General features: G+C 40.7%; 1 long non-coding RNA gene across 1 annotated transcript; it reads left to right on the top strand.

The window, feature by feature from the left end:
* The first annotated feature begins 57384 nt into the window (after positions 1-57384).
* Positions 57385-61063, top strand: LOC145876125 (uncharacterized). Its single transcript, XR_014391425.1, has 3 exons — positions 57385-57554; positions 57739-57785; positions 58196-61063. It is a non-coding gene; the product is annotated as an uncharacterized LOC145876125 (long non-coding RNA).
* Positions 61064-72089: the final 11026 nt, after the last annotated feature.

The following is a 72089-nucleotide window of genomic DNA, read 5'->3' as shown; positions in this document are numbered from 1 at the left end:
TATTAAAATATTAGTTTTTCATTATTTTCCTTTGTGTCTGTCTGCAACTTGTTTTGTTTTATGCTGCTGTCTTGGCCAAAAATGGATTAATAAAACACAAAACATAAAGTGCTAAAAGTAAAATCACTTACAATACAGGATGGTAGATTTCAGAACCATATTTATTAGGTTATTGGATAAGAATTAGTGATGCATTGATGTGTTTACCACTTTAATGTTACAGCTGGTAAAGGTGAGGTAATTATGACTTTAAAATGCTGGTTAGCCTGTTGATATCATCAAGGTAACATATTTAGTTATTATGATAGACTATAGTTTTTTCTCTGGATTGAAGAGCCAACTGCAAAGTAACTAGAAACTAATGTTGACACGTAGGTAGGCCTAAACATTGTGGAGTTTTTAGTGGAGTAGAAATATGAAGTAGCATTAAATACTAAGCATAAATACTAAGAACAACAACAAGAACGAAACATCAGTAAATGTACATACAGTATAGTCATCATTTATAAATTATACACAAATAATAATACATAAAAATCACTTACAGGATTCAAATTCACAAAATAAATGAATATAATATTTGATATTTATGATTAGGACTGGCGTTGATTAAAAAAAATAAACTATGAAACAAGAAAATAATAATGTAGAATATTTCTAAAGCTTGATTTTGGAAAGCACTTAGTTGTATGAGTGTGTTAAAGTGAAAACAGAGTCAAATTTTCTCGCATAAGCACATTTGTTTAATAGTTTTTTTATGTTTCTGACAGGACATGGCATGAATGACAAGCGCGTCACCCGGGCCATTTCTCTGTGCAAGAGAATTGTAAGCTGTTTTTGGTACAGCTGGAAGAAAAGGAGACATCTTGCTGAAGTCCAGATTCAGCTGGGTCTGCCAAGTCACCAACTCATAACCGAGTCTGCCACACGCTGGGGATCAAGGCAGCAGATGATAGAGAGAGTCCTGGAGCAGGAAGGAGCACTGGCCAAAGTCCTGTCTAATGACAAAAAGACCAGGCACCTTGTCCCTACCTGGCAGGACTTAGAGGTCCTAGAAGCAGTCCAAAAGGTCCTGAAACCTCTCCAGGACTTTACCGATGCTTTGTCAGGTGAGGAGTACGTCACTCTATCATATGTAAAACCTGTGCTGCACCTTTTTAACGAAAGTCTCCTGGCATGTGAAGAGGGTGATAGCGAGCTTTGCAAATCGATCAAGACCAGCATTGTTGAGTACCTCAACCACAAGTATTCTGACCCAGCCACTACTGACCTATTGGAGATGGCTTCATTTGTGGATCCACGCTTCAGGGCCACCTATATCCCAAGTGAAAAAGTTGATGCATTGAAGCACAGAGCTGTCTTGGAGGTGGAGACGCTACTGGCTGATCAGAGCAGCTGTCAACCGCCTTACCTACGTGTGCCAACTGTGCCTGAGCCTGCAGATGGAGAAGCAGCAGTGGCACCAAAAGCTAAGACACTGGCAAGCAGCGCACAGCCACCACCACTGCGCCACCAACCAAGAGGGAGGCTATTGAAAATGAACTGTCAAGTTACTTGCAGTCAGCAAGTGTGGAGAGTGACACTGATCCCCTCAAGTGGTGGAAGGATCATGAAGTTGTCTTTCCAGCTCTGAGCCACCTGGCAAAAAAAAGTATCTCTTGGTACCAGCTACCAGTTCACCCTCCGAAAGGGTTTTCAGCTGCAGTGGCAATATCGTGACCTGCCACAGAGCATCTCTGAAGCCGGATGCCGTTGACAGGCTGGTGTTTCTCGCACAAAATCTTTAAACGAAGGAGGACACGCTTGTCTTCTAATGTCTACCTCAAGACAGCATTACTGTTTATCAAAGTAAAAAAAGAGGGGGAAAATGTTTATTGAGTTGATAGTCTGTTTCTTGTGCAACTGGTTGAGGCTGTTCAGATAAGAAATTGAGTTAACAAAAAGCAAATGGTAATGTCAGGCTGATGTTTAAAACACATTTTCTCAAACTGAGCACTTTATTTTGTTCTTTATTTATATATAATTGCTGCCCTTACTAGGGTTTGTCATATTTTATTATTTTGTAATGTTCGTTATTTGCATCTGTGGATTTGTTAGAAAGGAGAAGAAATCTGTAATTTGATTTTAATAAGCCATTTAAAGTTGTCAAACTAAAAAAAAAGTTGACTTTTCTCATAAATATATATAATATTTATTTCAGAAAAAGATAGGCCTATTTTATTTTATAGGCTATTTTTGTTTAAGATATTTGTATTTATTTAAATGTGCACCTTATGGAGCTTTGATTTCCAAAAAGGTCGTCCTGTTGTTCTACAGTGTTTATGTTTACATGTTGTTGTTATTTGAACAGCTGAGCATTTAATCTGAACCAGGTGAAGAGCCCTGTTTATTATTTATTCATTTGATTTTTCAACTGTTCACTGAAATAGCCGCTTTCAATAAAACTACTTGAGACATGTCATATCTGGCTTTGACTTTGACTGAACATTTGCTCTCACTTTATCAGGATATATATCTTATATCGATATTCAGCCTAAATATATCGGGATATGACTTCTGGTCCATATCGCCCAGCCCTGCCTACCAGACATCTTCTTGAGAGAAGATAAGGTCAGGGACTCCTGTCTTACTCTCTGTCATGTTGAAATAGGTTCTCCTGTCTTACTCTCCGTCATGTTGAAATAGGTTCTCCTGTCTTACTCTCCGTCATGTTGAAATAGGTTCTCCTGTCTTACTCTCCGTCATGTTGAAATAGGTTCTCCTGTCTTACTCTCCGTCATGTTGAAATAGGTTCTCCTGTCTTACTCTCCGTCATGTTGAAATAGGTTCTCCTGTCTTACTCTCCGTCATGTTGAGATGGGTTAGTTCTTCTTGAGATAACACAGTATTGAGTGATAAGACTGAGCTATTTAAAAACACTTTTTCAACATTTCAAGATAGTAAGAAATGTTATAAATTGATTTGCATTTTAATGAGGGAAATAAGTATTTGACCCCCTCTCAATCAGAAAGATTTCTGGCTCCCAGGTGTCTTTTATACAGGTAACTAGCTGAGCTTAGGAGCACACTCTTAATTAACCTCTTACATCTAGACGTTCCGCTAGCGGAACACCTGCTCCAATATCCAATGATAGGCGTGGCGCGAATTACAAATTCCTCAAATATACAAAAACTTCAATTTTTCAAACATATGACTATTTCACAGCATTTTAAAGACAAGACTCTCTTTTATTTAACCACATTGTCCAATTTCAAAAAGGTTTTACAGCAAAAGCAAAACATTAGATTATGTCAGCAGAGTATCAAGCCAGAAATAATCAGACACCCATTTTTCAAGCTAGCATATAATGTCACAAAAACCCAGAAGACAGCTAAATGCAGCACTAACCTTTGATGATCTTCATCAGATGACACACCTAGGACATTATGTTATACAATACATGCATGTTTTGTTCAATCAAGTTCATATTTATATCAAAAAACAGCTTTTTACATTAGCATGTGACGTTCAGAACTAGCATAGCAAACTTCCGGGGAATTTACTAACAATTTACTTAATTACTCACGATAAACGTTCACAAAAAGCATAACAATTATTTTAAGAATTATAGATACAGAACTCCTCTATGCACTCGATATGTCCGATTTTAAAATAGCTTTTTGGTGAAAGCACATTTTGCAATATTCTAAGTTCATAGCCCAGCCATCAAGGGCTAGCTATTTAGACACCCGGCAAGTTTAGCCTTCACCAAAATCAGATTTAATATAACAAAAATGTTATTACCTTTGTTGTCTTCGTCAGAATGCACTCCCAGGACTGCTACTTCAATAACAAATGTTGGTTTGGTCCCAAATAATCCATCGTTATATCCGAATAGCGGCGTTTTGTTCGTGCGTTCCAGAAACTATCCGAAATGGTAAATCAGGGTCGTGCGCATGGCGCAATTCGTGACAAAAAATGTCTAAATATTCCATTACCGTACTTCGAAGCATGTCAACCGCTGTTTAAAATCAATTTTTATGCAATTTATCTCGTAAAAAAGCGATAATATTCCGACCGGGAATCTCCTTTTCGGCAAACAGAGGAAAAATCACAAAGACGGGGGCGGCCAGTGCACGCGCCTAAGCCCACAGTCCCTTGATCGGCCACTTGAGAAAGGCGATAATGTGTTTCAGCCTGGGGCTGGGATGACGACATTCAGGTTTTTCCCGGGCTCTGAGAGCCTATGGAAGACGTAGGAAGTGTCACGTTAGAGCAGAGATCCTTTATAATAGATAGAGATGGCAAAGAAGGCCAAGAAATTGTCAGACAGGGCACTTCCTGCATGGAATCTTCTCAGGTTTTTGCCTGCCATATGAGTTCTGTTATACTCACAGACACCATTCAAACAGTTTTAGAAACTTTAGGGTATTTTCTATCCAAAGCCAATAATGATATGCATATTCTAGTTACTGGGCAGGAGTAGTAACCAGATTAAATCGGGTACGTTTTTTATCCGGCCGTGTAAATACTGCCCCCTAGCCCTAACAGGTTAACAACCGGGCTGTAGGTATTCAGTCATACAAGAACAAGTAAAAACAACAGCTAAGTCACGTGGATGCGCGTCATAAGACACCTGTTCTCTGATTGGCCAGGGATTGAACGAGACAGAATTTTCTGCCCGGTAACAGATGACGGTTGAAAGCAGTGCCTAAAGATTGTTGACAGCCAATGGAAGAGTCAGGATTTACGTTGCACCTACTATGTCATTGTAGTTTTTTCAAGGGATTCAAAAGAAAATCTACATTTCGAATTTCTCCCACTTCCTGACTCAATTTCTCTCAGGTTTTTTAGCCTGCCATATGAGTTCTGTTATACTCACAGACACCATTCAAACAGTTTTAGAAACTTCAGAGTGTTTTCTATTCAAATCTATTAATAATATGCATATTCTATTTTCTGGGCCAGAGTAGTAACCTGTTTAAATTGGGTATGTTTTTCATCCGGCCGTGAAAATACTGCCCCCTAGCCCCTAGAGGTTAATCCTTTTTAACTTTTAATGTAAAACATTTTATGACAAATTCCAGAGCCTCTGTATAAATCTTTATATGTTTTTTTCCACTCTCTAATTTGTACAATGATAAATAGGTGGGACTCTTGTCGTTTTTCTGACAAGTTCTCTCATTGATCTCAGGTTCAGCCACCAGGGGGCACCCACCCTCCATGAAAACTTTCATAGGCTCTCTTTCACTCAGTAATCATGTAACAAGTCGTCAGGCTCCCAGAGGCCGACCACCTCTCGCCCAGCCATTCTAACAGTGGAAGCCAGGATCTGTGAGAAACTATGATAATAAACTATATAGACCACAGTGGTGTGGAGACCAGCCAACACAACTATATAGATCACAGTGGTGTGGAGACCAGTGGACCACTATATAGTTCAGTGGTGTGGAGACCAGCCAACACCACTATATAGATCACAGTGTTGTGGAGACCAGTCAACACCACTATATAGATCACAGTGGTGTGGAGACCAGCCAACACCACTATATAGATCACAGTGGTGTGGAGACCAGCCAACACCACTATATAGATCACAGTGGTGTGGAGACCAGCCAACACCACTATATAGATCACAGTGGTGTGGAGACCAGCCAACACCACTATATAGATCACAGTGGTGTGGAGACCAGCCAACACAACTATATAGATCACAGTGGTGTGGAGACCAGCCAACACCACTATATAGATCACAGTGTTGTGGAGACCAGCCAACACCACTATATAGATCACAGTGGTGTGGAGACCAGCCAACACCACTATATAGATCACAGTGGTGTGGAGACCAGCCAACACCACTATATAGATCACAGTGGTGTGGAGACCAGCCAACACCACTATATAGATCACAGCGGTGTGGAGACCAGCCAACACCACTATATAGATCACAGTGGTGTGGAGACCAGTAGTGAATGCATACATTTCATACATTTTTTTTTCTGTGCTGGCCCCCTTGGGAATCGAACCCACAACCCTGGCGTTGCAAACACCATGCTCTACCAACTGATCTACAGGGAACCCCTGTTTTAATACATTTGCAAACATTTCTGTAAACCTGTTTTCGATTTGTCATTATGGGATATTGTGTCTAGATTGCTGAGGATTTTTTTGTATTTAATATATTTTAAAGGCTGTAACGTAACAAAAGGGTCGTACAAAGGGGACCAAGGCTCGGAGTGTGAAGTGCTCATAACTTACTTTAATGAAACACTAATACAAAAACAACAAAACGACCGACAACAGTTCCATCAGGTGAACAGACACTAAACAGGAAAACAACTACCCACAAACAACAGGAAAAAAACAACACTACTAAATATGACCTCCAATTAGAGGCCACGAGGAACAGCTGCCTCTAATTGAAGGTCAACCCAATAAACCTCAACATAGAAATAGATAACTAGAACTCAAGCTTAGAAATAGAGAACATAGAACAAACACAAAAGTCACGCCCTGACCACTCTACCATAGAAAATAATAACTTATATTGTTCAGGACGTGACAGTAAGACAGGGGAACCCATCTCAACATGACGGAGAGTAAGACAGGGGAACCATCTCAACATGACGGAGAGTAAGACAGGAGAACCATCTCAACATGACGGAGAGTAAGACAGGAGAACCATCTCAACATGACGGAGAGTAAGACAGGGGAACCATCTCAACATGACGGAGAGTAAGACAGGAGAACCATCTCAACATGACGGAGAGTAAGACAGGAGAACCATCTCAACATGACGGAGAGTAAGACAAAAGTTTTGAGAATGACACAAATATTAATTTTCACAAAGTCTGCTGCCTTAGTTTGTATGACGCCAATTTGCATAAACTCCCTAATGTTAAGTGATCAGATGAATAATTAATTGCAAAGTTCCTTTTTGCCATGCAAATGAACTGAATCCCCCCAAAACATTTCCACTGCATTTCAGCCCTGCCACAAAAGGACCAGCTGACATCATGTCAGTGATTCTCTCGATGACACAGGTGTGAGCGTTGACGAGGAAACTGGGCTGGAGATCACTCTGTCATGCTGATAGAGTTCAAAAGTGTACCCAGTATAAACTAACGGTGTACACCCGGTGTATCCAGTATAAACTAAACGGTGTACACCAGGTGTATCCAGGATAAACTAAACGGTGTACACCCGGTGTATCCAGGATAAACTAAACGGTGTACACCCGGTGTATCCAGTATAAACTAAACGGTGTACACCCGGTGTATCCAGTATAAACTAAACGGTGTACACCCGGTGTATCCAGGATAAACTAAACGGTGTACACCCGGTGTACCCAGTATAATCGTCTCTCCCTCTGACCGACTCCTGGATCTGGATACGCGTTTCTATGGAGACAAGAGGTCAGGTCAGGGGTCACACAGAACCATCACTACCACCATCATCATCCTCCTCCTCTTCCTCACCTCCATTAGAATCCTGTTAGACGTCAGTCTCCTACAGACAGACAGGTTAGGGTTAGGAGGTGTTACTGAACAGACAGACAGACAGACAGACAGACAGGTTAGAGTTAGGAGGTGTTACTATACAGACAGACAGACAGACAGACAGACAGACAGACAGACAGACAGGTTAGGAGGTGTTACTGTACAGACAGACAGACAGACAGACAGACAGACAGACAGACAGACAGACAGACAGACAGACAGACAGACAGACAGACAGACAGACAGACAGACAGACAGACAGACAGACAGACAGACAGACAGACAGGTAGGTTAGGACGTGTTACTATACAGACAGACAGACAGACAGACAGGTTAGGGTTAGGAGGTGTTACTTTACAGACAGACAGACAGACAGACAGGTTAGGAGGTGTTACTATACAGACAGACAGACAGACAGACAGACAGACAGACGTAACATCCTAATTCAACTGCAGGGTTTAGCTCCGTCCCTGCTCTAACTCAACCACGGTCCCTGTGAAGAGTATCTGAACCAGGCGTGTTAAAGCAGGGCTGGAGGAGAAGCCTTCCCAGCGGGTAGTTCAGAGAACCCTGGGAGGGGGATGCGTTCAGCAGGACAAAACGTTTTATAAACGTTCAGATATAAAATATGGAACGTAGAACAAACATGTCTATCTGAGAGGGGAATCGTGTGTTTCTATCAGGGCAACAGCCCTGGCTGTAACCTGGAACGGCCTATCGACTTCACCCTGCGGTCCTATTGGCCAGCTCCATACAAGAGGGGGAGGAGTTAGCGGAGAACAGGACCAATCGGTCCGTTAGTTTGTCTACATGGGTCTTAGCCCCTCCTTCTGGGTGCGTGGCCAAACCCTGTCTGGGTGGCCACACTTCATTGAGACCGTCCTGGAAAAAAAACACACCAAACATTATTACCAAACAGATCAAATTTAAATTTGTCACATGTGCCAAATACAACAGGTGACCTTACTGTCAAATGCTGAATACAAGCTCTTAAACCAACAATACAGTTAAGAGTTAAAACAGGGTGCAGCCTTGACCTCTAAATCTCTTCCAATAGGAATACATTGCCTGCTGCCCTAATTCCAACCTTCCTAAGTCTGGCAGAACTACTAATAACATTTGTATTAACAGCAAGACAATTACAGTAATATATATATTGAATGAATAAAGAGATATCTTACCTTGAACCAGTAGCAGATGCCATCTTGCTCCAAGTAATTTCTCAACGAAATGTTTTCAGAATACAGCAAAGGTAACAATCCAAAATCAGCTCCTTGGAAGTGTTTTCTCTCTCAGTATAAAGTTCTATTGAGAATGACTTCTCTGGAGAAGGCCATTATATACACACTCAGATAGGCCCAACCCTTTTTCAACATTTAAATATCGAAACAAGAAAAAACCCTGGGTTTAAAGTTGTGTTAAATTGATCATTCAGGAGATGAGATGAACACCTTGCATTGATTGTCCATCCAAGGTGGTTGCCTACGTCATTGTTATGTTGAGGTGAGAGGAACATCAGGGTGATTCATTTCAGGGCTGGGCTCTCTTTCATTCAGTAATACAGAGGCAGGGCAATCAAAGGCTCCATCTCACTGAACTGCCCATCAGCCCAGCCATTGTTATTATTCATACTGTTCATACCATACGTTCTACAGTGGTCCCTGAAGCGCTGTGTGATTAGAACACTAAATTGTGCACTACAATTAACTGTGGACCTTGGTCAAACATAGTGCACTATATAGCCTAACACTCTTTTAGAACACTCATTAACAACGCTCATTTAGAACACTCATTTAGAACGCTCATTTAGAACACCAATTTAGAACGCTCTTTTAGAACGCTCTTTTAGAACACTCATTTAGAACGCTCATTTAGAACACTCATTTAGAACCCTCATATACAACGCTCATTTACAACGCTCATTTAGAACACTAATTTAGAACCCTCATTTACAACCCTCATTTAGAACGCTCATTTAGAACGCTCATTTACAACGCTCATTTAGAACACTAATTTAGAACGCTCATTTAGAACCCTCATTTACAACGCTCATTTACAACGCTCATTTAGAACACTAATTTAGAAACCTCATTTACAACCCTCATTTACAACCCTCATTTAGAACGCTCATTTAGAACGCTCATTTAGAACGCTCATTTAGAACGCTCATTTAGAACGCTCATTTAGAACCCTCGTTTAGAACACTCATTTAGAACCCTCATTTAGAACCCTCATTTAGAACCCTCATTTAGAACCCTAATTTAGAACCCTAATTTAGAACCCTAATTTACACCGCTCATTTAGAACGCTCATTTAGAACACTCTTTTAGAACCCTCATTTAGAACACTCAGTTAGAACACTCAGTTAGAACGCTCATTTACAACGCTCATTTACAACACTCATTTAGAACGCTCATTTAGAACACTCGTTTAGAACACTCAGTTAGAACACTCATTTAGAACGCTCTTTTAGAACCCTCATTTAGAACCCTCATTTAGAACACTCTTTTAGAACACTCTTTTAGAACCCTCATTTACAACGCTCATTTAGAACCCTCATTTACAACCCTCATTTACAACCCTCATTTAGAACCCTCTTTACAACGTTCATTTAGAACCCTCATTTACAACCCTCATTTAGAACGCTCATTATAACACTCATTTAGAACGCTCTTTCGAACACTCATTTAGAACCCTAATTTAGAACCCTAATTTACAATGCTCATTTAGAACGCTCATTTAGAACACTCATTTAGAACCCTCATTAGAACACTCAGTTAGAACACTCAGTTAGAACGCTCATTTACAACGCTCATTTACAACACTCATTTAGAACACTCAGTTAGAACCCTCATTTAGAACGCTGTTTTAGAACACTCTTTTAGAACCCTCATTTACAACGCTCATTTAGAACGCTCTTTAGAACACTCATTTAGAACCCTCATTTACAACGCTCATTTAGAACGCTCATTTAGAACCCTCATTTAGAACCCTCGTTTAGAACGCTCTTTCGAACACTCATTTAGAACCCTCATTTACAACGGACAGTTTCCAATGACGCAACAATCAGCATTTGAGCTGGACACTTTTTTCAGAAACTATTTACACAAAAACACACACACAGTCCTTACAAAGTTTATCTCCAGAATGTGAGCAGTTTATTTTTGGATGCAAATGGTTCAGATATTCACAGAAGTATATGTATATATATATATATGTATATATATATATATATATAGCACAACACAATCATCCTGAGACTGCTCTTCTCTGTGTCACGGAGGATCTCCGCACTGCTAAAGCTAACTCTCTCTCCTCTGCTCTCATCCTTCTAGACCTATCTGCTGCCTTTGATACTGTGAACCATCAGATCCTCCTCTCCACCCTCTCCGAGTTGGGCATCTCCGGCGCGGCCCACGCTTGGATTGCGTCCAACCTGACAGGTCGCTCCTACCAGGTGGCGTGGCGAGAATCTGTCTCCGCACCACGTGCTCTCACCACTGGTGTCCCCCAGGGCTCTGTTCTTGGCCCACTCCTATTCTCGCTATACACCAAGTCACTTGGCTCTGTCATATCCTCACATGGTCTCTCATATCATTGCTATGCAGACGACACACAATTAATCTTCTCCTTTCCCCCTTCTGACAACCAGGTGGCGAATCGCATCTCTGCATGTCTGGCAGACATATCAGTGTGGATGACGGATCACCACCTCAAGCTGAACCTCGGCAAGACGGAGCTGCTCTTCCTCCCGGGGAAGGACTGCCCGTTCCATGATCTCGCCATCACGGTTGACAACTCCCTTGTGTCCTCCTCCCAGAGTGCTAAGAGCCTTGGCGTGACCCTGGACAACACCCTGTCGTTCTCCACCAACATCAAGGCGGTGACCCGATCCTGTAGGTTCATGCTCTACAACATTCGCAGAGTACGACCCTGCCTCACACAGGAAGCGGCGCAGGTCCTAATCCAGGCACTTGTCATCTCCCGTCTGGATTACTGCAACTCGCTGTTGGCTGGGCTCCCTGCCTGTGCCATTAAACCCCTACAACTCATCCAGAACGCCGCAGCCCGTCTGGTGTTCAACCTTCCCAAGTTCTCTCACGTCACCCCGCTCCTCCGCTCTCTCCACTGGCTTCCAGTCGAAGCTCGCATCCGCTACAAGACCATGGTGCTTGCCTACGGAGCTGTGAGGGGAACGGCACCTCCGTACCTTCAGGCTCTGATCAGGCCCTACACCCAAACAAGGGCACTCCGTTCATCCACCTCTGGCCTGCTCGCCTCCCTACCTCTGAGGAAGCACAGTTCCCGCTCAGCCCAGTCAAAACTGTTCGCTGCTCTGGCACCCCAATGGTGGAACAAGCTCCCTCACGACGCCAGGACAGCGGAGTCAATCACCACCTTCCGGAGACACCTGAAACCCCACCTCTTCAAGGAATACCTAGGATAGGATAAAGTAATCCTTCTAACCCCCCCTTAAAAGATTTAGATGCACTATTGTAAAGTGGTTGTTCCACTGGATATTATAGGTGAATGCACCAATTTGTAAGTCGCTCTGGATAAGAGCGTCTGCTAAATGACTAAAATGTAAAAAATGTAAATTAACACTAGAACCACCTGGTCTATCAGCCTATCAGAACACCCATCTACCAGTCATTAACACTAGAACCACCTGGTCTATCAGCCTATCAGAACACCCATCTACCAGTCATTAATTAACACTAGAACCACCTGGTCTATCAGCCTATCAGAACACCCATCTACCAGTCCTTAACACTAGAACCACCTGGTCTATCAGCCTATTAGAACACCCATCTACCAGTCATTAATTAACACTAGAACCACCTGGTCTTTCAGCATATCAGAACACCCATCTACCAGTCCTTATCACTAGAACCACCTGGTCTATCAGCCTATCAGAACACCCATCTACCAGTCCTTAACACTAGAACCACCTGGTCTATCAGCCTATCAGAACACCCATCTACCAGTCCTTAACACTAGAACCACCTGGTCTATCAGCCTATCAGAACACCCATCTACCAGTCATTAATTAACACTAGAACCACCTGGTCTATCAGCCTATCAGAACACCCATCTACCAGTCCTTAACACTAGAACCACCTGGTCTATCAGCCTATCAGAACACCCATCTACCAGTCCTTAACACTAGAACCACCTGGTCTTTCAGCATATCAGAACACCCATCTACCAGTCCTTATCACTAGAACCACCTGGTCTATCAGCCTATCAGAACACCCATCTACCAGTCCTTAACACTAGAACCACCTGGTCTATCAGCCTATCAGAACACCCATCTACCAGTCCTTATCACTAGAACCACCTGGTCTATCAGCCTATCAGAACACCCATCTACCAGTCATTAATTAACACTAGAACCACCTGGTCTATCAGCCTATCAGAACACCCATCTACCAGTCCTTAACACTAGAACCACCTGGTCTATCAGCCTATCAGAACACCCATCTACCAGTCCGTAACACTAGAACCACCTGGTCTATCAGCCTATCAGAACACCCATCTACCAGTCCTTATCACTAAAACCACCTGGTCTATCAGAACACCCATCTACCAGTCCTTAACACTAGAACCACCTGGTCTATCAGCCTATCAGAACACCCATCTACCAGTCCTTAACACCAGAACCACCTGGTCTTTCAGCCTATCAGAACACCCATCTACCAGTCCTTAACACTAGAACCACCTGGTCTATCAGCCTATCAGAACACCCATCTACCAGTCCTTAACACTAGAACCAACTGGTCTACCAGCCTATCAGAACACCCATCTACCAGTCATTAACACTAGAACCACCTGGTCTATCAGCATATACGTCCCCGCTAGAGAAAGTTGCCAGGCGTCCACATTAGCATAAGCATCAGATGCATATCAACCAGCAAGGTGCAAGGTGTGAAAACATGGTTTGTTAAATAAACACTTGATACATAGTGTATAAACTATTGTAAAGGATAAATTACATGAAGAAATATGAGTGGAAATATATAAATAAAATAACAATTGTTAATTCTACAAAGTAGAAAATAAAATTGTCCTACAGCCTATTTCCCTGACAATAAAACACTACAGTGTAATCCATTTGATCAACTGTATTTGTAGATTCGATTAGTAATGGAGTTATAGTAAGTAATAAAGTCAATTTACAGTTTCTTTTGACAAATTAGAAACAACAAAATCTATAATAATAATAAAACCAGCCAGGTCCGCTGGTGAAACGATTTGCTGTATTCCTAATCAAAAGCACCAGTGAACAATTGTAAAAGATGAATTTCATAAATAAATATTTGTGGAAATATATTGATGACAAGATATTAAAACAATAATTTGTTGATTGTATCAGACACTGTACCGCGCCTTTACACGTGAATCAATCCCATCTTCTCTTTATGCTTCGCGTCCACAAACAAATCTAATCGGTTTTCATTGGCCTTGTTCGGTGGGCACCTGCCGACTTGACATTCTGTCTTCTTTCTCCCCCGAGGGAGATGTGGTGCCTGGGGGAAAAGGGAGAACAGGACCTGCTTCCTGCTTGGTGACTGTAGCTTCTTTCTCCCCCGAGGGAGATGTGGTGCCTGGGGGAAATGGGAGAGCAGGACCTGCTGCCTGCTTGGTGACTGTAGCTTCTTTCTCCCCCGAGGGAGATGTGGTGCCTGGGGAAAGGGAGAGCAGGACCTGCTTCCTGCTTGGTGACTGTAGCTTCTTTCTCCCCCGAGGGAGATGTGGTGCCTGGGGGAAAAGGGAGAACAGGACCTGCTTCCTGCTTGGTGACTGTAGCTTCTTTCTCCCCCGAGGGAGATGTGGTGCCTGGGGGAAAAGGGAGAACAGGACCTGCTTCCTGCTTGGTGACTGTAGCTTCTTTCTCCCCCGAGGGAGATGTGGTGCCTGGGGGAAGAGAGAGAACAGGACCTGCTTCCTGCTTGGTGACTGTAGCTTCTTTCTCCCCCGAGGGAGATGTGGTGTCTGGGGGAAAAGGGAGAGCAGGACCTGCTTCCTGCTTGGTGACTGTAGCTTCTTTCTCCCCCGAGGGAGATGTGGTGCCTGGGGGAAGAGGGAGAGCAGGACCTGCTTCCTGCTTGGTGACTGTAGCTTCTTTCTCCCCCGAGGGAGATGTGGTGCCTGGGGGAAAAGGGAGAACAGGACCTGCTTCCTGCTTGGTGACTGTAGCTTCTTTCTCCCCCGAGGGAGATGTGGTGCCTGGGGGAAAAGGGAGAGCAGGACCTGCTTCCTGCTTGGTGACTGTAGCTTCTTTCTCTGCGTTCATGTGGTTCTCACAAAGCTCACATGCCAGATCCATCATGAAATCTCTCCTGCTGACTGTCTTGACAAGGCATTGCTTGTACAACACGTGTTGATAGCAGCCATGTCGAGCACATTGTAGAACACTGCAACAGTCCAGCAGCAAGTACCTCATTTTACAGAGTCTTGCCATCTAATATGAATGTAACATAATAGAAGGGGATAGTAGTTGGTGTCTGTCAGATGGAAGGCTGTCTGTATATGGTAGAGATACTGTATATACTGTAATGACCTGGCTAGATGGTAGATATACTGTATATACTGTAATGACCTGGCTAGATCATAAAGGGGATACTAGTTGGTGTCTGTATATGGTAGAGATACTGTATATACTGTAATGACCTGGCTAGATCATAAAGGGGATACTAGTTGGTGTCTGTATATGGTAGAGATACTGTATATACTGTAATGACCTGGCTAGATCATAAAGGGGATACTAGTTGGTGTCTGTATATGGTAGAGATACAGAATATACTGTAATGGCCAGGCTAGATCATAAAGGGGATACTAGTTGGTGTCTGTATATGGTAGAGATACTGTATATACTGTAATGACCTGGCTAGATCATAAAGGGGATACTAGTTGGTGTCTGTATATGGTAGAGATACTGTATATACTGTAATGACCTGGATAGATCATAAAGGGGATACTAGTTGGTGTCTGTATATGGTACAGATACTGTATATACTGTAATGACCTGGCTAGATCATAAAGGGGGTACTAGTTGGTGTCTGTATATGGTAGAGATACTGTATATACTGTAATGACCTGGCTAGATCATAAAGGGGATACTAGTTGGTGTCTGTATATGGTAGAGATACTGTATATACTGTAATGACCTGGCTAGATCATAAAGGGGATACTAATTGGTGTCTGTATATGGTAGAGATACTGTAATGACCTGGCTAGATCATAAAGGGGATACTAGTTGTTGTCTGTAAATGTCTGTATATGGTAGAGATACTGTATATACTGTAATGGCCTGGCTAGATCATAAAGGGGATACTAGTTGGTGTCTGTATATGGTAGAGATACTGTATATACTGTAATGACCTGGCTAGATCATAAAGGGGATACTAGTTGGTGTCTGTATATGGTAGAGATACTGTATATACTGTAATGACCTGGCTAGATCATAAAGGGGATACTAGTTGGTGTCTGTATATGGTAGAGATACTGTATATACTGTAATGACCTGGCTAGATCATAAAGGGGATACTAGTTGGTGTCTGTATATGGTAGAGATACTGTATATACTGTAATGACCTGGCTAGATCATAAAGGGGATACTAGTTGGTGTCTGTATATGGTAGAGATACTGTATATACTGTAATGGCCTGGCTAGATCATAAAGGGGATACTAGTTGGTGTCTGTATATGGTAGAGATACTGTATATACTGTAATGGCTAGTCTTCTTTGTGTGTTCACCGTTCATAGCAGGCTAGTCTTCTTTGTGTGTTCACTGTTCATAGCAGGCTAGTCTTCTTTGTGTGTTCACTGTTCATAGCAGGCTAGTCTTCTTTGTGTGTTCACTGTTCATAGCAGGCTAGTCTTCTTCGCAATCAACTTGTCTGAGGGAAATTGATGTGAAGAAGCTGTCCATGGTCACATTACTGCCTTTGCCCATGTAAGGCTCCACATGACTCAAAACCACTGTGTCAGTCACTCACTCGCTGGCCTGGTTTCATCTTTCCCCAGACATGGAAAAACACTGAGCAAGTTGGTTTCTACATCTGTGGCTAACCAGAACTGAAGTCACATGCACCACGATCAGTTTCTATCTGGTTTCTATTGGCCGTTCATCCATTGACGACAGAATAGCAGATTTTAATTTGATTATGTTAATAGTTTTTGCTTAGTTGCCAGATCAATGCTGCTGCTGGAGTGGTCATGTGATTAAAACATGGACAACACAGATATTGTTGAAGAAAAATTGAACTTTGGAAATATGGCTGCACCTCTTGAATGTTGAGAGTTATTTGATAAAGGTAAGTGTCAAGGAAACTGCAGATACAGTACTATATAGAAATCACAATGTTTAACCTGCAGAATCTGCTCTTTCAGATACAGTATTATATAGAAATCACAATGTTTAACCTGCAGAATCTGCTCTTTCAGATACAGTACTATATAGAAACACAATGTTTTACCTGCAGAATCTGCTCTTTCAGATACAGTATTATATAGAAATCACAATGTTTAACCTGCAGAATCTGCTCTTTCAGATACAGTACTATATAGAAATCACAATGTTTAACCTGCAGAATCTGCTCTTTCAGATACAGTATTATATAGAAATCACATCTCTTCATGTTCAATATGACAACTGATAGGCCTAATATTGTCACTCATCAGATTATTGTAAACGTAACCTTGTCTACAGGATAACTATTTTCATGTGTGAAATTAGTTTTGGTATAGTTTAGGAGTAGTGTCGATGGGCCAGCTGATCAGGATAACTCTTATCATGTGTGAAATTAGTTTTGGTATAGTTTAGGAGTAGTGTCGATGGGCCAGCTGATCAGGATAACTCTTATCATGTGTGAAATTAGTTTTGGTACAGTTTAGGAGTAGTGTCGATGGGCCAGCTGATCAGGATAACTCTTATCATGTGTGAAATTAGTTTTGGTATAGTTTAGGAGTAGTGTCGATGGGCCAGCTGATCAGGATAACTCTTATCATGTGTGAAATTAGTTTTGGTATAGTTTAGGAGTAGTGTCGATGGGCCAGCTGATCAGGATAACTCTTATCATGTGTGAAATTAGTTTTTTTTTATAGTTTAGGAGTAGTGTCGATGGGCCAGCTGATCAGGATAACTCTTATCATGTGTGAAATTAGTTTTGGTACAGTTTAGGAGTAGTGTCGATGGGCCAGCTGATCAGGATAACTCTTATCATGTGTGAAATTAGTTTTGGTATAGTTTAGGAGTAGTGTCGATGGGCCAACTGATCAGGATAACTCTTATCATGTGTGAAATTAGTTTTGGTATAGTTTAGGAGTAGTGTCGATGGGCAAGCTGATCAGGATAACTCTTATCATGTGTGAAATTAGTTTTGGTACAGTTTAGGAGTAGTGTCGATGGGCCAGCTGATCAGGATAACTCTTATCATGTGTGAAATTAGTTTTGGTACAGTTTAGGAGTAGTGTCGATGGGCCAGCTGATCAGGATAACTCTTATCATGTGTGAAATTAGTTTTGGTATAGTTTAGGAGTAGTGTCGATGGGCCAGCTGATCAGGATAACTCTTATCATGTGTGAAATTAGTTTTGGTATAGTTTAGGAGTAGTGTCGATGGGCCAGCTGATCAGGATAACTCTTATCATGTGTAAAATTAGTTTTGGTATAGTTTAGGAGTAGTGTCGATGGGCCAGCTGATCAGGATAACTCTTATCATGTGTGAAATTAGTTTTGGTACAGTTTAGGAGTAGTGTCGATGGACCAGCTGTGAAGGTTGACTGTTACCATTTGTTTCCCGCTCATCAACTTGGACAGAGTCCAGGACATGTTTTACATCACTCTAAAGGCCTACTGTAACTCATAGCATGTGTTCATTTCCTTACAATACATGTGATTAGTGTTCGAGTTACAGTCAATAAAACAGACCCACAACAGTAAAACATAAAAGAGAATATTATTAACCCACAAGGGGGTGTGGTCAAATGATTTGCTGCTGATAAATAGGCATAACACAAACTCATCATTACACTATTGTCTTTCTACATTAAATCAACCTCTTCATCCTTCTTATCATTCAGTTAGGCCTCATTTGGGGACGACAGGTAACCTAGTGGTTAGAGTGGAGGGGCGGCAGGTAGCCTAGTGGTTAGAGTGTAGAGGCGGCAGGTAGCCTAGTGGTTAGAGTGTAGAGGCGGCAGGTAGCCTAGTGGTTAGAGTGTAGAGGCGGCAGGTAGCCTAGTGGTTAGAGTGGAGGGGCGGCAGGTAGCCTAGTGGTTAGAGTGGAGGGGCGGCAGGTAGCCTAGTGGTTAGAGTGTAGAGGCGGCAGGTAGCATAGTGGTTAGAGTGGAGGGGCGGCAGGTAGCCTAGTGGTTAGAGTGGAGGGGCGGCAGGTAGCCTAGTGGTTAGAGTGGAGGGGCGGCAGGTAGCCTAGTGGTTAGAGTGGAGGGGCGGCAGGTAGCCTAGTGGTTAGAGTGTTGAGCCAGTACTTGAAAGGTTGCTGGATCGAATCCCTGAGCTGAGAAGGTAAAAATCTGTCTTTCTGCCCCTGAACAAGGCAGTTAACCCACTGTTCCTAGGCCGTCATTGAAAATAAGAATTTGTTCTTAACTCATTTGCCTAGTTAAATACAGGTAAAAACTTATATTATCATATAAGGTGCACAATTATGTCCCATTTATTCAGTGAGGAAAGGGAGACTCATTAGTGGCTGGCTGGGTACCAAGGTCCAACAGCACATTGTCTTGGTGGGCAGGTAGTAGGTGGGAAAAAACTGGTCAAAAGGCTCTTTTCTCTTCTTGATTTCAAAATTTGGACAAATGAGCAGTGTAAAATACAAACATTTAGGAAAAGTCAGGGAGCAGGTCTGATTCTAGTGTTAAAAGTCAGGGAGCAGGTCTGATTCTAGTGTGAAAAGTCAGGGAGCAGGACTGATTCTAGTGTTAAAAGGCAGGGAGCAGGACTGATTCTAGTGTTAAAAGTCAGGGAGCAGGTCTGATTCTAGTGTGAAAAGTCAGGGAGCAGGACTGATTCTAGTGTTAAAAGGCAGGTCTGATTCTAGTGTTAAAAGTCAGGGAGCAGGTCTGATTCTAGTGTGAAAAGTCAGGGAGCAGGACTGATTCTAGTGTTAAAAGTCAGGGAGCAGGTCTGATTCTAGTGTTAAAAGTCAGGGAGCAGGACTGATTCTAGTGTTAAAAGGCAGGGAGCAGGTCTGATTCTAGTGTTAAAAGTCAGGGAGCAGGACTGATTCTAGTGTTAAAAGTCAGGGAGCAGGACTGGTTCTAGTGTTAAAAGTCAGGGAGCAGGACTGATTCTAGTGTTAAAAGTCAGGGAGCAGGATTGATTCTAGTGTTAAAAGTCAGGGAGCAGAACTGATTCTAGTGTTAAAAGTCAGGGAGCAGGTCTGATTCTAGTGTTAAAAGTCAGGGAGCAGGTCTGATTCTAGTGTTAAAAGTCAGGGAGCAGGTCTGATTCTAGTGTTAAAAGTCAGGGAGCAGGTCTGATTCTAGTGTTAAAAGTCAGGGAGCAGGATTGATTCTAGTGTTAAAAGTCAGAGAGCAGGTCTGATTCTAGTGTTAAAAGTCAGGGAGCAGGTCTGATTCTAGTGTTAAAAGTCAGGGAGCAGGTCTGATTCTAGTGTTAAAAGTCAGGGAGCAGGTCTGATTCTAGTGTTAAAAGTCAGGGAGCAGGACTGATTCTAGTGTTAAAAGTCAGGGAGCAGGACTGGTTCTAGTGTTAAAAGTCAGGGAGCAGGACTGATTCTAGTGTTAAAAGTCAGGGAGCAGGATTGATTCTAGTGTTAAAAGTCAGGGAGCAGAACTGATTCTAGTGTTAAAAGTCAGGGAGCAGGTCTGATTCTAGTGTTAAAAGTCAGGGAGCAGGTCTGATTCTAGTGTTAAAAGTCAGGGAGCAGGTCTGATTCTAGTGTTAAAAGTCAGGGAGCAGGACTGATTCTAGTGTTAAAAGTCAGGGAGCAGAACTGATTCTAGTGTTAAAAGTCAGGGAGCAGGTCTGATTCTAGTGTTAAAAGTCAGGGAGCAGGACTGATTCTAGTGTTAAAAGGCAGGGAGCAGGTCTGATTCTAGTGTTAAAAGTCAGGGAGCAGGTCTGATTCTAGTGTTAAAAGGCAAGTCCTGCACTTTTCAACCTCATATTCATCCTCTCCATCACCAAAACAGTATCTATATTTCTGAAAACAGCACCTTTCACATTTTTATGATCTGTAGTTAAAAAAAAAATGAGAAGAAAACTCTTTAAAAACGGTGATTTTCAAAACCTGCAATGAGTTTCTAGCCCAGTAGAGGACATTTTATTGCTCCCCACACCACTGACAATCTAATTGTGTTTGAAAAATCACTGCTTTTAAAATGATTCAACTTTTGATGATGTCATCAGGTAGAACTTTTTAACTTCATATTTTTTCTACAAAACTTAGAAATGCACCATTTTCACATCTGATTTTATTTTATTTTTACGGCTGCATTATACCTTTTAAAAGTATTTTGTTTAAATATAATTTGCCTCCACAACAACTTGAATACCTGCATACTTTCACATACAAACCAGAGGAGGCTGGTGGAGGAGCAATATGAGGACAGGCTCAGTGTAAAGACTGGAATGGAATAAATGGAATTCATTTATTTATTCCATTTCAGCCATAAAAATGAACCCGTCCTCCTATAACACTTCCCACCATTCTTTCCTCTGAAATGTCTCTGTTCTGTTAAAAGAGAAGTTGAGAATACCACATGTTGTTTCTGTTGTATCTAAATGTATCTACATTAAACCACATGTTTTGTTCTTAAGACTGATGGGGAAGAGTGGGGTGTAAAGGATTTTGCAACACTACTGTAGTTAGCGCAACCTTGTGACTAAGTTAACATCCTGTTTTCAATACTTGGGGGGATTTCAATGTTATCTTTCAGCCTTCCCGAAACCAAAGACAAACTCTGTACAGGATCTGAACTGTATAACCTTTTGCATGAGAACTTTCCTGCAATGTAGGGAATTTAAAACTTGTTGTGTATTTGAGATGAATATAAAAAGGATTTTGAAGTTTGTAATATAGACTACTTCCTCTGCAAGAGCGTCAGAAAATATGTGATTTCCTCACGTGAAATTGTAAATAAGTTTGTAGCCCACGCAGTTACAAAATGGCTGTAGAAACTGTGGCACATATTTCTCAGTACAATTAGAAGTCGGATAAATGTGTTGATTTGAAGGAAAGACAGACAGACTCTGGTAAGTCTAGGCTAATTATTATGAAGTTAAGTCGTCAAACATTCAATAGAGAGAGCAGGCTTGAGATATGATCCTTTATATTGATGATGACCTGATGGTCTCTGTAGGAAATGTTTAGATAATATCCTTTATATTGATGATGACCTGATGGTCTCTGTAGGTAATGTTTAGATAATATCCTTTATATTGATGATGACCTGATGGTCTCTGTAGGAAATGTTTAGATAATATCCTTTATATTGATGATGACCTGATGGTCTCTGTAGGAAATGTTTAGATAATATCCTTTATATTGATGATGACCTGATGGTCTCTGTAGGAAATGTTTAGATAATATCCTTTATATTGATGATGACCTGATGGTCTCTGTAGGAAATGTTTAGATAATATCCTTTATATTGATGATGACCTGATGGTCTCTGTAGGAAATGTTTAGATAATATCCTTTATATTGATGATGACCTGATGGTCTCTGTAGGAAATGTTTAGATAATATCCTTTATATTGATGATGACCTGATGGTCTCTGTAGGAAATGTTTAGATAATATCCTTTATATTGATGATGACCTGATGGTCTCTGTAGGAAATGTTTAGATAATATCCTTTATATTGATGATGACCTGATGGTCTCTGTAGGAAATGTTTAGATAATATCCTTTATATTGATGATGACCTGATGGTCTCTGTAGGAAATGTTTAGATAATATCCTTTATATTGATGATGACCTGATGGTCTCTGTAGGAAATGTTTAGATAATATCCTTTATATTGATGACGACCTGATGGTCTCTGTAGGAAATGTTTTTAAATATCCTTTATATTGATGATGACCTGATGGTCTCTGTAGGAAATGTTTTTAAATATCCTTTATATTGATGATGACCTGATGGTCTCTGTAGGAAATGTTTAGATAATATCCTTTATATTGATGATGACCTGATGGTCTCTGTAGGAAATGTTTAGATAATATCCTTTATATTGATGATGACCTGATGGTCTCTGTAGGAAATGTTTAGATAATATCCTTTATATTGATGATGACCTGATGGTCTCTGTAGGAAATGTTTAGATAATATCCTTTATATTGATGATGACCTGATGGTCTCTGTAGGAAATGTTTAGATAATATCCTTTATATTGATGATGACCTGATGGTCTCTGTAGGTAATGTTTAGATAATATCCTTTATATTGATGATGACCTGATGGTCTCTGTAGGAAATGTTTAGATAATATCCTTTATATTGATGATGACCTGATGGTCTCTGTAGGAAATGTTTAGATAATATCCTTTATATTGATGATGACCTGATGGTCTCTGTAGGAAATGTTTAGATAATATCCTTTATATTGATGATGACCTGATGGTCTCTGTAGGTAATGTTTTTAAATATCCTTTATATTGATGATGACCTGATAGTCTCTGTAGGAAATGTTTTAAATATCCTTTATATTGATGATGACCTGATGTTCTCTGTAGGAAATGTTTAGATAATATCCTTTATATTGATGATGACCTGATGGTCTCTGTAGGAAATGTTTAGATAATATCCTTTATATTGATGATGACCTGATGGTCTCTGTAGGTAATGTTTAGATAATATCCTTTATATTGATGATGACCTGATGGTCTCTGTAGGAAATGTTTAGATAATATCCTTTATATTGATGATGACCTGATGGTCTCTGTAGGAAATGTTTAGATAATATCCTTTATATTGATGACGACCTGATGGTCTCTGTAGGAAATGTTTAGATAATATCCTTTATATTGATGATGACCTGATGGTCTCTGTAGGAAATGTTTAGATAATATCCTTTATATTGATGATGACCTGATGGTCTCTGTAGGAAATGTTTAGATAATATCCTTTATATTGATGATGACCTGATGGTCTCTGTAGGTAATGTTTTTAAATATCCTTTATATTGATGATGACCTGATGGTCTCTGTAGGAAATGTTTAGATAATATCCTTTATATTGATGATGACCTGATGGTCTCTGTAGGAAATGTTTAGATAATATCCTTTATATTGATGACGACCTGATGGTCTCTGTAGGAAATGTTTAGATAATATCCTTTATATTGATGATGACCTGATGGTCTCTGTAGGAAATGTTTAGATAATATCCTTTATATTGATGATGACCTGATGGTCTCTGTAGGAAATGTTTAGATAATATCCTTTATATTGATGATGACCTGATGGTCTCTGTAGGAAATGTTTAGATAATATCCTTTATATTGATGATGACCTGATGGTCTCTGTAGGAAATGTTTAGATAATATCCTTTATATTGATGATGACCTGATGGTCTCTGTAGGAAATGTTTAGATAATATCCTTTATATTGATGATGACCTGATGGTCTCTGTAGGAAATGTTTAGATAATATCCTTTATATTGATGATGACCTGATGGTCTCTGTAGGAAATGTTTAGATAATATCCTTTATATTGATGATGACCTGATGGTCTCTGTAGGAAATGTTTAGATAATATCCTTTATATTGATGATGACCTGATGGTCTCTGTAGGAAATGTTTAGATAATATCCTTTATATTGATGATGACCTGATGGTCTCTGTAGGAAATGTTTAGATAATATCCTTTATATTGATGATGACCTGATGGTCTCTGTAGGAAATGTTTAGATAATATCCTTTATATTGATGATGACCTGATGGTCTCTGTAGGAAATGTTTAGATAATATCCTTTATATTGATGATGACCTGATGGTCTCTGTAGGAAATGTTTAGATAATATCCTTTATATTGATGATGACCTGATGGTCTCTGTAGGAAATGTTTAGATAATATCCTTTATATTGATGATGACCTGATGGTCTCTGTAGGAAATGTTTAGATAATATCCTTTATATTGATGATGACCTGATGGTCTCTGTAGGAAATGTTTAGATAATATCCTTTATATTGATGATGACCTGATGGTCTCTGTAGGAAATGTTTAGATAATATCCTTTATATTGATGATGACCTGATGGTCTCTGTAGGAAATGTTTAGATAATATCCTTTATATTGATGATGACCTGATGGTCTCTGTAGGAAATGTTTAGATAATATTGCTACATGCTCAGTTATTTAGAATGAAACTGATTTGAAGGTGATGAGTCCTGCTACTGGTAGCCTATGTGAACTCTGTCAGGACCACTTGTGGATCACGGCAGGGGTACAGGTGGGTCGAGGGATGACATTGCCAAAAACAAATATTTTCAGTATTAACTTATTAAACGACTAAAACCAAATAGAAAGTATGTAGAAAAGATAATGGACTTTTTCAATTATAGCATATAATCTTTGATAATTTTCAATCAGCTGAATAAAAGCTAGACAATTAGGCCCCCACTGATGTTGTTATAATGTTAGAGCATCAGAACACAGGATTATCCATGTCAGATGGTTTGGTTTTCACCGTTCAACCCAACTCAAAAACACCTCCGTTGGTGGGTCACCAAGCACATCTGGGAACCCCTGCCTTAACGAAGAGTGACACATTATATTATTGTTATTATTATTATTATTATTATTATTATTATTATTATTATTATTATTATTATTATTATTACTATTATTACTATTATTATTATTATTATTATTATTATTGTTATTGTTATTATTATTATTATTATTATTATTATTATTATTATTATTATTATTATTATTATTGTTATTATTATTATTATTATTATTATTATTATTATTATTGTTATTATTATTATTACTATTATTAGTATTATTATTATTATTATTATTATTATTATTATTGTTATTATTATTATTATTGTTATTATTATTATTATTATTGTTATTATTATTATTATTATTATTATTATTATTATTATTATTATTATTATTACTATTATTAGTATTATTATTATTATTATTATTATTATTATTATTGTTATTATTATTATTATTATTATTATTATTGTTATTATTGTTATTATTGTTATTATTGTTATTATTGTTATTATTGTTATTATTATTATTGTTATTATTATTATTATTGGTATTATTATTATTATTATTATTGTTATTATTATTGTTATTATTATTATTATTATTATTATTGACACTAAACATGGAGATGAGGTGGCAAATATCAGTCATGATTACATGTTCATGTGATGCATTAAATCACCTGACTGTTTGGATGTGTCTGTTAGGAAATGTTTTATTTCTAAGAGATAATGAATAAATGAGAACAATTTACATTCAATAATTAGTTGTTACTGTGTTAATCACAACCAACATGCTGGATCTCTGTTTAGTTGTCACTGTGTTAATCACAACCAACATGTTGGATCTCTGTTTAGTTGTCACTGTGTTAACCACAACCAACATGCTGGATCTCTGTTTAGTTGTCACTGTGTTAACCACAACCAACATGTTGGATCTCTGTTTAGGGGTCCTGTCTCTAAAATGAGTCTCTCTGGGGAGAGAGAGGAGGGGGGTCCTGCCTCTAAAATGAGTCTCTCTGGGGAGAGAGAGGAGGGGGGTCCTGCCTCTAAAATGAGTCTCTCTGGGGAGAGAGAGGAGGGGGGTCCTGCCTCTAAAATGAGTGTCTCTGGGGAGAGAGAGGAGGGGGGCCCTGCCTCTAAAATGAGTGTCTCTGGGGGACATGATACCAAAGCTAAGAGGTGAGCTGACTATTTTGTTCTAGATTTTAGATGTGTGTGTGAAAATGTGTTTTGTTGCTAAATGCTGTATATCCATTGTTTAACAGGAATGGAATGTTGGTATCCTGTATATCTGACTGTGATATGTGGTTGTCTCACCTAGATATCTTTAGATGAATGCACTTACAGATGCCATCTCTTAATTTGACCCAGTTTCTCACAGCAGGAAAACAGCAGCAAATGTGTTTGTTCGTGTGGATTGTAAATTGAGGGACATTTTTTATAGTGGTTGATCCATTTTTTTCCATCAAATAAAGTCTGACATTTTGAAGTGGAAATTACAAACGTTAAAAGCCTTTATAAAGCCTTGTAGTGGTTTAATAATTTCTTTAAAGAATAAAATTACATTTCGCAACATTTCTGAAAATGGATATTTAGCGTTTTGGAATGAAACACTTGTTTCCCCATCTGAGCTCAGAGTAGAAGAGAGATGTAATGTTTGTCTCTGTTGTGTTGAAGACCAATCAAGCAGGAGAGACCAGCCTCCCCTGTTCCCAGCTGTGTGTCCATGAAGAGTGACAAGTCTATGGGTCTACCTATAATGTTTAGAGAGGGAGACTTTTCTACTGAACAAAGGTAAGAAGAACTCATGGGTCATGGTCAGTGAGTTAAACAACACTGTCTCTAGTCATTTCTCCTCTCCCATTTTCACATTTCTTTTGGTTGTTTTCATAATCCATAGGCTAATCCTTTTATCCATTTATATAGTCCTAAAACAATATTAAACAAACACAATATTCCCTCCCTGTGTGTGTGTGTGTGTGTGTGTGTGTGTGTGTGTGTGTGTGTGTGTGTGTGTGTGTGTGTGTGTGTGTGTGTGTGTGTGTGTGTGTGTGTGTGTGTGTGTGTGTGTGCACACACTCCCTGGATGAGGAGATGTAATCTCATGTTTTGTGCACAGAAACCAACAGGAGAGATCAGAGTCAGAGATTCTCAGTGGTCAGTCTTCCCAGAGTCATCAAACAGACCTGGACTCTATATTCAGTGTATGTGGTCCTGTTATGTACATTTGTTTTTGTTTATCTCAAGTAAAGTTGATCTGTCAATCATTCATTAATGTGTTAATGAGAAAGCATTTCTTCTCTTGATTAACTTATTTACTTTATTTATTTTAGTTGCTTGAAGAGAAAATGATGACATTTGTGAAGAACGAGCTGAAGATGTTCAAGAGGATTCTTAGTCCAGAACTCCCAGAAGGCTTTGAGAGTCAGAAGCTGGATAAGGAAGTGGTGGATGCTGAAGATGAGAAGCAGGAGAGCAGTGCCAGAGAGGGGGCTCTGAAGATCACACTGCACGTCCTGAGGAAAATGAACCAGAAGGAGCTTGCTGACACACTGGAGAAATGTAAGATCTGTCTGCCTCATGTTGAATGCAGTTTTATAACATTTAAAAGCTGTAGCTAAAGTACAGCTAAAGTAGCTGTGTAACTCAGTGATATTGTAGCAGCCTTAACACAACACCTAGTGACCTCATCAAGTAGCAGCAGGGATGTGTTGTGTTGATTAATTTAGAGAGAGAGAGAGAGAGAGAGAGAGACAACATTAATAATACCACCAATAATACCAATAATAATATAATCAGTCACACCAGTCTGTAATGCATTATGAAAACATTTACACATGTATACTGTCGTGTCTTTGGGCACCATTAACTTGAAGACATATTTATCAAAATAACTCCCTGTAATTATTATCACGCGATTAAACTGATTAATCTTTTAACTGTAATTAACTAGGAGATCGGGGCACCAAGGAAAATATTCAGAATACAAAGTTATAATTTTCCTAATATAACTTTCCTATATTATAACATTATATATTATATTATATTATAGTATAGGCCGATTATCTTCTGGTTTAAGAGAATAAATGATTATAATTTAAAATGTTATAACAGTCCTACAATACTGTAGGCATTAAAACAGACGTAATATTAATATCCTCTGTGCTATTTCTTCATTCAGATGAGCTTGCTGTGATTTGCCAACGTGAACTCAAATCTAATCTAAAGAAGAAGTTTCAATGTGTATTTGAGGGGATCGCTAAACAAGGAAACCCAACACTTCTCAATAAGATCTACACAGAGCTCTACATCACAGAGTGTGGAACAGGACAGGTCAATAATGAACATGAGCTGAGACAGATTGAGACAACAACCAGGAAACAAGCAAGACCAGAGACTGCAATCAAATGTAACGACATCTTCAAACCCTTAACTGGACAAGACAAACTAATCAGAACTGTGCTGACAAAGGGAGTCGCTGGCATTGGAAAAACAGTCTCTGTGCAGAAGTTCATTCTGGACTGGGCTGAAGGAAAAGCAAATCAGGATGTTCAATTTGTGTTTTCATTCCCTTTTCGGGAGCTGAATTTGATGAAAGGGAACAAAAACACTTTGATTGAACTTCTCTATCACTTCTCAATGGAAACCAAACAATCAAGAATCTCCAACTACAACAAGTACAAAGTTGTGTTCATCTTTGATGGTCTGGATGAGTGCCGACTGCCCCTAGACTTCCAGCCGAACAAGATCTGTTGGGACGTCACAAAGTCAACCTCAGTGGATGTTCTGCTGACAAATCTCATCAAGGGAAATCTGCTTCCCTCTGCTCTCCTCTGGATAACTACCCGACCAGCAGCAGCCAATAAGATCCCTTCAGGGTGTGTTGACCAGGTGACAGAGGTACGAGGGTTCAATGACCCACAGAAGGAGGAGTACTTCAGGAAGAGATTCAGTGATGAGGACCTGGCCAGCAGAATCATCTCACACATAAAGACATCAAGGAGCCTCCACATCATGTGCCACATTCCAGTCTTCTGTTGGATTTCTGCAACAGTCCTTGAACACATGTTGAAACATAAGAGAGAAGAGATGCCCAAGACTCTGACTGAGATGTACACACACCTTGTGGTGTTTCATACCAAACAGAAGAATGAAAAGTATCTTGGGAAAGAAGAGACAGGTCCACACTGGAATAAAGAGAGCATTCTGTCACTGGGAAAACTGGCTTTTCAACAGCTTGTGAAGGGCAATCTGATTTTCTATGAAAAAGACCTGAAAGAGGCTGGCATTGATGTCAATGAAGCCTCAGTGTACTCAGGATTGTGCACACAGATCTTTAAAGAGGAATGTGTTCTGTACCAGGACAAGGTGTACTGCTTCGTTCATCTGAGCATTCAGGAGTTTCTGGCTGCTGTGTATGTGTTCCTCTCATTCATCAACAACAATGAGAATCTCGTGGACAAACTGCAAAAAAAGTCCAGTATATTTTCTTTGCTGTACAGAGACAAGTCTGAAGTTACTGTCTACAAGAGTGCTGTGGATAAAGCCTTACAAAGTGACACAGGAAACCTGGACCTGTTCCTCCGCTTCCTTCTGGGACTCTCACTGGAGTCCAATCAGAAGCACTTACGAGGTCTACTGACAAAGACAAGAAGCAGCTCACAGAGCCATGAAGAGACAGTCAAGTACATCAAGGAGAAGATCAGGGAGAATCCCTCTCCAGAGAGGAGCATCAATCTGTTCCACTGTCTGAATGAACTGAATGACCATTCTCTAGTGGAGGAGATCCAAAGCTACCTGAGATCAGGAAGTCTCTCAGAACCCAACCTGTCACCTGCACAGTGGTCAGCTCTGGTCTTTGTGTTGCTGACTTCAGAAAAGGAGCTGGATGTGTTTGACCTGAAGAAATTCTCCAGATCAGAGGAAACTCTTCTGAGGCTGCTGCCAGTGGTCAAAGCCTCCAGAGCTGCTCTGTGAGTAAATAAAATGACATATAAGAAGTATTCATCAGGAAGAAATATTATGTTTAGTGAAAAAGATGTATTATAATATGTATATTGAAAAACATATTGAATAAATGCATTGATGGAAGATTAATCTATATGTTGTTTGGGAATATGAACCAAATGCATCTACCGTTGTCCTTCTACACTACTGGTGTTAAATTAACAGTGTGTTTGTGAAGTCATGATGACCTCGTTGCAGGCTGTCATGCTGTGGAGTCACAAAGAAAGGCTGTGCTTCTCTGGTCTCAGCTCTGAGGTCAAACCCCTCACACCTGAGAGAGCTGGACCTGAGTAACAATGACCTGAAGGATTCAGGAGTGAAGCTGCTCTCTGCTGGACTGGATAATCCCCACTGCAGACTGGAGACTCTGAGGTCAGTATTCCTGTAGTTGGTAAACAAGTGTTTTGTTGTATCCTCTGTTATTGGTAATGGTGAGAGGTTAGCATGTTTTGTTGTAGTCTCTGTTATTGGTAATGGTGAGAGGTTAGCATGTTTTGTTATAGCCTCTGTTATTGGTAATGGTGAGAGGTTAGCATGTTTTGTTGTAGTCTCTGTTATTGGTTATGGTGAGAGGTTAGCATGTTTTGTTGTAGCCTCTGTTATTGGTAATGGTGAGAGGTTAGCATGTTTTGTTGTAGTCTCTGTTATTGGTAATGGTGAGAGGTTAGCATGTTTTGTTGTAGTCTCTGTTATTGGTAATGGTGAGAGGTTAGCATGTTTTGTTGTATCCTCTGTTATTGGTAATGGTGAGAGGTTAGCATGTTTTGTTGTAGTCTCTGTTATTGGTAATGGTGAGAGGTTAGCATGTTTTGTTGTATCCTCTGTTATTGGTAATGGTGAGAGGTTAGCATGTTTTGTTGTAGTCTCTGTTATTGGTAATGGTGAGAGGTTAGCATGTTTTGTTGTATCCTCTGTTATTGGTAATGGTGAGAGGTTAGCATGTTTTGTTGTAGTCTCTGTTATTGGTAATGGTGAGAGGTTAGCATGTTTTGTTGTAGCCACTGTTATTGGTAATGGTGAGAGGTTAGCATGTTTTGTTGTAGCCTCTGTTATTGATAATGGTGAGAGGTTAGCATGTTTTGTTGTAGCCTCTGTTACTGGTAATGGTGAGAGGTTAGCATGTTTTGTTGTAGTCTCTGTTATTGGTAATGGTGAGAGGTTAGCATGTTTTGTTGTAGTCTCTGTTATTGGTAATGGTGAGAGGTTAGCATGTTTTGTTGTAGCCTCTGTTATTGGTAATGGTGAGAGGTTAGCATGTTTTGTTGTAGCCTCTGTTATTGGTAATGGTGAGAGGTTAGCATGTTTTGTTGTAGTCTCTGTTATTGGTAATGGTGAGAGGTTAGCATGTTTTGTTGTAGCCTCTGTTATTGGTAATGTGAGAGGTTAGCATGTTTTGTTGTAGCCTCTGTTATTGGTAATGGTGAGAGGTTAGCATGTTTTGTTGTAGCCTCTGTTATTGGTAATGGTGAGAGGTTAGCATGTTTTGTTGTAGCCTCTGTTATTGGTAATGGTGAGAGGTTAGCATGTTTTGTTGTATCCTCTGTTATTGGTAATGGTGAGAGGTTAGCATGTTTTGTTGTAGCCTCTGTTATTGGTAATGGTGAGAGGTTAGCATGTTTTGTTGTAGCCTCTGTTATTGGTAATGGTGAGAGGTTAGCATGTTTTGTTGTATCCTCTGTTATTGGTAATGGTGAGAGGTTAGCATGTTTTGTTGTAGCCTCTGTTATTGGTAATGGTGAGAGGTTAGCATGTTTTGTTGTAGCCTCTGTAACTTTCTCACTCATTCTGATTCATGATTTATTCATGATTTTTCTTAATCATGGCATCATCAGAATTTAATTTTTAATCGTGAAACACATACAGTTGAAGTCGGAAGTGTACATACACTTAGGTTGGAGTCATTAAAACGTGTTTTTGAACCTCTCCACAAATGTCTTGTTAACAAACTATATCGTTTTGGCAAGTCGGTTAGGACATCTACTTTGTGCATGACACAAGTAATTTTTGAAACAATTGTTTACAGACAGATTATTTCACTTATAATTCACTGTATCACAATTCCAGTGGGTCAGAAGTTTACATACACTAAGTTGACTGTGCCTTTAAACAGCTTGGAAAATTCCAGAAAATTATGTCATGGTTTTAGAAGCATCTGATAGACTAATTGACATAATTTGGATGTATTTCAAGGCCTAACTTCAAACTCAGTGCCTCTTTGCTTGACATCATGGGAAAATGAAAAGGAATCAGCCAAAATCTCAGAGAAAAAAAATTGTAGACCTCCACAAGTCTGCTTCATCCTTGGGAGCAATTTCCAAACGCCTGAAGGTAACACGTTCAATCAATAGTACGCAAGTCTAAACACCATGGGACCACACAGCCATCATACAATCCCAACTGTGAAGCACGGCGGTGGCAGCATCATGTTGTGGGGGTGCTTTGCTGCAGGAGGGACTGGTGCACTTCACAAAATAGATGGAATCATGAGGCAGGAAAATTGTGGATATATTGAAGCAACATCTCGAGACATCAGTCAGGAAGTTAAAGCTTGGTCACAAATGGGTCTTCCAAATGGACAATGACCCCAAGCATACTTCCAAAGTTGTGGCAAAATGGATTAAGGACAACAAAGTCAAGGTATTGGAGTGGCCATCACAAAAGCCTGACCTCAATCCTATAGAAAATGTGTGGCCAGAATTAAAAAGCGTGTGCGAGCAAGGAGGCCTACAAACCTGACTCAGTTACACCAGCTCTGTCAGGAGGAATGGGACAAAATTCACCCAACTTATTGTGGGAAGCTTGTAGAAGGCTACCCGAAATGTTTAACCCAAGTTAAACCATTTAAAGGCAATGCTACCAAATACTAATTGAGTGTATGTAAACTTCTGACCCACTGGGAATGTGATGAAAGAAATAAAAGCTGAAATAAATCATTCTCTCTACTATTATTCTGACATTTCACATTCTTAAAAGAAAGTGGTGATCCTAACTGACCTAAGACAGGAGATTTTTACTAGGATTAAATGTCAGGAATTGTAAAAATTGAGTTTAAATGCATTTGGCTAAGGTATATGTAAACTTCTGACTTCAACTGTATGTAATAAAATAGCCTCAAATAAAAGGTGACATTATATACTGTCACCTCATATGAAACATTTGATGTGAAATCCAAAATGTTTGAGTTTAGAGCCACATTTAAAATGTTATCTTCACTGTCAAAATAGATATGTGTGGACTGTATACTCAATACAATCTAAATCTGATTCCTCACTGTCTGTCTTTTGACTGATACTGCTTTTAAACTGGTCTGGTCAGTCTACTCAAATATCTGTATTATACATGTTTCTATCTGCAGACAAAACTTTGATAATTTGTCATTTTTAATGATGATACATTCATTTACGAATAGATATGAAAGGTTTCAGGACACTGATATCTGAATATGTTGAAAAATGATACTGCCACTATTTTCACCACCAAAGCATAGCAGTGTGATTTTAATATGATTTGACTCTTTGAAGGCTGTCAGGCTGTCTAGTCACAGAGGAAGGCTGTGCTTCTCTGGTCTCAGCTCTGTGGTCAAACCCCTCACACCTGAGAGAGCTGGACCTGAGTAACAATGACCTGAAGGATTCAGGCGTGAAGCTGGTCTCTGCTGGACTGGGGAATCCCCACTGTAAACTGGAGACTCTGAGGTCAGTATTCCTGTAGTTGGTCAACAAGTGATAACTGTTCACCAGATCCACATGTGTTTACCAGACACACATAGTCCACACCATATGTGTTTGGACAGTGAAGCTTACAGTTTTAAATGTGGTGCTATGCTCCAGCATTTTGGATTTGAGATAGAATGTTTCATATTAGGTGACTGTACAGAATGGCACCTTTTATTTGAGGGTATTTTCATACATAGCTGTGTTACTGTTAAGAAAGGAATTACTTTCTGTACGTAGTTCTCCCATTTGAAGAAGTCTTAATTATTTGGACAAATTCACTTATATTGTATTAAAGTTGTCATAAGTTTAGTAGTTGTACCATATTCCATGCCTGCAGTGATTACATCAAGCTTGTGATTCTACTAACTTGTTGAATTCATTTGCAGTTTGTCTTGGTTGTGTTTTGGATGATGTTTTTCCTAATAGAAACTGATTGGTGAATAATGTCCTGTCATTTTGGAGTCACTTTACTTGTATTGTCAGTAAGAATAAGAATGAATCGAGAATGATGATGAATGAGAAAGTTAGAGGCACAAGGATCATACCCCCACTGGTATTGGTAATGGTGAGAGGTTAGCATGTTTTGTTGTAGCCTCTGTTATTGGTAATGGTGAGAGGTTAGCATGTTTTGTTGTAGCCTTTGTTATTGGTAATGGTGAGAGGTTAGCATGTTTTGTTGTAGCCTCTGTTATTGGTAATGGTGGGAGGTTAGCATGTTTTGTTGTAGCCTCTGTTATTGGTAATGGTGAGAGGTTAGCATGTTTTGCTGTAGCCTCTGTTATTGGTAATGGTGAGAGGTTAGCATGTTTTGTTGTAGCCTCTGTTATTGATAATGGTGAGAGGTTAGCATGTTTTGTTGTAGCCTCTGTTATTGGTAATGGTGAGAGGTTAGCATGTTTTGTTGTAGCCTCTGTTATTGGTAATGGTGAGAGGTTAGCATGTTTTGTTGTATCCTCTGTTATTGGTAATGGTGAGAGGTTAGCATGTTTTGTTGTAGCCTCTGTTATTGGTAATGGTGAGAGGTTAGCATGTTTTGTTGTAGCCTCTGTTATTGGTAATGGTGAGAGGTTAGCATGTTTTGTTGTATCCTCTGTTATTGGTAATGGTGAGAGGTTAGCATGTTCTGTTGTGGCCTCTGTAACTTTCTCACTCATTCTGATTCATGATTTATTCATGATTTTTCTTAATCATGGCATCATCAGAATTTAATTTTTAATCGTCAATCACATACAGTTGAAGTCGGAAGTGTACATACACTTAGGTTGGAGTCATTAAAACGTGTTTTTGAACCTCTCCACAAATTTCTTGTTAACAAAGTATAGTTTTGGCAAGTCGGTTAGGACATCTACTTTGTGCATGACACAAGTAATTTTTGAAACAATTGTTTACAGACAGATTATTTCAGTTATAATTCACTGCATCACAATTCCAGTGGGTCAGAAGTTTACATATACTAAGTTGACTGTGCCTTTAAACAGCATGGAAAATTCCAGAAAATTATGTTATGGCTTTAGAAGCATCTGGTAGGCTAATTGACATCATTTGGATGTATTTCAAGGTCTACCTTCAAACTCAGTGCCTCTTTGCTTGACATCATGGGAAAATGAAAAGAAATCAGCCAAGATCTCAGAAAAAAAAATGTAGACCTCCACAAGTATGGTTCATCCTTGGGAACAATTTCCAAACGCCTGAATGTAACACGTTCATCTGTTCAAACAATAGTACGCAAGTCTAAACACCATGGGACCACACAGCCGCCATTCCGCTCAGGAAGGAGACGCGTTCTGTCTCCTAGAGATTAACTTACTTTGGTGCAAATCAATCCCAGAACAACAGCAAAGGACCTTGTGAAGATGTTGGAGGAAACAGGTACAAAAGTATCTATATCCACAGTAAAACGAGTCCTATATCGACATAATCTGAAAGGTTGCTCAGCAAGGAAGAAGCCACTGCTCCAAAACCACCATAAAAAAAGCCAGGCTACAGTTTGCAACTGCACATGGGGACAAAGATCGTACTTTTTGGAGAAATGTCCTCTGGTCAGATGAAACAATACAAGAACTGTTTGGCCATAATGACCATCGTTATGTTTGGAGGAAAACGGGGGAGGCTTGCATGCCAAAGAACACCATCCCAACCGTGAAGCCCGGGAGTGGCAGCATCATGTTGTGGGGTGTTTTGCTGCAGGAGGGACTGGTGCACTTCACAAAATAGATGGCATCATGAGGCAGGAAAAGTAGGTGGATATATTGATGCAACATCTCAAGACATCAGTCAGGAAGTTAAAGCTTGGTCACAAATGGGTCTTCCAAATGGACAATGACCCCAACGATACTTCCGAAGTTGTGGCAAAATGGCTTAAGGACAACAAAGTCAAGGTATTGGAGTGGCCATCACAAAGCCCTGACCTCAATCCTATAGAAAATTTGTGGGCAGAACTGAAAAAGCGTGTGCGAGCAAGAGGCCTACAAACCTGACTCAGTTACACCAGCTCTGTCAGGAGGAATGGGCCAAAATTCACCCAACTTATTGTGGGAAGCTTGTGGAAGGCTACCCGAAACGTTTAACCCAAGTTAAACCATTTAAAGGCAATGCTACCAAATACTAATTGAGTGTATGTAAACTTCTGACCCACTGGAAATGTGATGAAAGAAATAAAAGCTGAAATGAATCATTCTCTCTACTATTATTCTGACATTTCACATTCTTAAAATGAAGTGGTGATCCTAACTGACCTAAAACAAGGGATTTTTACGAGGATTAAATGTCAGGAATTGTAAAAATGTAGTTTAAATGTATTTGGCTAAGGTGTACAGTGGGGCAAAAAAGTATTTAGTCAGCCACCAATTGTGCAAGTTCTCCCACTTAAAAAGATGAGAGGCCTGTAATTTTCATCATAGGTACACGTCAACTATGACAGACAAAATGAGAAAAAAAATCCAGAAAATCACATTGTAGGATTTTTAATGAATTTATTTGCAAATTATGGTGGAAAATAAGTATTTGGTCACCTACAAACAAGCAAGATTTCTGGCTCTCACAGACCTGTAACTTCTTCTTTAAGAGGCTCCTCTGTCCTCCACTCGTTAACTGTATTAATGGCACCTGTTTGAACTTGTTATCAGTATAAAAGACACCTGTCCACAACCTCAAACAGTCACACTCCAAACTCCACTATGGCCAAGACCAAAGAGCTGTCAAAGGACACCAGAAACAAAATTGTAGACCTGCACCAGGCTGGGAAGACTGAATCTGCAATAGGTAAGCAGCTTGGTTTGAAGAAATCAACTGTGGGAGCAATTATTAGGAAATGGAAGACATACAAGACCACTGATAATCTCCCTCGATCTGGGGCTCCACGCAAGATCTCACCCCGTGGGGTCAAAATGATCACAAGAACGGTGAGCAAAAATCCCAGAACCACACGGGGGGACCTAGTGAATGACCTGCAGAGAGCTGGGACCAAAGTAACAAAGCCTACCATCAGTAACACACTACGCCGCCAGGGACTCAAATCCTGCAGTGCCAGACATGTCCCCCTGCTTAAGCCAGTACATGTCCAGGCCCGTCTGAAGTTTGCTAGAGAGCATTTGGATGATCCAGAAGAGGATTGGGAGAATGTCATATGGTCAGATGAAACCAAAATATAACTTTTTGGTAAAAACTCAACTTGTCGTGTTTGGAGGACAAAGAATGCTGAGTTGCATCCAAAGAACACCATACCTACTGTGAAGCATGGGGGTGGAAACATCATGCTTTGGGGCTGTTTTTCTGCAAAGGGACCAGGACGACTGATCCGTGTAAAGGAAAGAATGAATGGGGCCATGTATCGTGAGATTTTGAGTGAAAACCTCCTTCCATCAGCAAGGGCATTGAAGATGAAACGTGGCTGGGTCTTTCAGCATGACAATGATCCCAAACACACCCCCCGGGCAACGAAGGAGTGGCTTCGTAAGAAGCATTTCAAGGTCCTGGAGTGGCCTAGCCAGTCTTCAGATCTCAACCCCATAGAAAATCTTTGGAGGGATTTGAAAGTCCGTGTTGCCCAGCCACAGCCCCAAAACATCACTGCTCTAGAGGAGATCTGCATGGAGGAATGGGCCAAAATACCAGCAACAGTGTGTGAAAACCTTGTGAAGACTTACAGAAAACAGTTGACCTGTGTCATTGCCAACAAAGGGTGTATAACAAAGTATTGAGATAAACTTTTGTTATTGACCAAATACTTATTTTTCACCATAATTTGCAAATAAATTCATAAAAAATCCTACAATGTGATTTTCTGGAGAAAAAAAATCTCATTTTGTCTATCATAGTTGAAGTGTACCTATGATGAAACTTACAGGCCTCTCTCATCTTTTTAAGTGGGAGAACTTGCACAATTGGTGGCTGACTAAATACTTTTTTGCCGCACTGTATGTAAACTTCTGACTTCAACTGTATGTATTAAAATACCCTCAAATAAAAGGTGACATTATATACTATCACCTCATATGAAACATTTGATCTAAAATCCAAAATGTTGGAGTATAGAGCCACATTTAAAATGTTTGCTTCACTGTCAAAATAGATATGATGTGGACTGTATACTCAATACAATCTAAATCTGATACCTCACTGTCTGTCTTTTGACTGATACTGCTTTTAAAACTGGTCTGGTGAGTGTACTCAAATTTGTACTATATATGTTTCTATCTGAAAGGCAATACTTTGATCATTTGTCATTTTTAATGATGATACATTAATTTACGAATAGATATGGAAGGTTTCAGGACACTGATATCTGAATATGTTGAAAAAATATACTGCCAATATTTTCACCACCAAAGCATAGCAGTGTGATTTTTAATATGATTTGACTCTTTGCAGGCTGCCAGGCTGTGGAGTCACAGAGGAAGGCTGTGATTCTCTGGTCTCAGCTCTGAGGTCAAACCCCTCACACCTGAGAGAGCTGGATCTGAGTAACAATGACCTGAAGGATTCAGGAGTGGAGCTGCTCTCTGCTGGACTGGAGGATCCCCACTGTAAACTGGAGACTCTGAGGTCAGTATTCCTGTAGTTGGTCAACAAGTGATAACTCTTCACCAGATCCACATGTGTTTACCAGGCACACATAGTACACACCATATGTGTTTGGACAGTGAAGCTTACAGTTTTACATTTGGTGCTATGCTCCAGCATTTTGGATTTGAGATGTTTCATATTAGGTGACCTTATAGAATGTCAACTTTTATTTGAGGGTATTTTCATACATATCTGTTTTACCATTTAGAAATTAAAGCACTTTCTGTACGTAGTTCTCCCATTTGAAGAAGTCTTAATTATTTGGACAAATTGACTTATATTGTATTAAAGTAGTCATAAGTTTAGTATTTAGTCCCATATTCCATGCCTGCAGTGATTACATCAAGCTTGTGATTCTACAAACTTGTTGAATTCATTTTTCAGTTTGTTTTGGTTGTGTTTTGGATGATGTTTTTCCTAATAGAAACTGAATGGTGAATAATGTCCTGTCATTTTGGAGTCACTTCACTTGTATTGTCAGTAAGAATAGAAGATGTTTCTGAACACTTCTACATTCATGTGGATGCTACCATGATTATGAATAATCATGAATGAATCGTGAATGATGATGAATGAGAAAGTTACAGAGGCACAAAGATCAGACCCCCTTTGTTATTGGTGTTATTCTGTATACTTCTGGCCCTTCTTTGGACACTGTGTTAACTAACCTCCAGACGAGCTTCAATGCCATACAGCTCTCCTTCCGTGGCCTCCAACTGCTCTTAAATACAAGTAAAACTAAATGCATGCTCTTCAACCGATCGCTGCCTGCACCTGCCCGCCCATCCAGCATCACTACTCTGGACAGTTCTGACTTAGAATATGTGGACAACTACAAATACAGTAGGTGTCTGGTTAGACTGTAAACTCTCCTTCCAGACTCACTATAAGCATCTCCAATCCAAAATTAAATCTAGAATTGGCTTCCTATTTCACAACATAGCATCCTTCACTCATGCTGCCAAACATACCCTTATAAAACTGACCATCCTACCGATCCTCGACTTCGGCGATGTCATTTACAAAATAGCCTCCAATACCCTACTCAATAAATTGGATGCAGTCTATCACAGTGCCATCCGTTTTGTCACCAAAGCCCCATATACAGTGGGGGGAAAAAAGTATTTGATCCCCTGCTGATTTTGTACGTTTGCCCACTGACAAAGAAAGGATCAGTCTATAATTTTAATGGTTTATTTGAACAGTGAGAGACAGAATAACAACAAAAACATCCAGAAAAACTAATGTCAGAAATGTTAGAAATTGATTTGCATTTTAATGAGGGAAATAGGTATTTGACCCCCTCTCAATCAGAAAGATTTCTGGCTCCCAGGTGTCTTTTATACAGGTAACGAGCTGAGATTAGGAGCACACTCTTAAAGGGAGTGCTCCTAACCGCAACTTGTTACCTGTAAAAAAGACACCTGTCCACAGAAGCAATCAATCAATCAGATTCCAAACTCTCCACCATGGCCAAGACCAAAGAGCTCTCCAAGGATGTCAGGGACAAGATTGTAGACCTACACAAGGCTGGAATGGGCTACACGACCATCGCCAAGCAGCTTGGTGAGGAGGTGACAACATTTGGTGCGATTATTCGCAAATGGAAGAAACACAAAAGAACTGTCAATATCTCTCGGCCTGGGGCTCCATGCAAGATCTCACCTCGTGGAGTTGCAATGATCATGAGAACGGTGAGGAATCAGCCCAGAACTACACGGGAAGATCTTGTCAATGATCTCAAGGCAGCTGGGACCATAGTCACCAAGAAAACAATTGGTAACACACTACACCGTGAAGGACTGAAATCCTGCAGCGCCCGCAAGGTCCCCCTGTTCAAGAATAAATATACATGCCCGTCTGAAGTTTGCCAATGAACATCTGAATGACTCAGAGGACAACTGGTGAAAGTGTTGTGGTCAGATGAGACCAAAATGGAGCTCTTTGACATCAACTCAACTCGCCTTGTTTGGAGGAGGAGGATTGCTGCCTATGACCCCAAGAACACCATCTCCACCGTCAAACATGGAGGTGGAAACATTATGTTTTGGGGGTGTTTTTCTGCTAAGGGGACAGGACAACTTCACTGCATCAAAGGGACGATAGACGGGGCCATGTACCGTCAAATCTTGGGTGAGAACCTCCTTCCCTCAGCCAGGGCATTGAAAATGGGTTGTGGATGGGTATTCCAGCATGACAATGACCCAAAACACACGGCCAAGGCAACAAAGGAGTGGCTCAAGAAGAAGCACATTAAGGTGCTGGAGTGGCCTAGCCAGTCTCCAGACCTTAATCCCATAGAAAATCTGTGGAGGGAGCTGAAGGTTCGAGTTGCCAAACGTCAGCCTCGAAACCTTAATGACTTGGAGAAGATCTGCAAAGAGGAGTGGGACAAAATCCCTCCTGAGATGTGTGCAAACCTGGTGGCCAACTACAAGAAACGTCTGACCTCTGTCATTGCCAACAAGGGTTTTGCCACCAAGTACTAAGTCATGTTTTGCAGAGGGGGCAAATACTTATTTCCCTCATTAAAATGCAAATAATTGTATAACATTTTTGACATGCGTTTTTCTTGATTTTTTTGCTGTTATTCTGTCTCTCACTGTTCAAATAAACCTACCATTAAAATTATAGACTGATCATTTCTTTGTCAGTGGGCAAACGTACCAAATCAGCAGGGGATCAAATACTTTTTTCCCCCACTGTACTTCCCACCACTGCGACCTGTACGCTCTCGTTGTCTGGCCCTCGCTTGATACTCGTTGCTAAACCCACTGGCTCCAGGTCATCTACAAGACCCTGCTAGGTAAAGTCCCCCCTGATCTCAGCTCACTGGTCACCATAGCAGCACCCACCTGTAGCACGCGCTCCAGCAGGTATATCTCTCTGGTCACCCCCAAAGCCAATTCCTCCTTCGGCCGCCTCTTCTTACAGTTCTCTGCTGCCAATTACTGGAACGAACTACAAAAATCTCTAAAACTGGAAACACTTATCTCCCTCACTAGCTTTAAGCACCAGCTGTCAGAGCAGCTCACAGATTACTGCACCTGTACATAGCCCATCTATAATTTAGCCCAACTACCTCTTCCCCTACTGTATTTATTTATTTAGCTCCTTTTCTCCCCATTATTTCTACTTTGCACTTTCTTCCACTGCATATCTACCATTCCAGTGTTTTACTTGCTATATTGGATTTACTTTGCCACCATGGCCTTTTTTTGCCTTTACCTCCCTTATTTCACTTCATTTGCTCACATTGTATATAAACTTATTTTTCTACTGTATTATTGACTGTATGTTTGTGTAATACCCTTGTTTGAACCAAGTGTTGAGTTTATTTGTTATAATTAATTGGTATTATATTTAAAAGATGATTGAATTGCTCCTAAACTGTAATGTTGTTAATGCATTATGCTTTTTGAAGAAATATTTATTTAATGTATAAGTGAATAGTTTGTTTTACTTTGAAGTTTACGTTTTGACCAATAAGGTCGCTTGTTAAGTTGTGGCCAATGGGAGTTGACCTGGTTAACGGGAGGGAAAAAGACGTTGATGAAAGGATGGACGTTTTACCTCAGGACGGTTGGTGAAGAGAAATTATAAAAGAAGATGACAGAACTACAACAAAACCCATAGCTACTAAGACATGAAGGGAAATACATGTTTTATTTTATAAAAGAGTTGTTATAATTTAGGTAAAACTTAGTAAAGACTGAAGCTACAGTCTCGTTGTGGAGGTATTAGCCAGCCTAGAGGTTAGCCTAGCATCGTGTGACTTCGGGAGATAATTGCTTGGGAAGCTTAACGAGTTCCTGTTGCCATGGGGATATCGGTTACGGCTAAGGAGTACTGTCTGCATGGGTAGCTGTGCTGCCTTGGACTTGGTGAGGAAACCTGCATGGAACTGCCAAACTAAGCTGAGGGAATATCTACCATGTAGTGAGTAAGCACAATGTGAGGTGCTTATAAATAAATACATTGGTAATGGTGAGAGGTTAGCATGTTTTGTTGTAGCATCTGTTATTGGTAATGGTGAGAGGTTAGCATGTTCTGTTGTAGCCTCTGTTATTGATAATGGTGAGAGGTTAGCATGTTTTGTTGTATCCTCTGTTATTGGTAATGGTGAGAGGTTAGCATGTTTTGTTGTAGCCTCTGTTATTGGTAATGGTGAGAGGTTAGCATGTTTTGTTGTAGCCTCTGTTATTGGTAATGGTGAGAGGTTAGCATGTTTTGTTGTAGCCTCTGTTATTGGTAATGGTGAGAGGTTAGCATGTTTTGTTGTAGCCTCTGTTATTGGTAATGGTGAGAGGTTAGCATGTTTTGTTGTAGCCTCTGTTATTGGTAATGGTGAGAGGTTAGCATGTTTTGTTGTGGCCTCTGTAACTTTCTCACTCATTCTGATTCATGATTTATTCATGATTTTTTTATGTTATGGCTTTAGAAACATCTGGTAGGCTAATTGACATAATTTGGATGTATTTCAAGGCCTACCTTCAAACTCAGTGCCTCTTTGCTTGACATCATGGGAAAATGAAAAGAAATCAGCCAAGATCTCAGAAAAAAATTTGTAGACCTCCACAAGTATGGTTCATCCTTGGGAACAATTTCCAAACAATTTCCATCTGTTCAAACAATAGTACGCAAGTCTAAACACCATGGGACCACTCAGCCGCCATTCCGCTCAGGAAGGAGACGCGTTCTGTCTCCTAGAGATGAACTTACTTTGGTGCAAATCAATCCCACAACAACAGCAAAGGACCTTGTGAAGATGTTGGAGGAAACAGGTACAAAAGTATCTATATCCACAGTAAAACGAGTCCTATATCGACATAATCTGAAAGGTTGCTCAACAAGGAAGAAGCCACTGCTCCTAAACCACCATAACAAAAGCCAGACTACAGTTTGCAACTGCACATGGGGACAAAGATCGTACATTTTGGAGAAATGTCCTCTGGTCAGATGAAACAATACAAGAACTGTTTGGCCATAATGACCATCGTTATGTTTGGAGGAAAAAGGGGAAGCTTGCAAGCCAAAGAACACCATCCCAACCGTGAAGCCCGGGGGTGGCAGCATCATGTTGTGGGGGTGCTTTGCTGCAGGAGGGACTGGTGCACTTCACAAAATAGATGGCATCATGAGGGAGGAGAATTATGTGGATATATTGATGCAACATCTCAAGACATCAGTCAGGAAGTTAAAGCTTGGTCACAAATGGGTCTTCCAAATGGACAATGACCCCAACGATACTTCCAAAGTTGTGGCAAAATGGCTTAAGGACGACAAAGTCAAGGTATTGGAGTGGCCATCACAAAGCCCTGACCTCAATCCTATAGGACATTTGTGGGCAGAACTGAAAAAGCGTGTGCGAGCAAGAGGCCTACAAACCTGACTCAGTTACATCAGCTCTGTCAGGAGGAATGGGCCAAAATTCACCCAACTTATTGTGGGAAGCTTGTGGAAGGCTACCCGAAACGTTTAACCCAAGTTAAACCATTTAAAGGCAATGCTACCAAATACTAATTGAGTGTATGTAAACTTCTGACCCACTGGGAATGTGATGAAAGAAATAAAAGCTGATATTAATCATTCTCTCTACTATTATTCTGACATTTCACATTCTTAAAATAAAGTGGTGATCCTAACTGACCTAAGACAGGAGATTTTTACTAGGATTAAATGTCAGGAATTGTAAAAATTGAGTTTAAATGTATTTGGCTAAGGTGTATGTAAACTTCTGACTTCAACTGTATGTATTAAAATACCCTCAAATAAAAGGTGACATTATATACTGTCACCTCATATGAAACATTTGATCTGAAATCCAAAATGTTGGAGTACAGAGCCACATTTAAAATGTTTGCTTCACTGTCAAAATAGCTATAGTGTGGACTGTATACTCAATACAATCTAAATCTGATACCTCACTGTCTGTCTTTTGACTGATACTGCTTTTTAAACTGGTCTGATCAGTCTACTCAAATATTTGTACTATATATATTTCTATCTGCAGGCAATACTTTGATCATTTGTCATTTTTAATGATGATACATTAATTTACGAATAGATATGGAAGGTTTCAGGACACTGATACCTGAATATGTTGAAAAAATATACTGCCACTTTTTTCACCACCAAAGCAAAACAGTGTGATTTTAATATGATTTGACTCTTTGCAGGCTGTCAGGCTGTGGAGTCACAGAGGAAGGCTGTGCTTCTCTGGTCTCAGCTCTGAGGTCAAACCCCTCACACCTGAGAGAGCTGGACCTGAGTAACAATGACCTGAAGGATTCAGGAGTGAAGCTGCTCTCTGCTGGACTGGGGAATCCCCACTGTAAACTGGAGACTCTGAGGTCAGTATTCCTGTAGTTGGTCAACAAGTGATAACTGTTCACAAGATCCACATGTGTTTACCAGACACACATAGTCCACACCATATGTGTTTGGACAGTGAAGCTTACAGTTTTAAATGTGGTGCTATGCTCCAGCATTTTGGATTTGAGATGTTTCATATTAGGTGAAAGTACAGAATGTCACCTTTTATTTGAGGGTATTTTCATACATAGCTATGTTACTGTTAAGAAAGGAAAGCACTTTATGTAGTTAGTTCTCCCATTTGAAAAAGTTGTACATATTCGGACAAATTCACTTATATTGTATTAAAGTAGTCATAAGTTTAGTAGTTGTACCATATTCCATGCCTGCAGTGATTACATCAAGCTTGTGATTCTACTAACTTGTTGAATTCATTTTTCAGTTTGTTTTGGTTGTGTTTTGAATTATGTTTTTCCTAATAGAAACTGAATGGTGAATAATGTCCTGTCATTTTGGAGTCACTTCACTTGTATTGTCAGTAAGAATAGAAGATGTTTCTGAACACTTCTACATTCATGTGGATGCTACCATGATTATGAATAATCATGAATGAATCTTGAATGATGATGAATGAGAAAGTTACAGAGGCACAAATATCAGACCTCCTTTGTTATTGGTGTTATTCTGTATACTTCTGGCCCTTCTTTGGACACTGTGTTAACTAACCTCCAGACGAGCTTCAATGTCATACAACTCTCCTTCCGTGGCCTCCAACTGCTCTTAAATACAAGTAAAACTAAATGCTCTTCAACCGATCGCTGCCTGCACCTGCCCGCCTGTCCAGCATCACTACTCTGGATGGTTCTGACTTAGAATATGTGGACACCTACAAATACCTAGGTGTCTGGTTAGACTGTAAACTCTCCTTCCAGACTCACTATAAGCATCTCCAATCCAAAGTTAAATCTAGAATTGGCTTCCTATTTCGCAACATAGCATCCTTCACTCATGCTGCCAAACATACCCTTATAAAACTGACCATCCTACCGATCCTTGACTTCGGCGATGTCATTTACAAAATAGCCTCCAATACCCTACTCAATAAATTGGATGCAGTCTATCACAGTGCCATCCGTTTTGTCACCAAAGCCCCATATACAGTGGGGGAAAAAAGTATTTGATCCCCTGCTGATTTTGTACGTTTGCCCACTGACAAAGAAAGGATCAGTCTATAATTTTAATGGTTTATTTGAACAGTGAGAGACAGAATAACAACAAAAACATCCAGAAAAACTCATGTCAGAAATGTTATAAATTGATTTGCATTTTAATGAGGGAAATAAGTATTTGACCCCCTCTCAATCAGAAAGATTTCTGGCTCCCAGGTGTCTTTTATACAGGTAACGAGCTGAGATTAGGAGCACACTCTTAAAGGGAGTGCTCCTAACCGCAACTTGTTACCTGTAAAAAAGACACCTGTCCACAGAAGCAATCAATCAATCAGATTCCAAACTCTCCACCATGGCCAAGACCAAAGAGCTCTCCAAGGATGTCAGGGACAAGATTGTAGACCTACACAAGGCTGGAATGGGCTACACGACCATCGCCAAGCAGCTTGGTGAGAAGGTGACAACATTTGGTGCGATTATTCGCAAATGGAAGAAACACAAAAGAACTGTCAATATCCCTCGGCATGGGGCTCCATGCAAGATCTCACCTCGTGGAGTTGAAATGATCATGAGAACGGTGAGGAATCAGCCCAGAACTCCACGGGACGATCTTGTCAATGATTTCAAGGCAGCTGGGACAATAGTCACCAAGAAAACAATTGGTAACACACTACGCCGTGAAGGACTGAAATCCTGCAGCGCCCGCAAGGTCCCCCTGCTCAAGAAAGCACATATACATGCCCGTCTGAAGTTTGCCAATGAACATCTCAATGATTCAGAGGACAACTGGGTGAAAATGTTGTGGTCAGATGAGACCAAAATGGAGCTCTTTGACATCAACTCAACTCGCCTTGTTTGGAGGAGGAGGATTGCTGCCTATGACCCCAAGAACACCATCTCCACCGTCAAACATGGAGGTGGAAACATTATGCTTTGGGGGTGTTTTTCTGCTAAGGGGACAGGACAACTTCACTGCATCAAAGGGACGATGGACGGGGCCATGTACCGTCAAATCTTGGGTGAGAACCTCCTTCCCTCAGCCAGGGCATTGAAAATGGGTTGTGGATGGGTATTCCAGCATGACAATGACCCAAAACACACGGCCAAGGCAACAAAGGAGTGGCTCAAGAAGAAGTACATTAAAGTCCTGGAGTGGCCTAGCCAGTCTCCAGACCTTAATCCCATAGAAAATCTGTGGAGGGAGATGAAGGTTCAAGTTGCCAAACGTCAGCCTCGAAACCTTAATGACTTGGAGAAGATCTGCAAAGAGGAGTGGGACAAAATCCCTCCTGAGATGTGTGCAAACCTGGTGGCCAACTACAAGAAAGGGTTTTGCCACCAAGTACTAAGTCATGTTTTGCAGAGGGCTCAAATACTCATTTCCCTCATTAAAATGCAAATAATTGTATAACATTTTTGACATGCATTTTTCTTGATTTTTTTGCTGTTATTCTGTCTCTCACTGTTCAAATAAACCTACCATTACAATTATAGACTGATCATTTCTTTGTCAGTGGGCAAATGTACAAAATCACCAGGGGATCAAATACTTTTTTCCCCCACTGTACTTCCCACCACTGCGACCTGTACGCTCTCGTTGTCTGGCCCTCGCTTCATACTCGTCGCTAAACCCACTGGCTCCAGGTCATCTACAAGACCCTGCTAGGTAAAGTCCCCCCTGATCTCAGCTCACTGGTCACCATAGCAGCACCCACCTGTAGCACGCGCTCCAGCAGGTATATCTCTCTGGTCACCCCCAAAGCCAATTCCTCCTTCGGCCGCCTCTTCTTCCAGTTCTCTGCTGCCAATGACTGGAACGAACTACAAAAATCTCTAAAACTGGAAACACTTATCTCCCTCACTAGCTTTAAGCACCAGCTGTCAGAGCAGCTCACAGATTACTGCACCTGTACATATCCCATCTATAATTTAGCCCAACTACTTCTTCCCCTACTGTATTTATTTATTTAGCTCCTTTGCACCCCATTATTTCTATTTCTACTTTGCACTTTCTTCCACTGCATGTCTACCATTCTAGTGTTTTACTTGCTATATTGTATTTACTTTGCCACCATGGCCTTTTTTTGCCTTTACCTCCCTTATCTCACCTCATTTGCTCACATTGTATATAGACTTATTTTCTACTGTATTATTGACTGTATGTTTGTGTAATACCCTTGTTTGAACCAAGTATTGAGTTTATTTGTTATAATTAATTGGTATTATATTTAAAAGATGATTGAATTGCTCCTAAACTGTAATGTTGTTAATGCATTATGCTTTTTGAAGAAATATTTATTTAATGTATAAGTGAATAGTTTGTTTTACTTTGAAGTTTAAGTTTTGACCAATAAGGTCGCTTGTTAAGTTGTGGCCAATTGGAGTTGACCTGGTTAACGGGAGGGAAAAAGACGTTGATGAAAGGATGGACGTTTTACCTCAGGACGGTTGGTGAAGAAAAATTATAAAAGAAGATGACAGAACTACAACAAAACCCATTGCTACTAAGACATGAAGGGAAATACATATTTTATTTAATAAAAGAGTTGTTATAATTTAGCTAAAACTTAGTAAAGACTGAAGCTACCGTCTCGTTGTGGAGGTATTAGCCAGCTAGAGGTTAACCTAGCATCGTGTGACACCGGGAGATAATTGCTTGGTAAGCTTAACGAGTTCGTGTTGCCATGGGGATATCGGTTACGGCTAAGGAGTACTGTCTGCATGGGTAGCTGTGCTGCCTTGGACTTGGTGAGGAAACCTGCATGGAACTGCCATACTTCGCTGAGGGAATATCTACCAAGTAGTGAGTAACCACAATGTGAGGTGCTTATAAATAAATACATTGGTAATGGTGAGAGGTTAGCATGTTTTGTTGTAGTCTCTGTTATTGGTAATGGTGAGAGGTTAGCATGTTTTGTTGTAGCCTCTGTTATTGGTAATGGTGAGAGGTTAGCATGTTTTGTTGTATCCACTGTTATTGGTAATGGTGAGAGGTTAGCATGTTTTGTTGTATCCACTGTTATTGGTAATGGTGAGAGGTTAGCATGTTTTGTTGTATCCACTGTTATTGGTAATGGTGAGAGGTTAGCATGTTTTGTTGTAGCCTCTGTTATTGGTAATGGTGAGAGGTTAGCATGTTTTGTTGTATCCACTGTTATTGGTAATGGTGAGAGGTTAGCATGTTTTGTTGTAGCCTCTTATTGGTAATGGTGAGAGGTTAGCATGTTTTGTTGTAGCTTCTGTAACTTTCTCACTCATTATTATTCGATTAATTTATGATTTTTCTTAATCATGCATCATCAGGATGCTTTTAGTAGTGTTTAGAAACATGTTATCTACTCACTTAAAAATAAAATGACTCCAGTCACCATCTGTAATGAACACGATGGGAGACAGAGAGCTGGTTTCAAGCGCAGGGCTCAGCAGGTGTTTATTGTAAAGGACCACAGGATGAGGCATGTAGCTGGGTCCAGGGGCAGGCAGAAGGTCATACACAGGGGGTCCAAAAAGGCAACAGTACAGGCAGGGAAACGGCAAAAGGCATCATTAGTGAGGCAGGCAAAAACTATCATTCATGGGAGGAGTAAATTACGGGAAATGCAGCACTCCGAATAGCCTTGTGTCACAAAACAAACAACACTTAACAATGATGGGGGTGCAAAGAACTGAACTAAATAGAGTTTGATAATGACATACAGGTGTGTGAACAGGTGATCAGAATTCAGGTGACTGGGATCTGGAGAGTGAGCTGCGTTCAGGGGGGATCTACGTGTTTGAGAGTGTGAGCTGGAAGCAGACGTTACACCATCCACCATTTTAATATTGGACAAAACACAACCCAAAACACAACGATAACAAACTGCAAAATCAATCAACGAGTTTGAGTCACAAGCTTAATGTAGTCGCTGCGTTCAAGGAATATCGGATCAAATACTCAACTTGTGACTACTTTAAGCCACTATGAGTGAATTGGTCAGAAAACATATGACTTCTTTAAATAGTGGGACTAGATACATAAAGTGCTTTCATTTTTCTAAATGGTAAAACAGATATGTATGAAAATATCCTCAAATAAAAGGTGACATTATATACTGTCACCTCATATGAAACATTTGATCTGAAATCCAAAATGTTGGAGTACAGAGCCACATTTAAAATGTTTGCTTCACTGTCAAAATAGCTATGGTGTGGACTGTATACTCAATACAATCTAAATCTGATACTTCACTGTCAGTCTTCTGACTGATACTGCTTTTTAAACTGGTCTGGTCAGTCTACTCAAATATTTGTACTATATATGTTTCTATCTGCAGGCAATACTTTGATCATTTGTCATTTTTAATGATGATACATTAATTTACGAATAGATATGTAAGGTTTCAGGACACTGATATCTGAAAAATGTTGAAAAATTATACTGCCACTATTTTCACCACCAAAGCATAGCAGTGTGATTTTAATTTGATTTGACTCTTTGCAGGCTGTCAGGCTGTGGAGTCACAGAGGAAGGCTGTGATTCTCTGGTCTCAGCTCTGGAGTCAAACCCCTCACACCTGAGAGAGCTGGATCTGAGTAACAATGACCTGAAGGATTCAGGAGTGAAGCTGCTCTCTGCTGGACAGGAGGATCCACACTGCAGACTGGAGACTCTGAGGTCAGTATTCCTGTAGTTGGTCAACAAGTGATAACTCTTCACCAGATCCACATGTGTTTACCAGACACACATAGTCCACACCATATGTGTTTGGACAGTGAAGCTTACAGTTTTAAATGTGGTGCTATGCTCCAGCATTTTGGATTTGAGATGTTTCATATTAGGTGACCTTATAGAATGTCACCTTTTATTTGAGGGTATTTTCATGCATATCTGTTTTACCGTTTAGAAATTAAAGCACTTTCTGTACGTAGTTCTCCCATTTGAATAAGTCTTAATTATTTGGACAAATTCACTTATATTGTATTAAAGTAGTCATAAGTTTAGTAGTTGTACCATATTCCATGCCTGCAGTGATTACATCAAGCTTGTGATTCTACAAACTTGTTGAATTCATTTTTCAGTTTGTTTTGGTTGTGTTTTGGATGTTTTTCCTAATAGAAACTGAATGGTGAATAATGTCCTGTCATTTTGGAGTCACTTCACTTGTATTGTCAGTAAGAATAGAAGATGTTTCTGAACACTTCTACATTCATGTGGATGCTACCATGATTATGAATAATCATGAATGAATCGTGAATGATGATGAATGAGAAAGTTACAGAGGCACAAAGATCAGACCCCCTCTGTTATTGGTGTTATTCTGTATACTTCTGGCCCTTCTTTGGACACTGTGTTAACTAACCTCCAGACGAGCTTCAATGCCATACAGCTCTCCTTCCGTGGCCTTCAACTGCTCTTAAATACAAGTAAAACTAAATGCTCTTCAACCGATCGCTGCCTGCACCTGCCCACCTGTCCAGCATCACTACTCTGGATGGTTCTGACTTAGAATATGTGGACACCTACAAATACCTAGGTGTCTGGTTAGACTGTAAACTCTCCTTCCAGACTCACTATAAGCATCTCCAATCCAAAGTTAAATCTAGAATTGGCTTCCTATTTCGCAACATAGCATCCTTCACTCATGCTGCCAAACATACCCTTATAAAACTGACCATCCTACCTATACTCGACTTCGGCGATGTCATTTACAAAATAGCCTCCAATACCCTACTCAATAAATTGGATGCAGTCTATCACAGTGCCATCCGTTTTGTCACCAAAGCCCCATATACTTCCCACCACTGCGACCTGTACGCTCTCGTTGGTTGGCCCTCGCTTCATACTCGTCGCTAAACCCACTGGCTCCAGGTCATCTATAAGACCCTGCTAGGTAAAGTCCCCCCTTATCTCCGCTCACTGGTCACCATAGAAGCACCCACCTGTAGCACGCGCTCCAGCAGGTATATCTCTCTGGTCACCCCCAAAGCCAATTCCTCCTTCGGCCGCCTCTTCTTCCAGTTCTCTGCTGCCAATGACTGGAACGAACTACAAAAATCTCTAAAACTGGAAACACTTATCTCCCTCACTAGCTTTAAGCACCAGCTGTCAGAGCAGCTCACAGATTACTGCACCTGTACATAGCCCATCTATAATTTAGCCCAACTACTTCTTCCCCTACTGTATTTATTTATTTAGCTCCTTTGCACCCCATTATTTCTACTTTGCACTTTTTTCCACTGCATATCTACCATTCCAGTGTTTTACTTGCTATATTGTATTTACTTTGCCACCATGGCCTTTTTTTGCCTTTACCTCCCTTATTTCACTTCATTTGCTCACATTGTATATAGACTTATTTTTCTACTGTATTATTGACTGTATGTTTGTGTAATACCCTTGTTTGAACCAAGTATTGAGTTTATTTGTTACAATTAATTGGTAATATATTTAAAAGATGATTGAATTGCTCCTAAACTGTAATGTTGTTAATGCATTATGCTTTTTGAAGAAATATTTATTTAATGTATAAGTGAATAGTTTGTTTTACTTTGAAGTTTACGTTTTTACCAATAAGGTCGCTTGTTAAGTTGTGGCCAATGGGAGTTGACCTGGTTAACGGGAGGGAAAAAGACGTTGATGAAAGGATGGACGTTTTACCTCAGGACGGTTGGTGAAGAAAAATTATAAAAGAAGACGACAGAACTACAACAAAACCCATAGCTACTAAGACATGAAGGGAAATACATGTTTTATTTAATAAAAGAGTTGTTATAATTTAGTTAAAACTTAGTAAAGACTGAAGCTACCGTCTCGTCGTGGAGGTATTAGCCAGCCTAGAGGTTAGCCTAGCATCGTGTGACACCGGGAGATAATTGCTTGGTAAGCTTAACGAGTTCGTGTTGCCATGGGGATATCGGTTACGGCTAAGGAGTACTGTCTGCATGGGTAGCTGTGCTGCCTTGGACTTGGTGAGGAAACCTGCATGGAACTGCCATACTTCGCTGAGGGAATATCTACCATGTAGTGAGTAAGCACAATGTGAGGTGCTTATAAATAAATACATTGGTAATGGTGAGAGGTTAGCATGTTTTATTGTAGCCTCTGTTATTGGTAATGGTGAGAGGTTAGCATGTTTTGTTGTAGCCTCTGTTATTGGTAATGGTGAGAGGTTAGCATGTTTTGTTGTAGCCTCTGTTATTGGTAATGGTGAGAGGTTAGCATGTTTTGTTGTAGCCTCTGTTATTGGTAATGGTGAGAGGTTAGCATGTTTTGTTGTAGCCTCTGTTATTGGTAATGGTGAGAGGTTAGCATGTTTTGTTGTAGCCTCTGTTATTGGTAATGGTGAGAGGTTAGCATGTTTTGTTGTAGCCTCTGTAATTGGTAATGGTGAGAGGTTAGCTGTTTTGTTGTAGCCTCTGTTATTGGTAATGGTGAGAGGTTAGCATGTTTTGTTGTAGCCTCTGTTATTGGTAATGGTGAGAGGTTAGCATGTTTTGTTGTAGCCTCTGTTATTGGTAATGGTGAGAGGTTAGCATGTTTTGTTGTAGCCTCTGTAATTGGTAATGGTGAGAGGTTAGCTGTTTTGTTGTAGCCTCTGTTATTGGTAATGGTGAGAGGTTAGCATGTTTTGTTGTAGCCTCTGTTATTGGTAATGGTGAGAGGTTAGCATGTTTTGTTGTAGCCTCTGTTATTGGTAATGGTGAGAGGTTAGCATGTTTTGTTGTAGCCTCTGTTATTGGTAATGGTGAGAGGTTAGCATGTTTTGTTGTATCCTCTGTTATTGGTAATGGTGAGAGGTTAGCATGTTTTGTTGTAGCCTCTGTTATTGGTAATGGTGAGAGGTTAGCATGTTTTGTTGTATCCTCTGTTATTGGTAATGGTGAGAGGTTAGCATGTTTTGTTGTAGCCTCTGTTATTGGTAATGGTGAGAGGTTAGCATGTTTTGTTGTAGCCTCTGTTATTGGTAATGGTGAGAGGTTAGCATGTGTTGTTGTAGCCTCTGTTATTGGTAATGGTGAGAGGTTAGCATGTTTTGTTGTATCCTCTGTTATTGGTAATGGTGAGAGGTTAGCATGTTTTGTTGTATCCTCTGTTATTGGTAATGGTGAGAGGTTAGCATGTTTTGTTGTAGCCTCTGTTATTGGTAATGGTGAGAGGTTAGCATGTTTTGTTGTAGCCTCTGTTATTGGTAATGGTGAGGTTAGCATGTATTGTTGTAGCCTCTTATTGGTAATGGTGAGAGGTTAGCATGTTTTGTTGTAGCCTCTGTTATTGGTAATGGTGAGAGGTTAGCATGTTTTGTTGTATCCTCTGTTATTGGTAATGGTGAGAGGTTAGCATGTTTTGTTGTATCCTCTGTTATTGGTAATGGTGAGAGGTTAGCATGTTTTGTTGTAGCCTCTGTTATTGGTAATGGTGAGAGGTTAGCATGTTTTGTTGTAGCCTCTGTTATTGGTAATGGTGAGAGGTTAGCATGTGTTGTTGTAGCCTCTGTTATTGGTAATGGTGAGAGGTTAGCATGTTTTGTTGTATCCTCTGTTATTGGTAATGGTGAGAGGTTAGCATGTTTTGTTGTATCCTCTGTTATTGGTAATGGTGAGAGGTTAGCATGTTTTGTTGTAGCCTCTGTTATTGGTAATGGTGAGAGGTTAGCATGTTTTGTTGTAGCCTCTGTTATTGGTAATGGTGAGGTTAGCATGTATTGTTGTAGCCTCTTATTGGTAATGGTGAGAGGTTAGCATGTTTTGTTGTAGCTTCTGTTATTGGTAATGGTGAGAGGTTAGCATGTTTTGTTGTAGTCTCTGTTATTGCTAATGGTGAGAGGTTAGCATGTTTTGTTGTAGCCTCTGTAACTTTCTCACTATTATTCATGATTCATTCATGATTTTTCTTAATCATGGCATCATCAGGATGCTTTTAGTAGTGTTTAGAAACATGTTATCTACTCACTTATAAATAAAATGACTCCAGTCACCATCTGTAATGAACACGATGGGAGACAGAGAGCTGGTTTCAAGTGCAGGGCTCAGCAGGTGTTTATTGTAAAGGACCACAGGTCCAGGGGCAGGCAGAAGATCAAAAAGGGTCCAAAAATGCAACAGGCAGGGAAAAGGCCGTGGTCCGGGAGATCAGGCAATAGGTTGATAACAGGAAATCCAATAGGCTAAGGTACAGGCAGGGAATAGGTTGATAACAGGAAATCCAATGGGCTAAGGTACAGGCAGGGAATAGGTTGATAACAGGAAATCCAATGGGCTAAGGTACAGGCAGGGAATAGGTTGATAACAGGAAATCCAATAGGCTAAGGTACAGGCAGGGAATAGGTTGATAACAGGAAATCCAATGGGCTAAGGTACAGGCAGGGAATAGGTTGATAACAGGAAATCCAATGGGCTAAGGTACAGGCAGGGAATAGGTTGATAACAGGAAATCCAATGGGCTAAGGTACAGGCAGGGAATAGGTTGATAACAGGAAATCCAATGGGCTAAGGTACAGGCAGGGAATAGGTTGATAACAGGAAATCCAATGGGCTAAGGTACAGGCAGGGAATAGGTTGATAACAGGAAATCCAATGGGCTAAGGTACAGGCAGGGTATAGGTTGATAACAGGAAATCCAATGGGCTAAGGTACAGGCAGGGAATAGGTTGATAACAGGAAATCCAATGGGCTAAGGTACAGGCAGGGAATAGGTTGATAACAGGAAATCCAATGGGCTAAGGTACAGGCAGGGAATAGGTTGATAACAGGAAATCCAATGGGCTAAGGTACAGGCAGGGAATAGGTTGATAACAGGAAATCCAATGGGCTAAGGTACAGGCAGGGAATAGGTTGATAACAGGAAATCCAATGGGCTAAGGTACAGGCAGGGAATAGGTTGATAACAGGAAATCCAATGGGCTAAGGTACAGGCAGGGAATAGGTTGATAACAGGAAATCCAATGGGCTAAGGTACAGGCAGGGAATAGGCAAAAGGCGTCGTTAGGGAGGCAGGGAGGCAGGCAAAAACTATCATACACGGGAGGAGTAAATTAAAGGAAACTCAGCGCTCCGAATAGCCGTGTGTCGCAAATCAAACATTACATCACAATGATGGGGGTGCAAAGAACTGAACTAAATAGAGTTTGATAATGACATACAGGTGTGTGAACAGGTGATCAGAATTCAGGTGACTGGGATCTGGAGAGTGAGCTGCGTTCAGGGGGATCTACGTGTTTGAGAGTGTGAGCTGGAAGCAGACGTTACACCATCCACCATTTTAATATTGGGCAAAACACAACCCAAAACACAACCAAAACAAACTGAAAAATCAATCAACGAGTTTGAGTCACAAGCTTGATGTAGTCGCTGCGTTCAAGGAATATCGGATCAAATACTCAACTTGTGACTACTTTAAGCCACTATGAGTGAATTGGTCAGAAAACATATGACTTCTTTAAATAGGGGGACTAGATACATAAAGTGCTTTCATTTTTCTAAATAGTGAAACAGATATGTATGAAAATATCCTCAAATAAAAGGTGACATTATATACTGTCACCTCATATGAAACATTTGATCTGAAATCCAAAATGTTAGAGTTTAGAACCACATTTAAATTGTTATCTTCACTGTCAAAATAGATATGGTGTGGACTGTATACTCAATACAATCTAAATCTGATACCTCACTGTCTGTCTTTTGACTGATACTGCTTTTAAACTGGTCTGGTCAGTCTACTCAAATATTTGTACTATACATGTTTCTATCTGCAGGTAACACATTGATAATTTGTAATTTATAATATGATACATTCATTTCTGAATAGATATGTAAGGTTTCAGGACACTGATATCTGAATATGTTGAAGAAATATACTGCCACTATTTTCACCACCAAAGCATAGCAGTGTGATTTTAATATGATTTGACTCTTTGCAGGCTGTCAGGCTGTCTAGTCACAGAGGAAGGCTGTGCTTCTCTGGTCTCAGCTCTGAGGTCAAACCCCTCACACCTGAGAGAGCTGGACCTGAGCTACAATCACCCAGGAGACTCAGGAGTCAGACAGCTCTCTGCTGGACTGGAGGATCCACACTGCAGACTGGAGAAACTCAAGTATGTAGAGGGTTTATGTCAATGTTCATATCAGACATGTTTGACTTTTCAGGCTAGTTAAGACAAACATTCTGACCACCACTTGGACAAAGTTGTGTGTGTGTGTGTGTGTGTGTGTGTGTGTGTGTGTGTGTGTTCAGGTGTGTCCCTCAATGACTGTCTGTTCTTCTGCTTACCGCTACAGTGTGGAACATGGTGGAGAGTTCAGAATGAAACCTGGGATTAGAAAATGTGAGTGTTGACTGCTGTGAAGAATATGACTAAGAATAAGTCTTAATTCAAGTTAAGTCAAAGACCACCATCATTACTGACTTGGTCATATTAAATATCAGCTGTAGTTCTACAGAAGCAGAAATCAGGGACACCAAAGTTTACAAAGAGTTGATTTGACAATGTGTGTGTGTGTGTGTGGCGAGTTTGTGTTACATAAGAAATGTGTGTGTGTGTGTAATTATTGGTAATAAGTGTGTATTATATTACCATACAGTATAACATATGATCATTCAACAAGTCTCAAGTTACCTTAACTTCTCCTTTTGATACCTAGAAACATCTACATTAAATGAATTAGTGAAAAGTGAGTTAACATTCTAATGTGAATGATGATGATTTCTAATATTGTGTCTGGTTTCATCCATCAGATGTCTGTGATCTCACACTGGACCCAAACACAGTATTCAGATACAGCTTTCTGTCTGAGGAGAACAAAAAGGTGACACATATGGGAAAGTACCATCCGTATCCTGATCACCCAGAGAGATTTGAGCACTGTGGAGAGGTACTGTGTAGAGAGGGTCTGACTGGGCGCTGTTACTGGGAGGCAGAGTGGAATGGGGGAGAGGTTGATATAGGAGTGGCATATAAAGGAATCAGCAGGAGAGAAGGGGGTGAGGACTGTTGGCTTGGATTCAATGACAAGTCCTGGAGTGTGGTCTGCTCTGAAAACAGTTACAGAGCCAGGCACAATAAGAAGTCCACCTTCATAGACGTCCCCTCCTCCAGCTCCCACAGAGTAGGAGTGTATCTGGACTGGTCAGCCGGCACTCTGTCCTTCTATAGAGCCTCCTCTGACACACTGACCCACCTGATCACATTCACCTCCACATTCACTGAGCCCCTCTATCCAGGGTTTCATCTTTGGGGTTGTGGTGCCTCAGCGTCCCTGTGTCAGGTGGTCCCTGTGTCAAACACAACATGATGTTTCACTCTAATCATGGTCATGTTCAGTAAGACACACTGGAGCAGCAATGTAGAATATCTCTAGTCATGTTCAGTAAGACACACTGGAGCAGCAATGTAGAATATCTCTCTAGTCATGTTCAGTAAGACACACTGGAGCAGCAATGTAGAATATCTCTCTAGTCATGTTCAGTAAGACACTGGAGTAACAATGTAGAATATCTCTCTAGTCATGTTCAATAAGACACTGGAGCAACAATGTAGAATATCTCTCTAGTCATGTTCAGTAAGACACACTGGAGCAACAATGTAGAATATCTCTCTAATCATGTTCAGTAAGACACACTGGAGCAGCAATGTAGAATATCTCTCTAGTCATGTTCAGTAAGACACACTGGAGCAGCAATGTAGAATATCTCTCTAGTCATGTTCAGTAAGACACTGGAGCAACAATGTAGAATATCTCTCTAGTCATGTTCAATAAGACACACTGGAGTAACAATGTAGAATATCTCTCTAGTCATGAGATATAATATTATTATTATATCTAAATATTCATGACAATACACCACCTAAGTTAATAGTCATTAATATAATGAATCACCACACTGTGTTGTTAAAACTGGTTTCATTTACACATCATTGATATGGTTGTTATTTGGCTTCTTGGGCGACCCTGCTGATGTGAGTAACTACAGGTCCATTAGTACACTACCTGTAGTGTCGAAGGTTGTTGAAAAGTGTGTAGCAGAACAACTGATTTCCCACCTCAACAACAGCCCCTTCACATTACACTCCATGCAGTTTGGCTTCAGAGCGAAACACTCCACAGAAAAGGCCAACTGCTTTCTTCTGGAAAATGTGAAGTCCAAGATGGACAAAGGGGGCGTTGTTGGGGCTGTGTTTCTGGACCTAAGGAAGGCTTTCGATACTGTTAACCATGAGATTCTCATCACAAAATTGTCCAAGTTCTACTTTTCCCCCGATGCCTTGAGATGGATGAAATCATACCTTGAAGGCAGAACTTAGTGTGTCAGAGTGAGCAATGAGCTGTCGCCCACTCTTAGTTATGATATGGGCGTGCCCCAAGGGTCAATACTGGGGCCCCTCCTGTTCAGCTTGTACAATAATGATCTGCCTTCCGTCTGCACTGGGTCTGAAGTTCAAATGTATGCAGATGATACAGTGATATATGTGCATGCAAAGAGCAAACAACAAGCTGCACAAGAACTCACTACTGTAATGGTCCAGGTTACAAAGTGGCTCAGTGACTCGTGTTTGCATCTCAATGTGAAAAAAGCAGTTTGCATGTTCTTCACAAAGAGGGCAACAGATGCTACTGAGCCAGTTGTCTATGTGTCAGGGGAGAAGCTCCAGGTGGTATCTGATTTTAAGTACCTTGGAATCATACTTGATTCCAACCTCTCTTTTAAAAAGCATGTGAAAAAGGTAATTCAAATAACCAAATTCAACCTAGCTAATTTCCGATTTATACGAAATTGTTTGACCACAGAGGTAGCAAAACTGTATTTCAAATCGATGATACTCCCCCACTTAACATACTGCTTGACTAGTTGGGCCAAAGCTTGCTATACAACATTAAAACCTATTCAGTCTGTCTACAAACAGGCTCTCAAAGTGCTCGATAGGAAGCCCAATAGCCATCATCACTGTTACATCCTCAGAAAGCATGAGCTCCTGAGTTGGGAAGATCTTGTGCAATACACCGACGCATGTCTTGTATTCCAGATCCTAAATGGCCTGGCTCCCCCGCCACTCAGTATTTTTGTTAAACAGAAAACCCAAACATATGGCAGCAGATCCCCAAGGTCTGCCATGAGAGGTGACTGTATAGTTCCCTTAAGGAAAAGCACCTTTAGTAAATCTGCTTTCTCTGTGAGAGCGTCCCATGTCTGGAATACACTGCCATCAGACACACATAACTGCACCACATATCACACTTTCACAAATTGCATGAAGACATGGCTAAAGGTCAATCAGACTTGTGAACATAATCACTAGCTGTGTATTGCCACTTTCCATGTTGTCTGTTGTCTGTAGCTTGAGAGGTGTGAAAACACTGTTGTTTTTATGGATTTTGTCTTGTTGCTTTTTGTTCTATGTTGCTCTGTCTGTATGCTACATCTTGCTTGTCCTATGTTACTCTGCGTGTGCTCACTGTTCAATGATTGTCTATATTGTAATTGTTTTTAATAACCTGCCCAGGGACTGCGGTTGAAAATTAGCCGGCTGGCTAAAACCGTCACTTTTACTGAAACGTTGATTAATGTGCACTGTCCCTGTAAAAATAAAATAAACTCAAACTCAAACTCTTGGTGTTTGTAAATATTGTAGAATGTTTATTTGTCAAATTCTTGACACAACAATCTGGTTTGTGTATAAACTCAATTCAACTGAATGAAATGATGTGCCAGATGTGACTAATAAAGGGTCATCAACCAGATGGAAGAAGAGAGGTGGAAATGTTTTAATATTGATCACAATATGACAGTACAGTAATAGATGGAAGAAGAGAGGTGGAAATGTTTTAATATTGATCACAATGACAGTACAGTAATAGATGGAAGAAGAGAGGTGGAAATGTTTTAATATTGATCACAATATGACAGTACAGTAATAGATAGAAGAGAGGTGTAAATGTTTTAATATTGATCACAATATGACAGTACAGTAATAGATAGAAGAGAGGTGTAAATGTTTTAATATTGATCACAATATGACAGTACAGTAATAGATGGAAGAAGAGAGGTGGAAACGTTTTAATATTGATCACAATATGACAGTACAGTAACAAGGGTTGTGTTCAGTACATAGAAGTGGGTCTAATTCAGTTGAAGAGGAAGCTTTTAAATTCACACAAAACAGGACACTAATCATTCTGTTTTCACTACTGTATGATGCTGTACAAACACACATACACATGGATTAGGTGTTGTAGATAGGTAGTGGAGTAGGGGCCTGAGGGCACACATCGTGTGTTGTGAAATATATTGTTAATGTATTGTCATATTTTTTAAATGTTGCCGAACCCCAGGAAGAGTAGCTCCTGCAGTAGCTAATGGGGATCCATACATAAATATATCATAAATACAATTACCTCTAATACCTCTGGGATTTTGTCCTCTCTTATCTCTGATCACAGACTTCTAATACCTCTTGGATGATGTCCTCTTTGCAGGCGAGGACCATGTACTTCTTCATGCGACCTCATCAACAACCTGAAAGAGTGGAAGTATTGGTTTCCATCCAGGTAATATCTAGCCCTGTCCAGGGGACCAGACCCATAGACTGGAGGTATTAGTTTCCATCCTGGCCAGGGGACCAGACCCATAGACTGGAGGTATTAGTTTCCATCCTGGCCAGGGGACCAGACCCATAGACTGGAGGTATTAGTTTCCATCCTGTCCAGGGGACCAGACCCATAGACTGGAGGTATTAGTTTCCATCCTGTCCAGGGGACCAGACCCATAGACTGGAGGTATTAGTTTCCATCCTGGCCAGAGGACCAGACCCATAGACTGGAGGTATTAGTTTCCATTCTGGCCAGGGGACCAGACCCATAGACTGGAGGTATTAGTTTCCATCCTGGCCAGGGGACCAGACCCATAGACTGGAGGTATTAGTTTCCATCCTGGCCAGGGGACCAGACCTATAGACTGGAGGTATTAGTTTCCATCCTAGCCAGGGGACCAGACCCATAGACTGGAGGTATTAGTTTCCATCCTGTCCAGGGGACCAGACCCATAGACTGGAGGTATTAGTTTCCATCCTGTCCAGGGGACCAGACCCATAGACTGGAGGTATTAGTTTCCATCCTGGCCAGGGGACCAGACCCATAGACTGGAGGTATTAGTTTCCATCCTGGCCAGGGGACCAGACCCATAGACTGGAGGTATTAGTTTCCATCCTGTCCAGGGGACCAGACCCATAGACTGGAGGTATTAGTTTCCATCCTGGCCAGGGGACCAGACCCATAGACTGGAGGTATTAGTTTCCATCCTGTCCAGGGGACCAGACCCATAGACTGGAGGTATTAGTTTCCATCCTGTCCAGGGGACCAGACCCATAGACTGGAGGTATTAGTTTCCATCCTGGCCAGGGGACCAGACCCATAGACTGGAGGTATTAGTTTCCATCCTGGCCAGGGGACCAGACCCATAGACTGGAGGTATTAGTTTCCATCCTGGCCAGGGGACCAGACCCATAGACTGGAGGTATTAGTTTCCATCCTGGCCAGGGGACCAGACCCATAGACTGGAGGTATTAGTTTCCATCCTGGCCAGGGGACCAGACCCATAGACTGGAGGTATTAGTTTCCATCCTGTCCAGGGGACCAGACCCATAGACTGGAGGTATTAGTTTCCATCCTGGCCAGGGGACCAGACCCATAGACTGGAGGTATTAGTTTCCATCCTGTCCAGGGGACCAGACCCATAGACTGGAGGTATTAGTTTCCATCCTGGCCAGGGGACCAGACCCATAGACTGGAGGTATTAGTTTCCATCCTGGCCAGGGGACCAGACCCATAGACTGGAGGTATTAGTTTCCATCCTGGCCAGGGGACCAGACCCATAGACTGGAGGTATTAGTTTCCATCCTGTCCAGGGGACCAGACCCATAGACTGGAGGTATTAGTTTCCATCCTGGCCAGGGGACCAGACCCATAGACTGGAGGTATTAGTTTCCATCCTGTCCAGGGGACCAGACCCATAGACTGGAGGTATTAGTTTCCATCCTGGCCAGGGGACCAGACCCATAGACTGGAGGTATTAGTTTCCATCCTAGCCAGGGGACCAGACCCATAGACTGGAGGTGTCCTCTTCACCTCGGGGACAGGGGACTTTGTTGGTCTTCCAGCCAATCTCACCTTTAGTATTTGGTCCCATTTTCCTTGCTTGCAGTGATTAACCTCACTTGGGCAGGTGGGACGCTACCGTCCCACCCACGGTTAACACTATTCAACAGCCAGTGAAAATCAGAGCGCCAAATTCAAAACAACAAAATGTCATAATTCAAAGTTCTCAAACATACGACTATTTTACACCATTTTAAAGATACACTTCTCCTTAACTACATATAGTTTGTGACTCTACAAACTTGTTGAATTAATTTGCAGTTTGTCTTGGTTGTGTTTTAGATAATGTTTTTCCTAATAGAAACTGAATGGTGAATAACGTCCTGTCATTTTGGAGTCACTTCACTTTTATTGTAAGTTAGAATAGAATATGTTTCTGAATACTTCTTCAAATTACCAATGTCCTTATATGAACTGTAACTCAGTAAATGTTTGAAATTGTTGTATGTTGCATTTATATTTTGGTTTCCGTAGTTTCATCAGATGTTGTTCTTTACCCAGACACCCTGCACAGTCTGTAGATGTTATCTGTGGTTAGAGGCATTTATCAATGCATTCATTCAGACTGTCAACAGATAATATAACATACCTGATTCCAACATTAAGTGCAGGACTTTATACAAGGCATTTGGTCCAGGTGTTCCAATTGTCTAGAGAAATGCATTTTCTCTCCGCTCCTAGAAGGTACTCTGCTAACTGGTAATATAGGAGAAATCTGAAATGTGGCATTGAATTCATAGCAGTAACGGGACCAGTCTAAAAGCCACTATGATAGGAACAGTATCTATACAGGAGAATGATCAGAGTTATGTCTCCACTATTAAAGGGACAGTATGATCAGAGTCATGTCTCCAATGTTCACTTTAGGGAAAGAAGTCACACTTCCTGTTTCCACTCATCTTTATTTGACTTGCTGCAATACAGAGGTACAGGCCGTATTAAATCATACATTAACTCTCTAAACTTTTCTTCATTTTGTCTTTATTGAAAATGAAAGCTGTGTGTTCCTTTATTCACCATTTCAATAAGGGAAGAACCAGTTTTAATGTCCAGCAGGCTCTGACAAGATCCAGAAAGTATTAACACTTCAAGACTCTATGGTCAGATGACTTTTCATAGAGACGTCATGGTAAATAATGGTAATGAGGGGGGGACTAAGACCACAGTACACCACTACACTGGGAGTAGAGAATCATCAATAGTGTTGCTGTGGACACTGGGTAATCTGACTAACACACACACCTGTTTGACCTCTCTGTGACCTCACTGTAGGACTACACTTATGTTACTATTCTGAGTCAATTCAGGTAGCACTTAATGTCCTGTGTTTGTGTTAACCATGGCAACCAGCGTTGTAAATAAAGAGATGTGCAGAAAGATAATCAGCCTCTGTGTCTGTGGATTCTTTCCCCTTGTATGTATGTTTCATATCAGCCTCTGTGGATCCTTTCCCCTTGTATGTATGTTTCATATCAGACTCTGTGGATTCTTTCCCCTTGTATGTTTCATATCAGCCTCTGTGGATCCTTTCCCCTTGTATGTTTCATATCAGACTCTGTGTCTGTGGATCCTTTCCCCTTGTATGTATGTTTCATATCAGACTCTGTGGATCCTTTCCCCTTGTATGTATGTTTCATATCAGACTCTGTGGATCCTTTACCCTTGTATGTATGTTTCATATCAGACTCTGTGGATCCTGTCCCCTTGTATGTTTCATATCAGCCTCTGTGTCTGTGGATCCTTTACCCTTGTATGTATGTTTCATATCAGACTCTGTGGATCCTTTACCCTTGTATGTATGTTTCATATCAGACTCTGTGGATCCTTTACCCTGGTATGTATGTTTCATATCAGACGCCCATCTTTTCAAAGAAACATCATTTCATTCAGTCGCTAATTGAGTAAAATAAGGAGTGCTTCAGTCCTTGTTTCGTTTTCACTTGTTGTTACCCGGTAAATAACCAACAACCATGGATAACCACAAGGAGAATAAGGTGAGGAAACCGTCCATGTCAGCCAGGTCCATCTTTTTAAAGAAACACCATTTATTTACATCTCTAGGGCTCCTGAGTGGCTCACCGGTCTAAGGCACTGCATCTCAGTGCTAGAGGATCAGTACAGACACCCTGGTTCGAATCCAGGCCGTATTACAACAGGGGCGGAGTTTGAGGGGTGTCCGAGGTGGCATTCAGATGTCAGGGGTGTCCAGTGCCTCCCCAAAATGTCATTCGCTACTGGCAGTTTGATGCTGATTGACATGTCATTTCACCTTTTGTTGAAAGAAGCATTTATTTTTACGTTCAAATCGAGGACGAGGAAAAGAGAATATTAATGTTGGTTGCGAGATACAGAAGAAGAAGAGAGAATATTTCCACAGCTCCACCAGCTCTTTTCAGGCTTGGCTCCTGCATCATATATGAAGTAAGTTTTAAGGTTTAGCATCGGGTTTAGGTTTCCTGAACAACTTCTATGAAAGTTGAGTCGCTGTGTAAGTTAACCTATAATTCTTAAAATAATTGTTATGTTTTTTGTGAACAATCAAGTTCATATAAATTACTCACGATAAATGTTCACAAAAAGCATAACAATTATTTTAAGAATTATAGATACAGAGCTCCTCTATGCACTCGATATGTCCGATTTTAAAATAGCTTTTCGGGTGAAAGCACATTTTGCAATATTCTAAGTAGATAGCCCGGCATCACAGGGCTAGCTATTTAGACAGCCACCAAGTTTAGCACTCACCAAAGTCAGATTTACTATTAGAAAAGTTTTGATTACCTTTCCTGTTCTTCGTCAGAATGCACTCCCAGGACTTCTACTTCAATAACAAATGTTGGTTTGGTCCAAAATAATCCATAGTTATGTTCCAACAGCGGCGTTTTGTTCGTGCGTTCTAGACACTATCCGAATGGTAAATAAGGGTCGTGCGCACGGCGCATTTCGTGACAAAAGATTTCTAAATATTTCATTACCATACTTCGAAGCATGTCAACCGCTGTTTAAAATCAATTTTTATGCCATTTTTCTCGTTAAAAAGCGATAATATTCCGACCGGGAATCTGCAATTAGGTAAACAGCCGAAGGAAAATATATCACTGGGTCGAATCAGGCACGCGCCTAATTCCATTGTCCTCTGATGGGCCACTTGGCAAAGGCGATTATGTGTTTCAGCCTGAGGCTGCCTCGTCATCGTTCAGGTTTTTCCCGGGCTCTGAGAGCCTATTGGAGCCGTAGGAAGTGTCACGTTACAGCTAAGATCCTGACTCTTCAATAAACAGAAGCAAGAACAACAACACCTTGTCAGACAGGCCACTTCCTGCATGAAACCTTCTCAGGTTTTTGCCTGCCAAATGAGTTCTGTTATACTCACAGACACCATTCAAACAGTTTTAGAAACTTTAGGGTGTTTTCTATCCATATGTAATAAGTATATGCATATTCTAGTTACTGGGCAGGAGTAGTAACCAGATTAAATCGGGTACGTTTTTTATCCGGATGTGAAAATACTGCCCCCTAGCCCAAAGAAGTTAATAAAAAGAGTACTACAATAGTAATAAACCCGTCATTCATCAGTACCCTGAACATAGCTGGGTGTTTCTGGGATAGAGGGTTGATATAAAAGTCTATATATTCAGCAATAAAAGTCTATATATTCAGCAATATAGTAATATTCTGAGACACAATCACTTCCTATTGGTCAGCTGCAGGGAACCGCCCACGTCTCTGAGACACAATCACTTCCTATTGGTCAGCCGCAGGGAACCGCCCACGTCTCTGAGACACAATCACTTCCTATTGGTCAGCCGCAGAGAACCGCCCACGTCTCTGAGACACAATCATTTACTATTGGTCAGCTGCAGGGAACCGCCCACGTCTCTGAGACACAATCACTTCCTATTGGTCAGCCGCAGGGAACCGCCCACGTCTCTGAGACACAATCATTTACTATTGGTCAGCCGCAGGGAACCACCCACGTCTCAGGAGATGTGTATTTTAGGCAGTAAGTACAACTGCCTAGGCCTTGGAGAATCTGGCCCAAAAAGACAGACCATCTGTTTATCTGTAATGTACTTATCCTCATACAGTTTATCTCCTGGATTAATCTTTGTGTTTTCCGGTTGTGTTGAGTGGGACAATGGAACATAGTGTTTAACATGATCCTATTGTCTATTGGCTTCAAGAAGATATTCACTTTATCCATTACAACAATCTGAGCCCCTTATCTGCTGGTTTAATCACTATATTTCTAGAGCTTGATTTTTAACCATTTGTAAGGTTAAGCTGATAAAAAAGGTCTGGTTCTGAATTGTGAAAAGGAAGCCACATCCCTACGTATCAGAGTCTGTATAGTTTCTGACTCCAACTGAGGTTCCCAATGTGAGGGGTTTGGAAATAGTATCTGAGGAAAATCTGTTTCATTTTCACAATGATCTGATAACTTCAATCTTCTATGATAGACGAGTAGATCCCCTCCGGAGCTCCTCCCAGTCCACCTGTTTAGGAGTTGGTATGAAAGTCAGTCCACCTGTTTAGGAGTTGGTATGAAAGTCAGTCCACCTGTTTAGGAGTTGGTATGAAAGTCAGTCCACCTGTTTAGGAGTTGGTATGAAAGTCAGTCCACCTGTTTAGGAGTCGGTATGAAAGTCAGTCCACCTGTTTAGGAGTTGGTATGAAAGTCAGTCCACCTGTTTAGGAGTCGGTATGAAAGTCAGTCCACCTGTTTAGGAGTCGGTATGGAAGTCAGTCCACCTGTTTAGGAGTCGGTATGAAAGTCAGTCCACCTGTTTAGGAGTCGGTATGGAAGTCAGTCCACCTGTTTAGGAGTTGGTATGAATGTCAGTCCACCTGTTTAGGAGTCGGTATGAAAGTCAGTCCACCTGTTTAGGAGTTGGTATGAAAGTCAGTCCACTTGTTTAGGAGTTGGTATGAAAGTCAGTCCACCTGTTTAGGAGTTGGTATGAAAGTCAGTCCACCTGTTTAGGAGTTGGTATGAAAGTCAGTCCACCTGTTTAGGAGTTGGTATGAAAGTCAGTCCACCTGTTTAGGAGTTGGTATGAAAGTCAGTCCATCTGTTTAGGAGTTGGTATGAAAGTCAGTCCACCTGTTTAGGAGTTGGTATGAAAGTCAGTCCTCTTTCTAGAACCTCACTCTCGGCTTGGTTGAGCCCATTGGGACATTGCTGGTCAAGACCTCAAATGGGTTGTGAAGTAGTATGGACATATTGATGGAACAAGGTCACTAAACTGGTGGATAGACAGGGTAGATCCAAGAGCCTCTGCTGCCATCTAGAGGGGGTTTCTCTGTACTGCTTGACACATGGAGACTCAGTGGAGGCCCAGTGCAAGTGCTCAAAGTAGACTAGTGATTAGAGTGGTGGGTCAGTAACTGGTATGGTCTGATAGACTAGTGGTTAGAGTGGTGGGTCAGTACCTGGTATAGTCAGATAGACTAGTGGTTAGAGTGGTGGGTCAGTAACTGGTATGGTCAGATAGACTAGTGGTTAGAGTGGTGGGTCAGTAACTGGTATGGTCAGATAGACTAGTGGTTAGAGTGGTGGGTCAGTAACTGGCATGGTCAGATAGACTAGTGGTTAGAGTGGTGGGTCAGTAACTGGTATGGTCAGATAGACTAGTGGTTAGAGTGGTGGGTCAGTAACTGGTATGGTCAGATAGACTAGTGGTTAGAGTGGTGGGTCAGTAACTGGTATGGTCAGATAGACTAGTGGTTAGAGTGGTGGGTCAGTAACTGGTATGGTCAGATAGACTAGTGGTTAGAGTGGTGGGTCAGTAACTGGTATAGTCAGATAGACTAGTGGTTAGAGTGGTGGGTCAGTAACTGGTATGGTCAGATAGACTAGTGGTTAGAGTGGTGGGTCAGTAACTGGTATGGTCAGATAGACTAGTGGTTAGAGTGGTGGGTCAGTAACTGGTATGGTCAGATAGACTAGTGGTTAGAGTGGTGGGTCAGTAACTGGTATGGCCAGATAGACTAGTGGTTAGAGTGGTGGGTCAGTAACTGGTATGGTCAGATAGACTAGTGGTTAGAGTGGTGGGTCAGTAACTGGTATAGTCAGATAGACTAGTGGTTAGAGTGGTGGGTCAGTAACTGGTATGGTCAGATAGACTAGTGGTTAGAGTGGTGGGTCAGTAACTGGTATGGTCAGATAGACTAGTGGTTAGAGTGGTGGGTCAGTAACTGATATGTTGCTGGTTTGAATACCTGAGCCGTCAAGGTAAAAATATGTTGGTGCCCTTAAGCAAGGCACTTACACCTAATTTGCTCCAGGGGCGCCGTATGGCTGACCCTGTAAAACAACACATTTCTCTGCATCTATCCGCTGTCTGTGACAATAAAACATTTTTAAAGCAAGCTAACATAGAAAATGACAGCATTGATTTTTTTTTTTATATAACAACAGTTAATTTAACAATGCTGGTTATAAATCTTGTTGACATACATCCAAGGACAGCTTGACTTGCATTACACTCTCACTGCAGAAAAATATTCTCATGAAATCACATTTCTCTAGTTAGAGAAAAGGATTCCTGTAAACACGGCCTGCTACAAGCAGGAAACAAGTTATGGACGAACCAGAAATGTAACATATATGTTTGATAGTAACCCTGGATGATGAATGTGTGAACTATCTTGTCATCTTTTTGGGTAACCACAATGGAACATTCTAGTCTTTAAGGACATGAACTGGCAGAACAGGTTTCAGCAAAGTATGGAGTCATTGTTTTCAGGAAGGTGTACCCATGGCCAGTGGTGTAAAGTACTTCAGTAAAAATACTATAAAGTACTACATAAGTAGTTTTTTTGGGGTATCTGTACTTTACTTTTGAATTTATATTTTTGCAAATTTTACATCACTACAGTCCCAAAGAAAATAATGTACTTTTTAATCTATACATTTGACCTGACACCCAAAATAACTCATTACATTTTGAATGCTTAGACAGGACAGGAAAATGGTCATCTCTACTGCCTCTGATCTGGCGGAGCCAGGAAACACAAATGCATCTTTTGTAAATTACGTCTTCGTTTTGGTATGTGCCCCTGGCTATCCATACATTTTAAAAACAAGAAAATGGTGACGCCTGCTTTGCTTAATAGAAGGAATTTGAAACGATTTATACTTTTAATTTTACTTTTCATACTTAAGTATATTTAGAACCAAATATTTTTGTACTTTTACTCAGGTATGACAATTGAGTACTTTTTCCACAACTGTCTATGATGATAGGAGAGACAGGAGGCAGACTAAGAGCAGCCACCTGAACTACTGCCCTAGAAAAGACAAGGAGCAGTCTACACACACAGCCACCTGAACTACTGCCCTAGAAAAGACAAGGAGCAGTCTACACAAACAGCCACCTGAACTACTGCCCTAGAAAAGACAAGGAGCAGTCTACACACACAGCCACATGAACTACTGCCCTAGAAAAGACAAGGAGCAGTCTACACAAACAGCCACCTGAACTACTGCCCTAGAAAAGACAAGGAGCAGTCTACACAAACAGGCCACCTGAACTACTGCCCTAGAAAAGACAAGGAGCAGTCTACACAAAGAGCCACCTGAACTACTGCCCTAGAAAAGACAAGGAGCAGTCTACACACACAGCCACCTGAACTACTGCACTAGAAAAGACAAGGAGCAGTCTACACAAACAGCCACTTGAACTACTGCCCTAGAAAAGACAAGGAGCAGTCTACACAAACAGCCACCTGAACTACTGCCCTAGAAAAGACAAGGAGCAGTCTACACAAACAGCCACCTGAACTACTGCCCTAGAAAAGCCAAGGAGCAGTCTACACAAACAGCCACCTGAACTACTGCCCTAGAAAAGACAAGGAGCAGTCTACACAAACAGTGAATCTGAGAAAAATGGTTTCAAGTTAGTTTTTTAGTCCATGCATATCAACCATGACCACTGATCTGACCTATGACCCCTAAAACGCAAAAGAAAAGTTCAATATCTAGAAATCTGAATGTGTTTATCCAGCTTTCTTGTTGTTTTTCTGTTTGATGGAACTAGTTGAGAGTTCTGTGTTATTTCTTATTTTATGTACCTTTATTTAACCAGGTAGGCCAGTTGAGAACAAGTTCTCATTTATAACTGCGACCTGGCCAAGATAGAGCAAAGCAGTGTGACAGAAACAACACAGAGTTACACATGTGATAAATGTCACGTCCTGACCAGTAAAAGGGGTTATTTGTTATTGTAGTTTGGTCAGGGCGTGGCAGGGGGGTGTTTGTTTTGTGTGTTTCGGGGTTTTAATGTATGTTCTATATTTTCTATTTCTATGTTTATTCTAGGTTTCTCTTTCTATGTTGTGTTTTTTCAATGACCTCCAATTAGAGGCAGCTGGTGGTTGTTGTCTCTAATTGGAGGCCATATTTAGTGTGTTCGTTTTCACTTGTGTTTGTGGGTGGTTGTTTCCGGTTTAGTCTGTGCACCTTACTGGACTGTTAT

This window comes from Salmo salar, unplaced genomic scaffold, assembly GCF_965601325.2.
Source record: "Salmo salar unplaced genomic scaffold, fSalSal1 ptg000432l, whole genome shotgun sequence".
NCBI lineage: Eukaryota > Metazoa > Chordata > Actinopteri > Salmoniformes > Salmonidae > Salmo > Salmo salar.
This window is presented reverse-complemented; position numbering and strand designations above follow the sequence as displayed.